Below are 72,089 nucleotides of genomic sequence, written 5' to 3' on the forward strand. Positions count from 1 at the left end.
AGTGCTAGAGGCAGAGATAGTATTGAAGCAGTATGGAGGCATATTTGAGCACCGAGAGAGCCTAGTTAGAGGTTTTCCAGCCTTCCAATTTCATCTATAGTAGTTTTTACTTCAGTAGAGCAGCTCTTTTCAATATTTTCTCAATGTGTTAAGGAGAGAAGCCCTTTTCAACTCTTCATTGTGAAGGAGTTGCATGTTTATGCTTTTGATTTCAGGTGGAGTACAAGGACCTATTGTGGAAGAGTCATTTTTATGTTGACATTTTCATGACTTGTTGTAGGGAGTCATCTTTCTGAGTGATAATTATTTGTAGGAGAATGTTTCTTTGTAGGAGAGACAAGCCACTCTCTTTTCAACAAGTTGTAATGTACTCATTTGCTGCTGAAATCAATATAGTAGTCTAGCTATTGGAGCAGGCCCGAAGACGTAGCCCAGGAGAGGTGAACTCCGTTATCAAATTTTGGTTTTTTATCTTCATGTTTATCATCTTGAGTTGCATCTGAAGTCGTTTCTCTTTTAAGTTCACATGAAAACTTAACTCACCATCTTAAAGAGGTTGTGAAACTTATTTTACCTTTAAAGACCCATTTTGTTAACTTGCAAAGTGCCATAGGATGATCGATTTTCATAGGGGAGTTGTTTCCTCCAATTTTCAGATCAAGTGGTATCAGAGTAGGTTCTGACCAAGTTGCAAGTATGGGCAAGAAATTAAAGCATGAAATACTCCAAGAGTTGGAGGAGATTAATTTATCTCTTCAAATGGAGAATTTCAAGCTAAAGAGATTGCTTGAAGTTGCAAAGGAGGAGAAAAGGAAAATGCGCCTACAATTGCAGAGGAACTGGTTGGTGAATGTTCCATCCTTGAAGAAACAAAGAATCTCTCCAAGATGAAACCAATTTGTGGGCATGGTCGATACATATGATATGGGCCTTATGTTGAGAATGATGCTTGTGAGTTTTGTCAACATCTGAAGGATTCTCCCTATGTTCCGGTTCATAAAAGTGGTTGGATAGAGTCATCATCCACTTCATCATCATCATCTAAAACAAAAAATATGGGTGATAGGCCAAATGAGGTAATCAGTGTCTCTAGTTCTACTCCTTCAGCTAATGTTGATAACACATATTTTGCAGTTTTTGAAATGCATACCAAAGGTATTGGTATGAAGCTTTTAACTTGGATGGGTTATGATGGAAGAGGCTTCAGAGTCAATGGCCAAGGTATCACTAATACTGTCAAGGTGAAGGAACGACGACGATATCAAGGATTGGGTTATGGTCATGAAGAAATAGGAGGGTGCTCCAAAATTGTTGAGACAAAGAAATCATCAAGTGATGATATGTCACACCACGATGGTGGTGATAATGATAAATTGTATTTGAAGACTCAAGAGAGATAGACATTTCAAGGGACATGCAAAATCCAGTTCTTCTCATCAAATTCACAACCCAAAGGATAGGTATAAGTGTCATGGGAATTCTAGAATTGTTGGTGATTTTGATTATTTATGGAAAATATTTCCTTATACATTTTGTGATGCATCTAACCATTGTGTGGTTGAGTGTGAGAAACATAAGAAAATGGTCAAGAAAATGGATCAAATCCTTGGGATAAGGCATGGGGAATGGTGAGCTCCACTATTGCAGCAATGATGCTACAACTCCTGGGACTCCCTACTTTACTTTTATCAACCCGGTAGTTCATAACAAACTTGGAAGCGACGGTGCTATATGCACAAGTACTAGCTCTTATTGCAGGCTGTCACTTGATCAGTTGACACAAGTTCGCTAGGAGCTTAAGACAACTTCTATGAGTTCTTAGAAGAAGCTTTTAACTGTGATGGAAGGAAGCTAACTCAAAAGAGGCTAGTCTACTTGCTGAAAGAAGATGAAAGCTGAAAGGAAACGCAAACCCTAACAAACCCTAGTTTTACCGACTAAACCTACTTGTGCAAGAAAAGAGATGTAAAATATTGAAATGGATGCCATTGACTCTTGAAAAGGTAAAATGCATGTGTTTAAGCTACTTTTGAAGGAAAATATGGAAAAATCATCTTTTTGTATTTTTGAGCAATTTTATGTAGAATTATTATGCTTGTGTTTTAACTATTTGTGGTTGTGCAGAGGTTCAGAGGCAAAAGGAAATGGAGTGGGCGTTTGCAGAAGGTTGGGAAGGTGTGGAGAGGACCTAAGGAGTCCCTAGCACCCTTCTAGAGATTTCCACCGTGATCAGACTTCAAAAAATTGCTCGCATGAACTTCTATAGGAGGCTGCAGGGGATCTACAGGAAATTCTACAGGAAGTTCTACAGGAACAGGCCGAAAGTGGTTTTTAGAGGGTTGAAGGTGGAAAAACAGTGGGAAAGTGGAACTAAAGGATGGATAGAGATGTCAAGGGGTCTAGGACCTAGTAAATGAAGCTCAGGAGTGAAGAAGATGGTCGGATTTGTTCAAAGGTGAAGGAAGAAATGTTGCACAAAAATGTCGAAATTAGGGCAAGTTGGGAGAGTATGGCGAATGGGTGAAGGAAATCTTGAGAGAGAGGCTGAAGCAGGTTGTATGATGGAGGAAGGATAGGTTGGAGTGTCTTACAGGTGTTCTGGACACTACTTTCCAAAACTGACCCAAGAAAAGACTAAGAAAACATAGATTTATCTATTTTTGACCTAATCTGACCTAAAAACTAGAAAAGTGTTGAACATAAATTTATAGATAGGAAGTTATGGAAGAAAGCTATGGAAACTGAGCAAGTTCAAATCTAAGCATGAAAACACAGCTGATATCAACTTTTCCAACTCAAAATCTAACACTAGCAATTGCATTGGAAGGCAAAAACAATGTTTTTGTGGCAGCAAGAGTGCCTTGGTCTCAATTCATGGTCCCAAGGAGGGAGAAAGGAGATCAAGGCCTGCTTGGTAGCCTTTTTGTAGATTTTTTCTGTTATCAAACTATCAAATCAACCTGAAGCAAGAACAACTATCTTAATCATCAAAAACAACCTAAGTAACAAAGAAAGATTTAACCTAAATAACAGAAATTATTCTATGAACGTAATAAAAACACATAGAAGTACAAAAAGGAGGTCCTGGGCACTTGGGTTGGGCCCAACCCCAAGAGCTACAACCCTCTAGGAAAGATCAGTGCTGGTTCAAAGCTGGATTCATCTTCATTGATTAAATAAAAATAAAAATAATAGTTACATCACAAAACTGTCTGCAAAAGGAGCTCGAAAATGAGCTAATTACAAGGTTGCACTAAAGTGCAAAAATAGATTATCAAATGGCTAAAGACTAACTAAAATCTGACCAACAAAACTGAAGCCCTAAACCTTCTTATTTATACAAATGGGGACCTCCAATAGTCCTCCTAAAATCAAGGAACTCGGCTTCCTGGAACTGAAGATAACAACAGTCCTACTTGACTTGCTTGGCTGCCCCTTGGCTTTGTGCTCCGATTTTTTGATGGAGAATTCGAGGTAAGGGCTCATAAATGAAGGGGACACCCTCCTACAAATCCTCTCCCTTGTTCTTCCACGAATTTGGCTGCCAAATGCTCATTAAACCTTTGATTTTGTCTCAAAATTGACCAAAAATCTACATAAAGCACACATTAGACTTTTTGGCGTAATGACTAACCCAATTCATTCTATTAGCATAAATATGAACAAAAACATGCAATAAACTAATGATAATGGTGGATTAAGTCAAATTAGGAGGTGAAATGAGCCCATATAATTACCCATTTCTGGGGCTCATCATCACCCCCTACTGAATGTGTTGCTCATCCTCTAAGCAACTAGTTTATCTCCTCATCTTTGATGGCCCTGGTGGCCTCCCTATCATCCCAAGCTTCTGATGTGGTCTGCTCATGTGTGCCATAAAATTCTGCCTTCTTGTCCATGTCCTTCCACTGCTCCTCCTATTCTGCTTGTTTGAATTCTTGTGCTTTTCCTGGCCTTGAAATACATGGAGGCCTGCCTTTTTCTCTTTATTTTGGCTTAATTGGTGTGCTCAGGGCAGTGAGACCAGCTGCTGCCTCTCTTTCCAGAGTCTCAAGGGACCCTTTTCTTTGTTTTGCCTCTGCTTCCTCTTTTTCTCCTCCTTCTGTCTCTTTTTCTTTCTCTGTTTGCTCTGTTTCTTCCTGTTCTGTCTCTTCATCCTTCTCCTCTTCTATTTTAGTTTCTTCCTTCTCCTTTTCTTGTCCTGTTAAGTCATCAATTGCTTCATTGTCTGTTAGGGGACCTTCTTGCTGTTGCTGCCCTCCCAAGATGGACAATTTATCTCCCTTACAAATTTTCTGTTGCTGTAACTGCTTTTTCAGTAGTTCATTTTCTTCCTATAGCTGGGCTCTTTTACTGCTCTCTATGTGCCTTACCATGGCCAACTCTCCTCTTAATTCCTTTAGCTCATCCTCCATGTGGTGTTGAGTGTTTTTTTTTTAAACAAAATGCTCAGGTGAGAAAGCAGGCAGAACTGAAAATAGAGAGATAGCTGAATTTTCGTATTTTTCTAAAACCAAATAAGGAATTTCCCGTGTGCTTCTTCTTACAACATCAAATTGCAATATTTCCCTTTGTTTTAAACTGCTTTTATCTTGAATTTGATTCTCTGCTGTTGAAAAGGAATTTTTTTTTTGACAGAATAGAGGATAAATAACACAGGTTCTTTTCAGAGAGTAGGCAAACATGAAAATTCGTTTTTTTTTCACACAGGCTGGTTTCTATGGTTGCATGTATTTTCTTTACAGTAGATTGTGAGAAAGAAGGAGACAGACTTCGAATGCAGAGAAGAAAACAGAGAACTGTGTAGAACTCAGGGAAAATATGCAGGCAGACTTTTAAGCTTCACTCTCCTTTTTTCAATCCACTGCTGTGTTTTTAATCCACCACCTTATTCAAATAAGTCATATGCAGAGAGGTTTCCCGAGCCTACCTTGTTTCAAGCTCGAAATTTGACAAAAATCTCGTATTTTTCTTCTGCAGAGCTGCTCTCTGCCCTTCTTGTAGACGGTGTTCCTGCTCCTGTAGAACTGTTACAGCTTCCTGTAGAATGCCGATAAGCAGGAGGGTTTTGAAAAATGGCAGAGAACGACTGGTTCGCTGCTATGGAGGTGGTATAGAGCTTGTTGTAGCTGTGGGGACGATGATAAAATGGAAACAAAGGTGGTGAGAGTATTTCAAAGATGAGTTCTTACGGCTGTTTATGGAGACTTCCGTTGATGGAGGGTGAGCTGGCCAAGTGCACGTTGGCCCCATGCAGACCGTTGGTCCCCACTGCAGTGTTATTATGAAACTGTATGTTCTCTGCCTGTTAATCACTTGACATCAGTTGCGCTGGAGTTCAAAACATCTGCCACTACCTGTTTTTTAAATTTCCCATGAGTTGACTATACACGTGTGTTGGGTGATCTCCGGATGAGTGCAATCGAACTAGCTGAGGGTGTCCAGTTAACTGGCCACCTTTCTAGCTTAATCCAACCATTTCATTCATTTATGAAGTTTCGAATCATACAGATGCAAATAGAGGAACTGGTTTAGACACTTACCTGTAAGTCGAAATGTGTGTGCTGCTTGGTTCTTTTGTTGCTACATGCTCATATTCAATTGCTACATGCCTGTATCCCTTCTGCTATATGCTTTTTGTTGTCTGATGTGTGGCTATTTTTCTTATGCAGGTATCCTCTGGCTGGATCTGAGCTACAGAAGTTTGTTTTAACCTTCAGATTTGCACCCTCATGTTGCTGATGTTAGATTTTTGCAGGAGAGCGACTTGTTTTGTCCATAGCTCCCAAACGATACACTGGATTGACCTGAAATTTTTTGAGCATGTTTATATCATCATTATGCACCTCCCATAGAAAAATTGTGGTCAATGGATGCACGGATTTCGAGAAAAACTGAAAATGGTTGAAGGTGACGAAGGTAAATTTCTTGGAAATTGTGCACTGGAATTGGCTGAAATTTCTTGGGCAAGTTACTATCACCCATATGCATCTCCCCATGAAACAGGTTTTTAAATGGATGGACGGATATGAAGAAAATTCAAAAATGGCTGAAGGTGATGGACGCTGATTTCTTGGAAACCGTGCACTGGAATTGGCTGAAATTGCTTGGGCATATTTCCATCATCCATATACAACTCCCCATGAAACAATTTTTTAAATAGATGCACGGTTTTCAAGCTAGGGAAAAAAAAATTCTGCTCTATGTATTTTTGTATCAGAGCATTCTGCAGTTTTTTTGGACAGCAAGAAAAATGAGCTTGGGGTGATGCAGGGATGGAAATGATGGAAGAGGGGTTTGAAGACTATAGGAGGATTTATGAACCCTTTATGAAGCTTCCCTGTTCCTGAAACTGATTTTGAAGTCCATTTCTAGCACTCTGTAATTTCTACAGGATCCTCCTGTAGAAAACACAGTTTTTAGAAAAGAAGCACAGTGAGGTGGAAAGGATTTCAAGAATGATGGAGAAGGGTGAGGGAAGGTAGGATAGGTGCTTTTATTGGCTTCAAAGCTTTCTTGGCACCTTCTGCTGCTTCCTGAAGTTCTACAAACCTGCAATACAACTGGAAATTCATTTTTTCTCTTTTTTTTTTTGAAAACAACTAGGGCGCCTCAAGGAGGTTTTCACCCTAATTGCCTGCCCTAGGCGCCTCCAAGGGAAGTTTTCACCCAGGGATCTTATTCTCTTTTTCTTTTCTCTTCTTTCCAACCCATTGACCGCCTCATGAAGGTTCTCAATCAATGAGCCAATCTGAGGCGCCTCTGAGGAGGTTTCACCTTAGATTTTTATTTTTTCTCTTATTTTTCATTATTATTATTATTATTTTCTACCCTACCCTACTTGAAAAACAAAATCATTTTCAAGTATAAGAATACTTCCAATGGAGCCATGTGCACATCAAGATGATAGACAAAATGCTGCGGAGGCTTGAAATTCATGCTTTGACAGGTATCCAGATTTCAGAGACCAAATGATTTGACTTTGAAGGGGTCAAGCATAGTTTAGGAAGAGAGTACTGCTGCAACTTAGTGACCGTATGGAACCATATCTCAATATAGCTGTGATGTTCTTGGTCCTTTTGCTGATCTGTATCATTCTTCGTGTCTTCTTCTATCATGAACTTCACATCTTCCTCTTTTTGCTGATTTTTCTCTTAAATACATGGAGGATTTGATGGTCACCACGAGGGATCTCTCTCGATCTCTGATTCTGATGTCTTCTCTTCATCAAGTACAACCCATGGTTCTTTGATCTTCTCTTTTGCATCTTCTTCTGCTGGATGTGGTCCTTCAATGATACCAATGTAATCTATTTTTTGCAATACTCTTCCTGAGCTATGGTGAATATCATTGAGCTCAAGAGGAGTTGTTTGGAAGTGTTGTACCTCAGCTTTGCAATTGGGTTGAGTTACTCCAATGTGCGGGTTTGGAAATGGTGGTTGCCCACTATATACTTGTTGGGCCTACCTATTGTTCAAGTTCGGTTGAGTAGGTATTTGGGGTTGCCTTGGTGGAGTAGGAGGTAATGGTTGCGGTTGAGCAGGTGGTGGAGGCAAAGGAGTGGGAGGAGAGTTGTATTGGGGCCTCCACCCCTGATGAGGTGCATTCCAATGAGGTTGTGGCTGAGTGTGAGAATGAAAAGAATGAGCAGCTGGTTGAGTATGGTATTGAGGAGTATATGACCAAGGAGGGGGTGTGCACCAGGAAGGATGAGCAGGGGGACCCCAATAAGGCATGGAAGTGGCTTGATAGGGGTTGTAATAAGTCTGGGATGTCCCTTGCATTCCTTGCTGGTAAGGTCTGGGTCCATGTGGCCTCCTTTGGTTCATGAAATAGAGTGGTTCAGTGGTGCCTTTGGCCCTCTGATATGCAGCTTTAATTCCGGGCAAGGAAGGGCACTGATTCGTAGGATGGTCTTCTTCACAGACAAAACACACTTCTATGGAGTGCAATGGACATTCGTTCCTAGGATGCTTTCTAGTGCACCTGGGACAAAAGATGGCCAAAGCCCTCTCGGCTTCCTCTTGCTTCCTTTGGATCCGCAAGGTATCCATTTGCATGGCAATAGTCTGTCTCATCTCGCTCTTGAAATCTTCCCACATGTTTCCAATTTCACCTTCAATGGATGAGTTGGAAGAAAAGGTACTGCTCCCAACATTTTTGTTTTCAGCCATTGGCTCTAGAGGAATGTTTTCTTCTTCTTCTCCCCTATAGGTTCTTCAAATATGTCTTGTTGTCCACCTAAGGGTTCTTCTTAATCACAACCATCGAAGAAGAGAGAAGGTTGGCTGTGTGAAGTAGTGGGGGTGTTGTGCAAACATTTTTCTGAATTATCTCTACTCCTACAAGGCATGAAAGGAAATATTTTTGGTTGATTTTTGTTTTTTTTCTCTGCTTGTACCTGCAAAACTGAAATTGATTGAACAACAAATTGCAACTAACTAAAATCTATCTTGCTGAAATGAAAATGCAGAATTGAAATGAAAGCAGGACAAGACTAATCTATGCTTGCTGAAATGAAATTACGGAATTGAAATGAAAGCACGAAATGTCTAATCTACGCTTGCTGAATTGAAATTGTGGAATTGAAATGAAAGTAGGAAATAGCTAATCTATGCTTGTTGAAATGAAATTACGGAATTGAAATGAAAGCAAGAAATGTCTAATCTACTTTTGCAGAATTGAAAAGAAAGCAGGAAATATTTAATCTACTTTTGCAGAATTGAAATTGTGAAATTGAAAGGAAAACAGGAAATATCTAATTTACGCTTGCTGAAGTGAAATTGCAGAATGGAAATGAAACAACTACTCTTGCTGAAATAAACTACTTAGCAGAAGGTTGCAGTAGAAAATAGAAGAAAAGCAGTAATCACAAAATACTCTGACGCTTCCCCAGCAACGGCACTAAAAAGGTGGTGAGTTCTAGTATTGCAGCAATGATGCTGCAACTCCTGGGATTCCCTACTTTACTTTTATCAACCCGGTAGTTCGTAACAAACTTGGAAGTGATGGTGCTATATGCATAAGTACTAGCTCTTACTGTAGGTTGTCACTTGATCAACTTGCACAAGTTCGCTAGGAGCTTAAGCCAACTTCTATGAGTTCTTAGAAGAAGCTTTTAACTGTGATGGAATGAAGCTAACTCTAAAGAGGCTAGCCTACTTGCAGAAAGAAGATGAAAGCTGAAAGGAAACGCAAACCCTAGCAAACCCTAGTTTTACATACTAACCCTACTTGTGCAAGAAAAGAGATGTAAACTACTGAAATGGATGCCATTGACTCTTGAAAAGGTAAAATGCATGTGTTTAAGCTACTTCTGAAGGAAAATATGTAAAAATCATCTTTTTGTATTTTTGAGCAATTTTATGCAGAATTATTATGCTTGTGTTTTAACTATTTGTGGCTGTGCAGAGGTTTAGAGGCGAGAGGAAATGCAGTGGGAATTTGCAGAAGGTTGGGAAAGCGTGGAGAGGACCTAAGGAGTCCCTAGCAACGTTCTAGAGATTTCCACTGTGATCAAACTTCGAAAAATCACTCACATGAACTTCTACAGGAGGCTGTAGGGGATCTACAGGAACTTCTACAGGAAGTTCTACAGGAACAGGCTGAAAGTGGTTTTTAGAGGGTCGAAGGTGGACAAACGGTGGGAAAGTGGAACTGAAGGATGGATAGAGATGTCAAGGGGTCTAGGACCTGGTAAATGAAGCTCAGGAGTGAAGAAGATGGTTGGATTTGTTCAAAGGGGAAGGAAGCAATGTTGCACAAAAATGTCGAAATTAGGGTAAGTTGGGAGAGTATGGCGAATGGGTGAAGGAAATATTGAGAGAGAGGTTGGATCAGGTTGTATGATGGAATAAGGATAGGTTGGAGTGTCTTACAGGTGTTCTGCACACTACTTTCCAAAACTAACCCAAGCAAAGACTAAGAAAACAAAGATTTATCTATTTTTGACCTAATCTGACCTCAAAACTAGAAAAGTGATGAACAAAAATTTATAGACAGGAAGTTATGCAAGAAAGCTATGGAAACTGAGCAAGAACAGATCTAAGCATGAAAACACAACTGATATCAAATTTTCCAACTCAAAATCTAACACTAGCAATTGCATTGGAAGGCAAAAACAGAGTTTTTGTGGCAGCAAGAGTGCCTTGGTCTCAATTCATGGTCCCAAGGAAGGAGAAAGGAGATCAAGGCTTGCTTGGTAGCCTTTTTGTGGATTTTTTCTTTTATCAAACTGTGAAATCAACCTGAAGCAAGAACAACTACCTTAATCATCAAAAACAACCTAAGTAACAAAGCAAGCTTTAACTTAAATAACAGAAATTATTCTATGAATGCAATAAAAACACATAGAAGTACACAAAGGAGGTGTTAGGCACTTGGGTTGGGCCCAACCCCAAGAGCTACATCCCTCTAGGAAAGATCAGTGTTGGTTCAAAGCTGGATTCATCTTCATTGATAAAAAAAAAGAAAAAAATAATAGTTACATCACAAAACTGTCTGCAAAAGGAGCTCGAAAATGAGCTAATTACAAGGTTGCACTAAAGTGCAAAAATAGACTATCAAATGGCTAAAGACTTTTTAAAATCTGACCAACAAAAATGAGGCCCTAAGGCTTATTATTTATACAAATGGGGACCTCCAACAGTCCTCCTAAAATCAAGGAACTCGGCTTCCTGGAACTGAAGATAACAACAGTCCTACTTGACTTGCTTGGCTGCCCCTTGGCTTTGTGCTCCGAGTTTTGGATGGATTTTTTGAGGTAAGGGCTCATAAATGAAGGGGGCACCCTCCTACAAATCCTCTCCCTTGTTCTTCCATGAATTTGGCTGCCAAATGCTCATTAAACCTTTGATTTTGTCTCAAAATTGACCAAAAATTTGCATAAAGCACACATTAGACTTTTTGGCATAATGACTAACCCAATTCACTCTATTAGCATAAATATGATAAAAGAACATGCAATAAAATAATGAGAATGGTGGATTAAGTTGAATTAAGAGGTGAAATGAGCCCATATAATTACCGTTTCTGGGGCTCATCAGGGAACATGTATTAGTTATCAAGACTTCCTTGTCGATGGGAAATCATAAGAAGTTTTGTACCCACTGTAGCATGAATGGAAACTAGACTAAAAGGTGTTGGAAACTCCATCTGGAACTTCATCCAAAGAAGGACAAAGAGGTCATGTGATCCCTTGCAAGGAAATAGACAAATGGAAAAGTGGAAACTGATGTAGTTCCCGAAGCAACCTTTGAAGTAGAGCGGGTGCAGAAAGAGAATCCATTACTCTGGTTAGGCAAAGAATGGTTAGACTACTTTGTACAATTAGCTTGCTTTGTAAAATTGTAAACACTTGTTGTATATTCCCGTTTGGGTACTTTGTAAAGTGAATTCATGTAAAATCACTTATTTGCAACAAGTGTGTTTTCTTTGGCATGTTATGTTATTTTGGCTTGATGATGATTCAATTTGTTTGGGACTTTTGGGATGAGCATTTGTATTTCATCCAGCATGTCTACAAATGTGTTAAGCACTCACTTATACAAGTATTTTGATATTTGAAGCTTGTTTGTGAATTTGATCTTTGGTAAAGATTGTGCAAAAGATGAGCATGATAATGTGGACACAGCTAAGCATGTCATTGAACAAATGCAACTAGTGCATCTAAAAGTAAAAGTACAACTTGATGACAACAGAGAAAAGTACAAAGTAGTGCATGGAAAGCATTGAGTTACTTATGATTTCCAAGTGGAAAATAAAGTTTGGGTTCAGAAAAAGAGAGACTTCAAGGTGAAGTTTATATGATCCAAAGAAATATGGTTTTGAAGAGAATGCTCAGATTCCATCCATCGAAGATTATGTTCTTGCATGTTTAGAAGAATTGCAACAAGCCACAATTCTTGACAGGAAGATAAGGACTTCACGCAAAGGCAAGGTGGAGTACCTTGATTGGAGCTTAAAGGCACCAATTCAAATAGAACAAGAAGCATTCAGACCGGGAAAGTAAATTAGCTTTTCCTCACTTATTTGCTGATTGAAATTAGATTTTTGGAGGCCCAAAAGCTCCTAGTAGGGAGGTATGATCGAGAGATTAAAAATAGGCTAAAAAATGAAATCACTTAGAATCTCTCAAAATCGACATCAAGTCATAGTGTGTTCCATCTTGATTCCAATGACACTTGAATCACCTCAATCTGACATTGTATGAAGAAGTTATGGAATTTTGAAGTTTTTGACCAAGAACTAAAAGGTCAAGCAACAAGGTTGACTGGGAAGTCCATATAACTGACGTCATTAGCTGACTGTGCAGGGTACAATTGGTACTGTACCAATCAGGTCTTGACACATGGTAGGTTCATAAAGGGTGTAGGTGGTGTATTTTCATTGGTTTTTTGGTTGTGAGGTGGACCAATTATGAGGCTCTATGTTGCCCAATGAGAGGGTGCCATGTGGCACCCCGTGGCTGGCCAAAATTTTTACAAAGCGACCCAAGGGCTTCAATGTGGTTCGACCTCTTGACCTGCCATATAACAACTCTGTGCTCTACCGGTGGACCACACATTAATTCTTAACCTATAAATCTCCCCAGTTATATTTAAATTTAAGTGTTTGGCGCATTAGGGGAAGGGAGCGAGGCGCTTGGACCCACCCCCCTGGTCACATACAACTTACAGAACCTGTGGAGGAGTGGAAGGTGAGGGGATGGGTACTAGGCCCTAGTCTGGTCTCATGGTGTACATGTGACCACAGTGAGCGTAAAGTGACGGGGGTGGGTGGTTAAGCCTGAACCCTGGTTTTGGTTGTTCCATATGTTCAAGACCAATCATGGAGGGGGCGGACCAAGTGGCACTTGATCCATGCTGGCCCCTAGTCTTGTGAGCCATGATACGCCCATTTTCCAAGACTGAAGGGAGTGAAGTGGCATGGGTGGGTGGTTAGCTTGACCCTTGACCACATGCCGCCCATGTGACCTTGACCAACGCTTAAGGGATATTGGAACGGTTAAGGAGGCGACAAAATACACCTTTTGCAGTGGGAATCTTGTTGGTCCTAGGAAAAATTGTTGCTTGGCGGACTCTGTAAAGGGCAAAATATTCATGCAATTAGCAGGTTTTGTCAATTTGCAGGACATATAGCAGAGCTTGGCTTGGAGAAGCATAACTTGCTCAGTTTTTAACCTTTTTTAGGTCAAGAAGAGCCTAGATAGGGGTTTTTGAGTGTCCTAAACTCAATGGAAGCCTCATATTTACTATTTGAGAAATTTATGATAATTTTTTTGCAGAATAAAGTCTTATAGTTCGAGAGGCAAAGACAATTTTGAAGCAATATGGAGGCATATTTGAGCATGGAGAGAACCTAGTTAGAGGTTTTCCAACCTTCAAGTTTCATCTACAACAATTGTTACTTCAGTAGAGTAGGTATTTTCAAAATTTTCTCAATATTTTAAGGATAGAAGCCCTTTTCAACTCTTCATTTTTAAGTAGTTTCATGTTTATGCTTTTGATTCCAGGTGGAATACAAGGACCTATTGTGGAAGAGTCCTTTTTATGTTGACATTTTCATGACTTGTTGTAGGGACTCATCTTTCTGAGTGAGAATTATTTGTAGGAGAGACAATCCAATCTATTGTAAACAAATTGTAATGTAATCATTTGCTGTTGAAATCAATATAGTTGCCTGGCTATTGGAGCATGCCTGGAGACGTAGCCCAGGAGAGGTGAACTTCATTATCAACTGCTAGTTTTTTATCTTCATGTTTATCATCTTGAGTTGCATGTGCATTTTTTTCTCTTTTAAGTTCATGTGAAAACTTAAATCACCATCTTGAAGAGGTTGTGAAGCTTATTTTACCTTTAAAGACCCATTTTGTTAACTTGCAAAGTGTCAGAGGATGATTGTTTTTCATTGCGGAGTTGTTACCTCCATTTTTTAGATCAATTAGCCTTATATCCTGTCTTCACAAGAGTACCAACTACTTTATCTTCATAACTAAATGGATCCTTCTTTATTTTTCATATCTTGAATCGAGCTTGCCTTCTTTAAAGGTATCGTGGAGCCATCTTATCTTCTTTCATCTTGTGACAGGATTCAATTCATCTCTCTTGCTCATCAATTTTCCTCTTTGAGATGAAGGCATTATATTGATCCTTTCAAAAACTTCAAGCTAATCGTAGCTTCTGCATGAAAGTGATCTCCTTTGTTGACCTTCATTTCATCTTCTCACACTACTACCTTTTAATCCCAATATTTCCAAACTCATTGCACTTAAACCATTGAACCTTGGACATGTCTTTCTTCTTGGAATTTTCAAACTTTCCCTTCTTCAACTTCTTGACTTGGGCTAGAAAGGCTTGAGATTTCTCATATGATTTAATTTCATATTTTACCTTTATCCTTGATTTTTATAGAATGAATTGAGCCCACAAATAATCAAAAGGAGTTGATTCTTTCTTCAAGTAGATGCTTGTTGCAAAGCTGCTCCATTTTGGTGGAAATAAATTTAGTACACATATGGTCAATTTCGAATAAAAAATTGTTTCCCCAAGCCCTTGCAGATGGTCTCTTAGTTGAGAGACTTTCATTAGAAAAGATGACATATCTACATCCTTTTATTTCTTCATTCTATATAACTTATTCTAGAAAGACATATTTTTTCCTAATGTACTTACAGAGCACAAGTTTACTAGCTTATCATACATAGCCTTAGAAGTCTTCAAATTTGCAAAAAATGGAACATGAAAATATTTAATGGATTCAAATATGATCCTTTATTCTCTTACTTCCCATTTCTTGTACTTTTCTAGTTCTCAAATCTTGTCTTTGATAGGTTCATTAACTTTTCCAATTACATATTCTATTACTTCACATTCTTTGAGAATCAAGTCAACCCTTTTCTTCCATGCTAGATAATTTGATGCTTCGTTGAAGCCTCGAAAATCGTTGCTTACAACATGGGGGAAAACCACCTGGTTTGGCCCTTGGTTGGCAGTTCCTTTTCCGTTTGGTGTGGTGGCTCTTGTTAGCGCTCGAAATTTCACCTCAGGCTGAGAAAGGTAAACTTCAAGGCAACATCAAACCACTTAGCCTCGTAGCTAGCCCTACGGGGCAGGAGAGGGCTCTCTCCGGTCTATCTCGGTAAAGATCTTCAACGGGCGAGATAACCAATGAGGAAACACTGATTTTAGGCTAGTAAACTGATAAAAAGGTTTGATTTGCGATTTTTAGGGTTTCAGTGGAAAGTTGGGGAAAGACAATTTTAGGTGCGGGGATTGGACACAGTTTTTGCAGGGGGTTCTTTGGGGCAAGGTAAGAGACTGTATTGATGCCTTTGAAAGAGTCAGATGGGAAAGAATGACTGGTGAGGAGCTAAGGAGAGCAAGCAATCACCTTGAATTCTCCTTAAACAGATGAAAACATTGATATTAAGCAAACTTAAAAGCAGAGCATGGTAATCATGAATTCTACTTTAACACTTCATTTGCCTAATTTGCAGAAGGAAAAGTAAGAAGATGAATCACATAACAAACTTACAAGTACAAAGAGAAACACACCATCAATACATGTAACCACAGGAATCCCAAAAAGGACTGCAAAACCCTGGTCTTCCTTTGCCAAAAATTGCAGAGATACAATGAGTAATACAATAGAAGCTTCTCCCTCAAGAGTCCAACCATGAAAATGACCAAGAAAGTACATAATATAGGAAATCTAACATCTTTCCTTGCCTCTAGGGGTCGAGCTCACTATCCTAGGAGCTATTTCAACCAATTCTAAACTGAGCACTGAAAACTAGGCAGTCAAAACAACTTGCCTCTATAAGCTAGGAAACCAATTCATTCATTAAACATTTGCCTATCTCATGAATGAATCTTCTAGAAGAGATAAATGAGTGTAAAAATATCATAAAATTACATCATTTACAACAAGGAGGATCAAAATCCACTCCAAAAAGTCAAATCCAGTCAAAACTGCGTTTTGCTGAGCTGTAGGTGCATTTCTGTGAAAATTGCCCAACGCGTAGCGCCCTGATTCTGAACGCGTAGTGCGCCTTTGGAGCAACTTTTGAGGCACTTCTAGGTGTCCAAATGAGGAAAAAGTGGGCTTGTTGGAAAGGTTTGGATGTCTACTTTCCAACCCAAGTGGAATTTCTGAATTTTGTGTCCATTTTCTCTCCAAAATTTCAATCTCCCAAGACTGCTTCCTGTGTGTCAAAAAAGTGGCAGAAAGTCATTTTTTGCTTGTTTTTTGACCTTTTGGAGGCTCAAAACTTGGTGAAATTTCTTGGAAATTGCTGAGAAAGTGTATTTTTGCATGACAAATCCAAAAATGCTGAGATTTCCTGAAATGGAGTTGCCCATCTTAAGGGTCGCGCACGGCGCGCTACGCGTTGGGGAGGAAAACCTGTTTTTTTGCCCAAAAATTCACAAATGACCAAAAATGCTCAAAATTTTCTGAAATTTGTGCTGGAGTTGAGTCATTTAGCATCATGCTCCTTCAAGGAAGCCTCAGCCTCTGGTGTTGACTCACGGTCATCACTTTGCTCATAGTCGGTTTCGATTTCTGACATGGTTTCAAGAGCAAAGTGGCTGAAATGTACTGCTGCTTCTGCTCAAAAACCTGTTGTTTTAATTGTTGAAATGTTGCTTCAAGGGGACAAATAACACAAGGGAGATGTTAGGGAAGGGATACTTTTGAGGGATGAGGGAAAATATAAGTAAAAGGGGATTTAGGGAAGGAATCATGACATATACAACATCATACAATTATAATTTGCAAGGGTTTTACGGGAAGTAGGGTTTAGGGTTATGTTATTGAATTTTAGGGATAGGGGTAGGGTTTTAGGGCTTTTGGTATTTTTGTTAGGGAGATTAGGTGAAAATGACAAGGGAGATGGTAATGGGATGTGGGAAAAAAATGGGGGTGAAAAGGGATGACCTTGAGCAGCAAAAGCAAAACCCTAGCCTTACTCGCACTTTGACATTTGTAAGAAAAATACACATGAACTTCTCATTTCAAAATGATGACATTTAAATGCTCATTCAAGCTTTAGCAAGCAATATACTTTGATGTTTGGAGGCCTACCTGCAACCTTGAAGAGATTTGGGGTCGATTTGAGGTTTGAAGGCATTTTTTCTGTGTGTAAACCCCAACGCGTAGCGCGCGGGTCCTGACGCGTAGTGTGCGCCCAACGCATAGCGCCTGTGTCTTTTTCCCACTGCGATGACTGCCCCGACGCGTAGCGCGCAGGTCCTGATGTGTAGCGCGCGGGCTCTCACAACAATTTCGCCCAGTTTTTTCACTAAGTCGCCTTTCACACTTGCTCTTGGAGTCTTGGAGGCAAATAATGATAAAATGAAGGGAGGGGGCTTTTACCCCTCAAACCCACTTTCTAATGTTTATAACATGACACTTTTCAAAATTTAAATGCTGCTGACTTATGGTTTCCTTTTTTCCCTTAAATTGGTTGAAATGATGCTTTTTCTTGAAAACTTTTGCAGAGGTAGCTTCTGAGGAGTCTAGGCAAAGGGGACCAGGGCCGCATGCTGACTTCTGGAGAATTAGAATTTTTTACAAAAATGAGAAAATGACCTTGCCTTCAAAAACAGGGTTTTTGAACTCAAGGTAGAAATTAGCTGTACAATATGAAATCCTTTGAAGTGATGCTTTGATAGACATCGCTCTGGCCTGCTGGGCATTTATTGACCTTAAAAACATGACCTCAAAGACAAATTGGACTAAACCTTAGACTTAGGACCTTGACTTCATAACAAGACCAATGACCCTGTAAAGAATTTTATTGACTGAAACAAGCTTAATCCAGCAGTGCCAAGAGGGGAATAAAAGACACAAGCTCCTCCATCAGGGTTATGGCATGCCTAATGGAATGCAATAAGATGACACTGATGAGACACCTACTTATGCAAATGCAAAGAGCTTTGATCGCTGATGGAGGGCTACTAGACCGACTCTAACAGCTCTGACTGTGGATAATGGGACCAGTTTCTCAATCTAATTTATGATAGTGCCAATGGGGTGATATGTGATATTTGGAGTAATGTTTAAGCTAAAAGTAATCTAATCTAAACTAATAATCACATGTATATATCCTAATGTAAACACTATCTAGCTATGACTATACCCAGGAATAAATTTGAAGTATGCAATCTACAATAATGTCCAAAAGCAATTGGTAATAAAGATCATTCAATTGCAATAAGAAATGAAATTGTTTAACAATAATAGTTTCAGATAAATAGTTAGCCGAAACAATTGTGAAAAATATATCGCATAAGAAATTATTCATATATTCAACATAAAATTTAGGCCATCACCATACAAAAGTGCAATAAATGATAACCAAGATTCAAACTTTCATACATAAACAACTTGAAGAGAAATTATTGCTTAATACATAAGTAAAACAAAATTACAAGATAAAAGTACCATTTGTAATAAGTCCTGCTCATGTGATTCAACAATATTGATCTACTTCCAATCAATCCAACACCATCTAAGAGTACAAAAGTGCAATTTCAGTAGAAGATGCCAGATAAGATAAAAATAAATCATGTTCCATTCATTTCACTAGAACTTCCTCGAAGGGGCATAAGTGCATGTTTTGAAGATTGTTTCTGATAAAATTTCTGGACCCCTCTCTAAATGCATGAGAGGGGTTTAAATACTAAACTATAAAACTAAAAATAGATTATGACAAAAAAATAGTTGAGGAGGTTTAAACGACCTTCCTCAAATTATGAAAAATAAAGCAAAAATGGAAATGAACATGGTGACTACTCCTTTGTGTTTGATCCTTAAGATCACAGATGTCCATCATAAGCTTAAGTTGTGATGGTCGACTGATTTTAGATTTCAATTGCCCAATGAACATGGCATCGGTTAGTGCTGGCACCATTTTCTCTGTAGAAGTGGTTAGGTATCGCAAGGTCATCCACTGGCTGTGAGGCTTAATCAAATGTCGCCAGTATGCTTCCTAGTTTAACCTGGTCATTTTCCTAATTGCTTCTCATTTTTGCTCTGTTTCTTGCCTCCACTGTTGTTTAAGTTGTTTGACATTCAGATGAAAACCTGGAATGGACTCTGCAACTAGGTTGGCACTATTTAAATTTTCATTGATGTTCTCGATAACACTATTCGCTGCCACTGCTATGTCTGTTGTTGCCCTTTCTACCTATCTAATCCTAGCATCCCAGTCTGCAAATAAAATTTCCTTTTGTGATTCCTCCAGTTTAGGCAAGTCTGCCTTTCTCCCATCTTCTGAATTCTGCCAGGAAATGAAGTCGGAAACTCTCTTGAATATTTCATCATATTCAAGTCTCATCTCAATTAATTGACTCACCAATTTGTCACTTGTTTCGCAATAGGAATTCCATTGCGAGATCTTCTGGCATAATAGTTCCTTTTGGTGCATCAGCTAGGAGTTAAGGCTAAGAGCTTCAGTAATAAACTGATCAATTTTTGGATCATCTTTATGCAAATCATTTATTCCTTGTATTTGCGGTTCCTTCTCGGCTAAGCTGGCTTGATGTTTTATTTGCATCTGCTCGAATTCTTGTTGGAGCTTAGCTAAATGCGATTCTACTTGCTTGTTAGACTTTTCTCGCTGTAGATGGTTTTCTAAAAAAAAAATTTATTTTCCCTTTCCTTTAGCAACATTTTCACCTATGTTGCTTTATCGATAGTTGCTATAGCATAGGCCCCTACAATCTGTGACAGTCTAGTAAGGTTGGTGGATGGTTCGATGGGTGAGTCTTTCCAGACGATATCCATCGGTTCATTATCGAGAGTAGTAGCAGTTGTATCATCCAACTTCCTTTTCTTCCTTTGTATTTTAACAACGACTTTGTGGGAAGGACTGTAGAATACATCTAAAGGAGGAATCTCCTCAATCCTTAAAACAATTTCAGAGGTAGGAGTGACAGGAATGTGCTCTACCTCTTGAGTATTTACAGTTTTCTCTACTGTAATTTCTTGAGTTGTTCTGTGCTGTGGAGTCTGTAGCTCTAGCATTTGTTTCTCAGCATGGAGCTTTTTATTAAAGTGCTCCCATTCTTCATCTAAATCAATCACTAGGGGTTTTATTGGCTGAGTGGAGGTGGAATGAATTTCAGCCTATTTTTTAGCTGAAGTTTGCTCAACTGTCTTTTCTGTAGACTGGGCTGTATCTCTTTTTGACTCCACACTTTTTCTTTTCCCATTCTGTGATTGTTGTTCTGAGTGCTCTGATTCCCTGGTATATTTCTCTTGGGATTCTGCTTGGGAGCCATTTCTAGAGTTTCCTCTGAAACTACCTGTTAGGATATTCCGACACATAGGATATAGTTAAGTTCAACTTGGTCTAGTGTAGAGTTAGGTAAAGTATGTTTCTTTACCGTTGTACATTTTGTAACTTACAATCCGACGGTCACGATATGTAGTGATCCGACGGTTCACTCTCTCCTCGGTATTACCGACACTTGATCCGTGGCTTGACACCCGATTGGTCCATGAGTTCTATTTAAAGCGCATGGAGGGTCATTGTTCAGGTAATCCGTGCATGAGAGAATCTTATGTAAATTTTCATTCTTTGATTAGTAAATTGCCTGTAGTAGCCACGTTGGCGCAGGCCGTGGACTGTTTCCCTCTTTGAGGGTTTTAACCACGTCAAAAATACTGGTGTATTGATCTGTGATCTGGTTGTGAGCGGTGTCCTTTTGGTGTTCTTTCTGAGGAACTTACCCTGTAAATTCCTACATGGTATCAGAGCCAAGTGGAGGGCCGCGTCCGTTGGTGATCCAAATCTGAAGCCGGTAGAACTGCATGCGGATGTCGTTTCCTAGATCTGCTGTTTCTGACTGCTTTCGGGCCGAGAGGACTGCTCTGTTGCGTTTGGAGCATCTGTTCCAGTGAGGAACCCCTTTCTTTTCACGCGAAAAGGTTTCCGGTAGCCCTATCTGCGTCATTTTTCAGATCGGGAGGTATACAGTGTTTTTGCAGTTTACTGTCTCTCTGCTCATTTCGGTTTCGGTTTATTTAGCCCTTTTTTTTAACCAGATCTATACCTTTCATTTCTGCGTATGCTCTTTGCCCTGCGACTCTGTGCGATCTGGGCAAATCAGAAACAGAAAGGAAGGATTTTTCTCATGCGTATGCTCTTTTCCCTGCACCTTAGTGTGATCTCGGAAAATCAGAAACATTGAGAAAAATATTTAGTTTTTCGACTAAAGCTAACTTTGAGATTTTTTTTTAAAATATCTAGTTTTTTGGCTAAAGCTAACTTCGAGCCACAAGGTTCATTTTTCTTTGCATATTCGTGTTGGTTTTTGTGTTTTGTAGGGAAAAAGAGCTTTCTCAAGGCAAGCACACAAACCAAGGCCCCCCCCCTCTCTCTCTCTCTCTCTCTCTCTCTCTCTCAAATTTTTTGTATAGATCAATTGGTTCAAAGCTATTTTAAGAGAGTAGAGGTCTTGGGTTCAAGTCTCCATTTTGTGGGGGCGGATTTTTTTCATTCCCGCACATTCGCGCACTTTGCCGGCAACTTCAACAATTTTTTTTTTCAAAAGCCATAACTTCTTCATCCGGAAGCCTTTTTTAGAGCCGTTTTTTTTTAAACAGCCTAATTTTTCGAGATCTATCCATTGGAACACTTACTTTCAGCATCTTCACCTTTAGTTTTTTTAAAAATGGAAAGTCCATGCCAAGTCATTCTTGACAGCACTAACTACTTCCAATGGATAGCCTACATGGAAGATTTACTTAGAAGTAAAGGTCTCTACAGAATAGCCACAGACCAAGAGAAGAAGCCAAAAGATGAAGACAAGGCTGCAAAATGGGAAAATAGACAAGATCAAGCACGTAGTTTGATAGGGATGTCTATTTCTCCTGATCTTAGATTCCATATTGCAGAACTTGAGACTCCTCATGAAGCATTGGAAAAAATCGCTAAAGTTTTTGGGATTAAAAATGAAATTAGAGCCCATCAACTTGAAAATGAGTTGCTTAATTTGGATCCTAATAATTTTTCTTGCATTGAAGATTTATTGTCCAAATTTAAGACCCTTAGATATCTCTTGGAAGGTGTTAAGGTTAAGAAAGAAGATGGTAACCTTATTTATTCCATCCTTACTAAGTTGGGACCAGCCTCCTCTGTATTTGTTTCCACTTTCCATTCTACAAGGGAAGCTTTCATTTGTCAAGGAAAAGACTACAAGGCCCCTTCCTTTGACTCTTTTTGTGATTCTTTAATAAGAGAACAAGAAAAACTCTTACACCTTGGTCTTCTTAATCTTGGAAACTCTTCCACGAAAGCGTTAGCCGCCCAGCAGCAACCAAATTCAAAGAATCCTAAGAAGTCATATCCTAACAAGAATGGTCCTAAACCAACTCAGCCTCAAAATGAAAGATCATTTCAGCAAAATGATAAGACCAATAAAAGCAAATGGAAGAAGACTGATAGACATTGTAACTTTTGTAATCGAGATGGCCACTTAGAATCTAAATGCTTTAAGAAGATGGAAGCCTTGGAAGCCGCAATGAAGAAACATAACATCCATGTGGAGAATACTTCAACTTGAACTTCCGGAATGGCACTTTCTACATGTCGTTGTCAATCATCTCAGTCTGGTTATGCATTAAATGTATCTTCTTCTTCTCATTCTCATGAGTGGCTCATTGATTCTGGAGCCTCTTATCACATGGCCAAAAACCAAGCCATGTTTTCTTCTTTAAATGATTGTAACACCAAAAATATATATGTTGGTGATGATAGATCTCTTAATGTTGTAGGGACTGGAACTGTTCATCTAGACAATGGTCAGTTTAATGATGTATTATGTGTTCCAACCTTATCCTGCAACCTTCTATCTGTATATCAGATAACTCATTCAGGTGAAGGTAAAATTGTTGAATTTTCACCTCATGATGTTGTAATCAAGGATCTAAAAGATCCTAAACAGATTCTAGCTACTGGTCTTGCTGATGATTCCACAAGGTTGTATAAGTTTCACAACTTTGGGTCATCAAATCTTCCCTCAGTATTTGTTGCTCATAATGATGAAGTGAGCAAACTTTGGCATGAGCGATTTGGTCACTTAAACTATCGCTCCCTTCAGCATCTATGTAAAGAAAATATGGTGACAGGTCTTCCTATGGTATCTTGTAGAGATGGTGTTTGTTCCGGATGTGTACTCGGAAAACATCATCGGGACAGTTTTGAAAAACGTGCCTCTTGGCACGCCTCAGCCCCTTTACAGCTTGTGCACAGTGATTTATGTGGTCCACTTCCTGTTGCTTCATTCTCTGGCTGCAAGTATTTCTTAACTTTCATTGATGATTTCTCCAGATGCACTTGGGTATACTTCTTAAAACTCAAGAGCGAAGTATTTAACACATTTTTGGCCTTCAAAGCCTTTGTTGAAAAACAATCTGGACATCAAATTCTTAAGCTAAGAACTGATAATGGTGGAGAATATGTTAAAAACACATTCATCAACTTTTGCACCGAAAATGGAATTCAAATGCAACATACTGTTCCATACACTCCACAAAAAATGGTGTAGCTGAAAGGAAAAATCGCACCTTAAAGGAAATGGCTAATTGTATGCTGCAATCTAAAGGACTCAGTCTTAATTTTTGGGCCGAAGCAATTAATTGTGCAAATTATATAATCAATCGCACTCCTACTAAGGTTCTAAAGAATATCACTCCAGAAGAAGCTTGGAGTTCCATTAAACCAGATGTAAGTCACCTTCGTGTTTTTGGAAGTGAAGCATGGGCCCATATTCCAGATGAAAAGCATAAAGCTTTAGAACCTAAGAGTGAGAAATGTACTTTTGTTGGATATTCTGAAGATGTAAAAGGTTATAGACTTATTCCATTTAAGTCCAAAAATGTTATCATTAGAAGAGATGTAAAATTTGATGAAAATAAATCGGCCTGCGAGCCTAGTCCGGCGGATGTGCCTCCTCTTCCTATCTCTTCTACTTTTGAAAACATTTCTTCTTCAGATGATGAAAGTGAGGATGATAATCCTCCCCCACCTTCTCAGGATCCTCAACTTCCAAGATGGGTCCGTGCTACTCGGGATGCAGCAGGTGATCTTGCCGGTGATCCTACAGATCAGCGACGTACACGTTCTCAGTTTGAAAGAGCCTCTTCTTTACTGGCTCAAGCTCCAGTAAATCATGATCCTGACACTTTTGCAGAAGCTTCAGGCCATCCACATTGGGAAGCAGCTATGAATGAAGAATATCATTCCTTGTTGGCAAAAGATACATGGGATCTTGTTCCTCTACCAAAGGGACGCAAACTTGTTAGATGTAAATGGGTTTACAGAACCAAGTATGGACCAGATGGGAAAGTTGATAAACATAAAGCTCGTCTTGTTGCTAAGGGATTTTCACAGGTTGAAGGCATTGACTACACTGAAACCTTCTCCCCTGTTGCCAAAATGAACTCTATCCGCCTTGTTCTTTCCCTTGCTGCCTCTTTAAAATGGGAAGTCCATCAGATGGATGTTAAATCTGCCTTCTTGCATGGGGACTTGCAGGAAGAAATCTATATGGAACAACCCATTGGCTTCATACAAACAGACTCCAGCCTTGTTTGTCGACTTAAGAAATCCCTTTATGGTCTCAAGCAAGCTCCTCGGGCTTGGTATGCCAAAATGGATAGCTTTCTTTTAGAATCTGGCTTTTCTAGGTGTCATTCTGACAATATTGTCTACACCAAGAAAGTGGGAAACTCCCTTATCATCCTTGTTCTTTATGTTGATGATCTTATTCTTACTGGTAGTGATCCCAACCTTATAAACCATGTGAAGTCCAGCCTTAAAAAGAAATTTGAAATGACAGACTTAGGACACTTACACTATTTTCTCGGTCTTCAAGTCTTGCAATCCAAGGAGGGTATTTTCCTTTCCCAGTCCAAGTATGCTTGTGATATTCTTCGTCATTTTCACATGGAAGACTGTAAGCCAGCCCCTTCTCCCTTTCAGTCTGGAGTCAAACTTTCAGTCTCTTGTACTTCTCCTGAAGTTGATGCTACCTTATACCATCAACTTGTAGGAAAACTCTTGTATTTAACCCATACTCGTCCTGACCTTTCCTTTGCTGTTGGCCTTGTTGCTCGTTTTATGCAAAACCCCCGTGAAAGTTATTGGAAAGCAGCCAAAAGAATACTTCGTTATGTTCGAGGTACAGTACAGTTTGGGATTCATTACAGTGCCAAAGCAGTTCCTCTATTAGTTGGTTTCACTGATTCTGATTGGGCTGGTGACCCTGATGATCGGAAGTCTACTTCCAGTTATGTCTTCACTCTTGGTTCAGGACCTATTACATGGGCTTGTAAGAAACAGGCTGCCATCTCTCTTTCGTCAACAGAAGCAGAGTATCGTGGTGCCGTGGAAGCTAGTAAGGAAGCCTTGTGGCTTCGTCAGATCCTATCAGAGTTTGGCTTTGAGCAGAAGCATCCAACCACACTTTGGTGTGATAATCAAAGTGCCATTCAGCTATGCAAAGACCCAGTCCAGCATCAGCGCAGCAAACACATTGAACTACACATGCACTTCATCAGAAAGCTCATTCATGACCATGTTCTTGAAGTGCAATATTGTCCAACAGATGATTAGGTTGCAGACATCTTCACAAAATCTCTCACAGAGGCGAAGTTCACTAAACTTCGATATATGCTTGGAGTTCAGGAAGTTGTCACTAAGGGGGGATAGGCTCTAGTGCCTCCTTCCTTCTCCTATTGTGTCATATTTGTAAATCCTTCAATCCTATCCCAAGTTGTTCTTAAGGGGGGATGTTAGGATATTCCGACACATAGGATATAGTTAAGTTCAACTTGGTCTAGTGTAGAGTTAGGTATAGAGTTAGGTAAAGTATGTTTCTTTACCGTTGTACATTTTGTAACTTACAATCCGACGGTCACGATATGTAGTGATCCGACGGTTCACTCTCTCCTCGGTATTACCGACACTTGATCCGTGGCTTGACACCCGATTGGTCCATGAGTTCTATTTAAAGCGCATGGAGGGTCATTGTTCGGGTAATCCGTGCATGAGAGAAGCTTATGTAAATTTTCATTCTTTGATTAATAAATTGCCTGTAGTAGCCACATTGGCGCAGGCCGTGGACTGTTTCCCTCTTTGAGGGTTTTAACCACGTCAAAAATACTGGTGTATTGATCTGTGATCTGGTTGTGAGCGGTGTCCTTTTGGTGTTCTTTCTGAGGAACTTACCCTGTAAATTCCTACACTACCTTCTAGGCTTACGCTGGGAGTCATCTCCCTTATTGGTTCAATCAATGATTGGTCCAATGGGACCTTTAACAATCTCCTTTCTCTGTATTGATGAAAGGCCTCAATCTCTTCTTGGTCAAAAAGTAGTGATGATATGTGCTTCACTTCTATGAATGTCTCTTTTTGTAGGAAGACATCATCAAACGGATCTTTCTCATGACTAAATACCTTCACTTTTACCATGGTAGTGAAGTCTTTTGCAGTGCCAAATGGGTCATATTGCCTACCTGGGAATTTAGGTAAATGTATAGATAACACGATCTCTACTTCTTTAAATGCATGCCTCAAATCGTGTAGTGCATATGCTTCACACAACAAAGGGAATGTAGGCCAAATGGCCTTTTTTGCTTCCTTCAATGCTTTTCTCAGCCCACCCTCACTAGCTGTTTGATAGGCTACCTCTCTAGCCATCAATTTATCTGAAACATAGTATGGGAGGACATGTGGTGGGGTAATGCTGTCAAATACCCTGATATACGTGAATGTTTCCTCCCCAAACCATCTAGCCACTGGGAGGATAACTACCTTGGCTTCCTTGGAAATCCTGGGGGGCATCTCAGATGTAAATATGTTTGTGGATAGGGAGCATGACTCTATGACAAATTTTGTAAAAATGTGGTTGAAACTGAGATTCCCACATGTCTTTATGGTATATATGAATGGGAAGTGGATCTTGGATAGTCCACTTCCATCCCATGACAGGAAATTTCGAACCAAAACAAATTGCATCCATTACATAGGCACTCATAAAAAATGGAGGGTAAACCCTCGTTGAGACACTCCTTTTCCTTCTATAATCGATTATTGCCTTCGCTAAATTATCAGACAAAATTTGGGCCCAATTCATTATAGTTGCATTTACAGCTGCATCTATTAATGGTAGCCATTCTTGGGAAAATTTAGTACTATCGGGCTTGCCAAACATCCTACATAGCATGGCTGCTGCAAAACTATGAGGGGGACAAATAGAGGCAGTAGAGTACATACCGTTATTGTCTTTTTAATCTTGCCCTCATTATTTGACCAGGTCCAGGTGTAGTCTACTGGGTCCTCGTTCTCTTTGGAAAACTTCTCAATGAACTGCTTGTTGTAGATGACTTGTGGCTCTGGTAGGTGGTACATAAGCTGTAGGTTGTCTGGCGAAAAAGATCCCATAACCTCTTGGCTTTTGGTCCTGAATTCTCTGTTTGAGATATTGGCCTCATCAATAACCCATTTAACCATATCTGTATAAGGGATTATCTTTGGGGGCACAACTATGCGATGCAAAAATGAGCATGTCGTCTCGAAAATGGAGGCATCTGAGGAATCATGACCGTCAACTATGATCTTTGTTTCCAGAAGTCTTGGTGATCTTTGTTTCCAGAAGTCTTGGTTTCCCATGTAGAGGTTCCTCCATCTCTACTGCATGTAGTATCCCAAAATCAGGGAATCATTTCTGATTTCTTAGACGTGACTACCTTGCCTTTCTTCACCATTTCTCCCAAAGATTTGTTCTGTGGATTGTTCCTGAAAGTGGAGAAAAACAACAACTATAAGATATATAGAGATAATAATGAACGTGAAATGGAATGATACAGATAACTTGTATGAGCGATAAAATGAGTTTTATATGAATGCATGTAAGAAGATATCATATCACGTTAAATGGATTTTCACACCTAAATGCCATTAACCTTCACTTAATGCCCACTAATGTTCGTTATCTCTTACCTTTAATGCTCATAAATGTACGCATTGTAAGTCGGGAAGAAAGCTTTTAAGGTGGCGGGCCTTCGAATTGCGATAATGTCGATTTTGTGATTTGCAAAGAAATATCGCAGATCACATTATCCCATTATGCCTTATTGCTTTTCTTACCGTGTCTTATGTTTGTGCGAGATGCGAGACGCGATTTTCTCGTTTATTATTTCTAAAACATAGCTCATTTGTTAGGTTTTCTATGTAAAGACCTTTTTACTGAGTGACAGACCTAAACATTTGTTTGTAACGTATGTAGGGAGTGGGTCCGGGTCTTGATCGCATTTTGTAATTTCGACGGGCGGTAATTCTGTGGTGCGTTGAAAATACTGAGAGGGGGGATGAATCAATATTCCTTTTCAATTGTTATTTTTGTCAGCTAAATCATTTATATTTAGAACAAAAAATGAACAACAGGAATAAATTATTTTATTAATATAATCTTTACAATAAATCAAGTACAATGTCTATAGGGCTCCAACCAGTTGCTAAGCACCAACTTAGAATTTTTGTGAGGCTCCAACCTCCAGGGCACCAACCTTGTCTTGTCAAGGCACCAACCTTGGATTTAGGAGGACTAACTCCAAGGACACCAATCCTTCCAATTCTGAGGCACCAACCCCAAGAGCTCCAACCCTATGCTATATATTGTCTACATATGTTTGGTAGCTATTCTCTGCTCCCAACATCTTCTTCACTGAATTCTGTCTATCTACACCTTCACTGCTACATCAATGACAGCTTGTCTTCATATAAAGGAGTCTTCACAACTCTTCATATTGCCCTAACAGAGACTGCAAAGTTACCTCATGATGATCTCAAATAGGAATCATGATCTCCAATAATGTTTCCAAGATTTGTTGAAGCTTTCCAACAAGATATCTGCGCTAAGCCTCAATGTATGCACAAAAGTAATTCTCTATTTTCAAGTCTCTGTTCTTTACTGTTGTGGTAACTATTTCAAGCGTGACTGCTTCTCACTATTCTTGCTATTGTGATCTCTTACTTCCTAGAAATAGCCTCACAAACGTTTCAATGCTGGTGTTGGCTACTGCTCCATTCAAACAATGTCAGATGAAACTTTATTTTGCTCTTCACAGAATTTTTATTCAGGTTGTGTTATGTACTTGATTAATTCATCATAGGTCTGAGCCTTTCAAAGATTAACCCAATAAACATAATTTCTTCATCCTTTGACTTCTTCCTGTCCTACCAGACCTTCGGCTTCCTTTTGTCCTGTTGGACCTTCGGCTTCCTTCTGTCCTGCTGGACCTTCGACTTCCTTCTGTCCTGCTGGACCTACGGCTTACTTCTGTCCTTCTGCTTACTTCTCTCTCACTCGATCTTCGACTTCTTTTGTACCTTCATCGTCTGTGAGACCTTTGGCTTCTCGACCTTTCGACTTCTTCTTTCGTTCGCTTGACCTTCTAGCTTCCTCTGTTCCTTCAAGTTCATGAGTTGTGAACTATTACCTCTTCTCTGTGATAGATGCCCGAGATACGTTACCCATATGGAGGTCCCACATGCCACGTCATCACCTTTAATCGCAATCGCAACTTCCAGAGGTCTTCTCATAACATAGTCGATCCCCTACAACTGATGGAGTAGATGCGATATGATCTTGAGCAGTTGTTAATAAACCCGTTGGGTCCACAACCTTATCACAATCGATGGTTTGCGGGACTTCGACTGGCACATGGATTAAAAAATGGCCTTAACCCCTGCAGTTGACTGTGATCTAAGGGTTGACTATGAGATCAACAGCTAGGATTGAGTGCGAGACTTCAACCATGATCAAGGAAGTTTGTACTTTCCTACTCCTGCTCTTCCGATAGTTTTTTCTCCTGTGACTTCTCTTCACTCTTACACTCTTCCGTAGTTTTCTTCTTTACTCCTCTGTTATCGCTGTTGCTCTTTGTTCTTTTGATAACACTTACCCTTGGGCACATGCGATAACCTGCTTCTCTTGCTCTGATGACTTATTTCTTTGATGTCTTTCGATAAACTCTTCATCTTACTCTTTAGCTTCTTGCTCATGTTGCTTTACTGGATCTATTGCGTCATTTGTTGTTCAATTGTTGATCAATTGACCTCCTGCGTCATTTGCTGTTCATTTGACCTCCTGTTGTTCAATCCACTTGGGTCCTCCATCTCATCATATCATCATATATCAAACTTTCATCACTATGAGCATTATGATCAATGGGCATCAATGGGCAATCATGTATCAAAGGATTTGCCATCACAAACACTGCCATATTGACATCAATGACAACCTAGATTAACAATCTCCCCCTTTGTCATTGATGGAAATATTCTTCGTCTCTCCCCCTTTGACATCAATGGAAAAGGAGTGCACAAGGATTCCCCCTTGGTGGGCCCCAGTATTGCAGCAATAATGCTGCAACTCCTGGGACTCCCTTCTTTACTTTTATCAACCCGGTAGTTCGTAACAAACTTGGAAGCGACGGTGCTGTATGCACAAGTACTAGCTCTTGCCGCAGCTGTCACTTGGTCAGCTAGCACAAGTCCGCTAGGGGCTCAAGACAACTTCTATGAGCTCTGAGAAGAAGCTTTTTAACCGATGGATGGAAGCTAACTCGAAGGAAGCTAATCTGCTTGCAGAAAGAAACTGAAAATCTGAAAGAAAATGCAAACCCTAATTTTACCAACTAGCCCTACTGATGCAAGAAAGAGGATGCAAGCTATTGGGAGAGATTCCATTGTCTTATAAGAAGGTAAAATGCATGTGTCTAAGCAACTTCTATGGTAAAATCTGAAAAAAAAAACATCTTTTTGTATTTTTGAATAAGTTGTCAGAATTATCATGCATGTGATTTAACTGTTTTTTACTGTGCAGAGGTGGATTGGCGAGAGGAAATACTTGGAGGAGGCTGGGAAGGTTCGGAGAGGGCCTAAGGGGTCCCTAACACCCTTCCCTAGAGTTTCACAGAGTTTGGCTATCAAGAAACCTCATTCGTGAGCTTCTACAGGAAGTCTGCAGGGGTTCTATAGGATGTTCTGGAATTTCTATAGGATGTCTGTAATTTTCTACAGGATGTTCAGAAATGGGATTTTGGAGGATGGATGGAGGAAGAAAGATGAAGGAGTGGGTATGGAGGTGAGATAGGGGTGTGAGGAGGTCTAGGACTTGGGGAATGGAGTTGAGGAGTGGCAAGGATGGTTGGATTTGTTCAAGGAGGAGTGGAGCAATGTTGCACAAAAATATGGGAATTAGGGCAAAGTGAGCAAATGGAAAATGTGAAGCAAGAATCCAAGTTGGAGGATGGAGCAGATGGGATTGATGGAGTACAGGTAGATGGAGAGGTATTACAGGTGCTCTGCAAGTTATCTTTCGAATTAGACAAATGAAGACTTGGAAAATCAAGAAGCTAATTACTTTGACCTAATTTGACCTAGATAACAACAAAGAAATGGAACAGAAGTTTATTTGCAATGAAACACGTGAAATAGCTATGAAAACTGAGCAATCAGGAACCTGAACACATAACCACAGCTGGTATCAATCTCTGCAAATGAAAATCTAACACTAATGATTGCATGGTGAAGCAAAGACAATGTTTTTGTGGCAGCAAGGACACCTTGGTCTCAGCTCATGGTCCCAAGGAGGGAGAGGTGAGATCAAGGGCTGCTTGATGACCTTTTCTGAAGATCTTTTTTGTTATTAACCTATCAAATCAATCTGAACATGAAAATCCTTTTTATTCATCAAAAGCAACCTAAATGACAAAACAAGATTTAAATCTAAATAGCAGATTTTATTCTAAGAATGCAGCAAAAACACATGAAGGTAATCAAAGGAGGTACTGGGCACTTGGGTTGGGCCCAACCCCAATAGCTACAGCCTCCTAAGAGAGATTAGAGTTGGTGCAAAGCTGGATTCATCTTTATTGAGCAAGAAATAATAGTTACATCGAAAACTGTCCACAAGGGAATGCTTGAAAGTGTGCTGAAATGCAGAGCTAATCTATTGCCTAAAAAATGACTAAAAAATGACTAAAATCAAACTATAAACTAGCTAACTTCTTCCTACAAAGTGACTAACTGAAATGAGGCCCTAAGCCTTCTTATTTATACAAATTGAGGACCCCAACAGCCCTCCTAAACTTTAGGAACTCGACTGCCAAAACTTGTAGTTAACAACACCTTTACTAGCCCTTGCTCGACTGCCCTTGTGATAATTGATTTGGTGGCCCTTGAACTTCGAGTTGATGGTGGAGAATTCGAGGTAAGGGCCCATAAATGAAGGGGACACCTTCCTACAAATCCTCTCCACGAATTTGGTTGCCAAGTGCTCATTTAAACCTTTGATTTTGTCTCCAAATTGACCAAAAATACTGCATAAAGCACACATTAGACTTGTTGGCATAATGACTAACCCAATTCACTCTATTAGCATAAATATAATAAAAAACATGCAATAAACTAATGAGAATGGTGGATTAAGTTGAATTAGGAGGCTGAATGAGCCCATATAATTATCCATTTTTGGGGCTCATCATCACCCCCCTACTGAAAGTGTTGCTCATCCTCTGAGCAACTAATCTATCTCTTCATCTTTGATGGCCCTGGTGGCCTCCCTATTATGCCAAGCTTCTAAAGTGATGTCCTCTTCTCGGTCATGAAACCATGCTTTTCTCTCTACTTCTTCCCACTGCCTGTGCTCCTTTTCCTGTAGCAGTTTTGTTAAAGCTTCAACCTCAGTCGGCAGCTTGTCCTCTCCTTGTTGTTCATCAGATGTTTCCTTGTCTTTCCTTCTTCCTTTGATTGTTTGGCCACATTTTCCTCCAATTTCTCGGTCTCTCTTAACTTAGCCCGAGTTTTCTGTAGAGAATTCTCAGCTTCCTGTAGAACTGTCTTAGCTTCCTGTAGTGCTGTCTTTGAGTCCATTATCTGAATTCTCTCTCTCCAAGTGAAGGGTTTTGGCTTCCTTGTTCATAGGTGATGGTTATCTTTGAAGGAGACTCCTCCTTTTGTTTAGCTGTTGTGTCCTTAATGACAATTTGCTCCTTTGACTGTGGCTAGGGTCTGCCTACTTCTACCTGTGTGCTCCTCCTTGCCTTAAAGTACAGGGAAGTTTGCCTTTTTCTCTTCCCTTTTTGTTTTGGAGTTGTGCTTAAGGTAGAAAGCACGGCTGCTGCCTCCCAGGCCAGAATCTCAGGAGATTTCTCCTTCTGCTACTCTGTGTCCATGCTTCCTGTAGAAACTATTTTTGGACTTCCTGTAGAAACTGTTTTCAGACTTCCTGTAGAAATTGTTTTGGCCTGTTTGGCTGGATGTGTCTTTCTTTTTAATTCCTGTTTGGTTGCCTTGGTTGTGCCCTCCTTTGTTTGGACTTTTTCAGTCCTCTCTGCTCTACTCTGCAGTTGTTTCTCCCTGGGTGTTTGTGCCATTGGTCCTCCCATAGTTTTAGGCTCAACAACTTGGCCTTTTCCTTGTTTCCCCTTCTGTTCTTTTTGTGGTGGTTTGTCCTATGTTTCTTTACCACTGGCTTTCTCTCCTGCCTCAGTGTGTTCCCCTTCTTCACTGCTGATGGTGAGAGTGCTCTATTTTATGCTTTGATTAGAAAAGGGAATGCCGTGTATGGATTTCTCCCCTAGACAATGGATTTCAACTATCAATTAGCACCGATTCCCTGGTTCTAAGGCTATTGTTGCCCAGGACTCGGCTGCCCGTTTATGGAGGGAGAAATTTGGTTTTCACAGACAGGGTACATCACTTCAATTTTTTACTCCCAGCATACATACAAACGTGCATATTCAAATATATATATATATATATATATATATATATATATATATATATATATATATATATATATATATATATATATATATATATATATATATATATATATATATATATATATATATATATATATTTTATACAGGCTAGCCCTCACAGTGCTTTATCTTTTCTACAGGAAAAAAATGTTTTAATAGGAACTCTGGAGGAGAATATTGACGCAGAACCGACTGAGAAATTCCGTGCAACACAGGCAAACTACTATTTTCGACTCACAGGCAGACTTGTCTCTAACCCTCCAATTCAAAACAACTAAGTTCATCATCTTTGCAGAATATATCATGCATGGAAGAGTGTCTCGAGCCTACCTCTCTTAGAACCCCAAATTCGATGAAGAAAATTCCAGGCTTCCCTACTTCTGAAAGTTGTGTCGTACTTCCTGTAGAACGCCGATAAGCAGGAGGGTTTTAAAAAAGGGCCGAGAAAGCTTGGTTTGCTGCTATGGAGGTGGTATGGAGCTTGTTGCAGCTGCAAGGATGATGATAAAGTGGAAACAACAGTGGTGAGAGTTCGATTGGCTGTTTATGAAGATTTCCATTGATGGAGGGTGAGCTGGCCAACTGCACGTTGGCCCCATGCAGATTGTTGGTCCCCACTGCAGTGTTTAACTGTTTGTTCTCTACCTGTAACCACGTCCATCAATCACGCTGAGGTTTAAATGGTCACCACTACCTGTTTCCAGATTTCCTCCTGAGTTGGTTGAGCACATGTGTCGTATTCACCCACCGAGCGCTGTTTGAACTGGCAATTTTTTTAATCACGACCATCTCATTGCTCACGCAGTTTTCAAATTACATTCATGCAATTAGAGGAACAAGTTTAGTCACGTACCTGGAAGTCGAATGTGGCTGCTGTGAGGTGCTTTTTGCTGCTGCATGCATTTGTTTCTGTGGTTGCATGATGGCTTGGTTGCTGATTCATGGCTGTTTTTCTTGTGCAGGTATCCTCTGGCCAGATCTACGCTGCAGGAGTTTGTTTCCACGTTCAGACTTGCACCCTCAAGCTGCTGATGTTGAATTTTTACAAGACAATGACTTATTTTCTCCACAACTCCCAAACGATAGACCGGATCGATCTGAAACTTTCTGAGCATGGTTCTATCATCATTATGCACCTCCCATAGAAAAATTGCGATCAATGGATGCACAAATTTCGAGAAAAATGGAAAATGGCTGAAGATTACAGAGGTCAATTTCTCGGAAATCGTGCATCAGAATCAGCTGAAATTGCTTGGGTAGGTTACTATCACCCGCATGCATCTTCCCATGAAACAGGTTTTGAAACAGATGCACGGATATGGAGAAAATGCAAAAATGGATGAAGGTGATGGAGGCTGGTTTCTTGGAAATCGTGCACCAGAATTGGCTGAAACTGCTCGGGCATGTTGCCATCATCCCTGTACAACTCCCCGTAAAATGGTTTTGTAAATGGATGCACGGTTTTCACGTGAGGGAAAAAACAAATTTTGTTCTATGTATTTTTGCTTCAAAGCATTCTGCAAGTTTTTGCATAGAAAGAAAAAATGAGCTTGGGCTATGATGCAGGCATGGAGATGATGGAGGAGGAGTTTGAAGATTGTAGGAGGACTTCTGAACCCTTGAGGAAGCTATCATGTTCGCCAAACTACCTTTTTGAAATCCATTTCTAGCTTCCTGTAGAAATCCTGTAATTTCTACAGGAACTTCCTGTAGAACACACAGTTTTTAGGAAAGAAGCACAATGAGATGGAAAAAATGATGGAGAAGGGTGAGGGATGGAAACATGGATGCTTGCAAGCCTCATGGACATATTCCTAGCCTTTCGGTCCTCTTCAGAGATCGATTTTGGATTGTTTGTAGGCTTCCTGTAGAAGACACAGAACTTCCTGTAGAAGACACAAAACTTCCTCTGTCTTGTTTTGAGCGATTCTCCTAACCTGAAATGTCCTTGCTGCAACTTGAAATTATTCAATCGAAATTAGGTTTATTTTTATTTTTATTTTTCTCTTTTTTTTTTAAAACAACTAGGGCGCCTCATGGAGGTTTTCACCCTAATTACCTGCCCTGGGTGCCTCCAAGGGAGGTTTTCACCCAGGGATCTTATTCTTTTTTCTTTTCTCTTTTGTCCCAACCCATTGACCACCTCATGGAGGTTTTCAATCAATGAGCCAATCTGAGGCGCCTCCGAGGAGGTTTTCACCTTAGATTTTTATTTTTCTCTTATTTTTTTTTTTCTAACCTACCCTACTTGAAAAACAAAATCATTTTCAAGTATAAGAATGCTTCCAATGGAGCCATGTGCACATCGAGATTAGAGACAAAATGATGTGGAGGCTTGAAATGCATGCTTTGACAGGTATCCAAATTTCAGAGACCAAATGATTTGAATTTGAAGGGATCAAACATAGCTGAGGAAGAGAGTACTGCTGCAACTTAGTGACCGTCTGAAACCATATCTCAATATAGCTCTGATATCCTTGGTCCTTTTGCTGATCTGGATCATGTTTCATGTCACCTTCTACCATGACCTTCTCATCTTCCTCTTTTCGCTGATTTTTCTCATGAATACATGGAAGATTTGATGGTAACCATGAGGGAACTCTCTCGATCTCTGATTCTGATGTCTTCTCTTCATCAAGTGCAGCCCATGGTTCTTTGATCTTTTCTTTTGAATCTTCTTTTGCTGGCTGTGGTCCTTCAATGCTTTCAAGATAATCTCTTTTTTGCAATACTCTTCTTGAGCTATGGTGAATATCATTGAGCTCAAGAGGAGTCATTTGGACATGTTGTGCCTCAGCTTTGCAATTGGGTTGAGCTATTCCAATGTGCGGGTTTGGAAATGGTGGTACGGGTAGTTGAGTGGGGGTGTATGTTTGAGATGGATGTGGATGTGGTTATGGTTGGGCAGGCATTTGGGGATGCCTTGGTGGAGTAGGAGGCGATGGTTGCGGTTGAGCAGGTGGTGGAGGCAAAGGAGTGGGATGAGTGTTGTACTGGGGCCTCCACCCCTCATGAGGTGCATTCCACTGAGGCTGTGGCTGAGCATAAGAGTGAAATGGATGAGCAGCTGGTTGAGCATGATATTGAGGAGGATACGACCAAGGAGGGGGTGTGGACCAGGAAGGATGAGCAGGGGGACCCCGAGAAGGCATGGAAGTGGCTTGATAGGGGCCGTAATAGGTTTGGGATGTCCCTTGCATTCCCTGCTGGTAGGGTATGGGTCCATGTGGCCTCCTTTGGTTCATATAATAGAGTGATTCAGTGGCTCCTTTGGCTCTCTGATATGCAGCTTTAAGTCCAAGAAAGGAAGGGCACTGATTCGTAGGATGGTATTCTTCACAAATGAAACACACTTCTAGGGAGTGCATTGGACATTCGTTCCCAGGATGCTTTCTAGTGCACCTGGGACAAAAGATGGCCAAAGCCCTCTCTGCTTTCTCTTGCTTCCTTTGGATCCGTAATGTATCCAGTTGCATGGCAAGAAACTGCCTCATCTCGCTCTTGAAATCTTCCATCTGATTTGAAAATTCATTTTTGGATAAGGTACTGCTCCCAACATTTCTGTTTGCAGCCATTTGCTCCAGAGGAATGTTTTCTTCTTCTTCTTCCCTTGAGGTTCTTCAAATATGTCTTGCTATCCACCTAAGGGTTCTTTAATCACAGCCATCGAAGAAGAGAGAAGGTTGGCTGTGTGAAGTAGTGGGGGCATTGTGCGATCATTTTTTTGAATTATCTCTACTCCTACAAGGCATGAAAGGAAATCTTTTTGGTTGATTTTTGTTTTTTTCTACTTGTACTTGCAATACTGAAATCGATTGAATTGCAACTAACTATCTTGCTGAAATGAAAATGCGGAATTGAAATGAAAGCAGGAAAGGACTAATCTATTTTGCTCAAATGAAATTGCAGGAATGAAATGCTAGGCTATGCTTGCGGAATTGAAATTCTAATCTACGCTTGCAGAAATGAAATTGCGGAATTGAAATGCTAATCTATGAAAGCAGGAAATATCTACTCTACTTTTGCAGAAATGAAATTGCAGAATGGAAATGAAATAAACTACTTAGCAGAAGGTTGTAGTAGAAAATAGAAGAAAAGCAGCAATCACCAATACTCTGACGCTTCCCCGGCAATGGCGCCAGAAAGAATGGTGGGCCCCAGTATTGCAGCAATAATGCTGCAACTCTTGGGACTCCCTTCTTTTCTTTTATCAACCCGGTAGTTCGTAACAAACTTGGAAGCGACGGTGCTGTATGCACAAGTACTAGCTCTTGCCGCAGTTGTCACTTGGTTAGCTGGCACAAGTCCGCTAGGGGCTCAAGCCAACTTCTATGAGCTCTAAGAAGAAGCTTTTTAACCGATGGATGGAAGCTAACTTGAAGGAAGCTAATTTGCTTGCGGAAAGAAATTGAAAAGCTGAAAGAAAACACAAACCCTAGCAAACCCTAATTTTACCAGCTAGCCCTACTGATGCAAGAAAGAGGATGCAAGCTACTAGGAGAGATGCCATTGCCTTCTAAGAAGGTAAAATGCATGTGTCTAAGCTACTTCTATGGTAAAATCTGAAAAAAAAAAAAACTTCTTTTTGTATTTTTGAATAAGTTGTCAGAATTATTATGCATGCGATTTAACTGTTTTTGACTGTGCAGAGGTGGATTGGTGAGAGGAAATGCTTGGAGGAGGCCGGGAAGGTTCAGAGAGTGCCTAAGGGATCCCTAAAACCCTTCCAGAGATTTTCACAGAGTTTGGCTATCAAGAAACCTCATTCGTGAGCTTCTACAGGAAGTCTGCAGGGGTTCTACAGGATGTTCAGGAATTTCTATAGGATGTTCAGAAATGGGATTTTGGAGGATGAATGGAGGAAGAAAGATGAAGGAGTGGGTATGGAGGTGAGATAGGGGTGTGAGGAGGTCCAGGACTTGGGGAATGGAGCTGAGGAGTGGCAAGGATGGTTGAATTTGTTCAAGGAGGAGTGGAGCAATGTTGCACAAAAATATGGGAATTAGGGCAAAGTGAGCAAATGGCAAACGTGAGGCAAGAATCCAAGTTGGAGGATGGAGTAGATGGGATTGATGAAGTACATGTAGATGGAGAGGTATTACAGGTGCTCTGCAAGTTATCTTTCGAATTAGACAAATGAAGACTTGGAAAATCAAGAAGCTAATTACTTTGACCTAATCTGACCTAGATAACAGCAAAGAAATGGAATATAAGTTTATTTGAAATGAAAAACGTGAAATAGCTATGCAAACTGAGCAATCAGGAACCTGAATACGTAACCACAGCTGGTATCAATCTCTGCAAAGGAAAATCTAACACTAATGACTGCATGGTGAAGCAAAGACAATGTTTTTGTGGCAGCAAGGACACCTTGGTCTCAGCTCATGGTCCCAAGGAGGGAGAGGTGAGATCAAGGGCTGCTTGATGACCTTTTCTGAAGATATTTTCTATTATTAACCTATCAAATCAATCTGAACATGAAAATCCTTTTTAGTCATCAAAAGAAACCTAAATGACAAAACAAGATTTAAATCTAAATAGCAAATTTTATTCTAAGAATGCAGCAAAAACACATGAAGGTAATCAAAGGAGGTACTGAGCACTTGGGTTGGGCCCAACCCCAATAGCTATAGCCTCCTAAGAGATATTAGAGCTGGTACAAAGCTGGATTCATCTTTATTGAGCAAGAAATAATAGTTACATCGAAAATTGTCCACAAGGGAAAGCTTGAAAGTGTGCTGAAATGCAGAGCTAATCTACTGCCTAAAAGATGACTAAAAGAATGACTAAAATCGAACTAAAAACTAGCTAACTTCTTCCTACAAAGTGACTAACTGAAATGAGGCCCTAAGCCTTCTTATTTATACAAATTGAGGACCCCAACAACCCTCCTAAACTTTAGGAACTCGGCTGCCAAAACTTGTAGTTAATAGCACCTTTACTAGCCCTTGCTCGACTACCCTTGTGATAATTGATTTGGTGGCCCTTGAACTCCGAGCTGATGGTGGAGAATTCGAGGTAAGGGCCCATAAATGAAGGGGACACCTTCCTACAAATCCTCTCCACGAATTTGGCTGCCAAGTGCTCATTTAAACCTTTGATTTTGTCTCCAAATTGACCAAAAAGACTGCATAAAGCACACATTAGACTTGTTGGCATAATGACTAACCCAATTCACTCTATTAGCATAAATATAATAAAAAACATGCAATAAACTAATGAGAATGGTGGATTAAGTCGAATTAGGAGGCTGAATGAGCCCATATAATTATCCATTTTTGGGGCTCATCACCCCTGTCGAACTGCTTCTGTTATTTATGAATAACATATTTTTATGGGTATGTTACTCCCCTTGTCGTGGTGCTCTTCTTTTTACTAAAGATAGGATTGTTGCCTCATCATCAACTAGCACATTATCCCCTCTTCATGTCTCAGAACTTCTTCATAATGCTTTCAACAATGCTTAAAGATGCTCCATTTCAATGCTTCCAAATAGGCTCCAAATATCCATACACCAAATGTTCAAGTCCAGGTTTTTATGCTTCTGTAAACCAAATTTTTTTGTCTTCACAGTCAGAATTAAGGAGTCTTTATAGTCTGAATCAAGAGAAGATGCCACTGAAATTTTCATTCTCACTATCTTTCTTCAAATCAGGATCCCTTTGTATCTTTGTGCTTCTCCTTAAGTTACTGAGATATATTCAACTGATCCAGGTGGATATTGGTGGCCACCTGCCAAGTCCACCTGGACCCCCACCATTGTTTCTCTCAGCATTTTCAGTTTCCTTAATTGTAGCACAACTTACTATTTCTAGCAGTTTTTCGGGTCCTGAACTTCTGCAGCCGTTTTGAGGCCCTAAACGACGTTTTTTGGGAAATCTGGGGGCAACATGGGTCCATGGACCGATGTTGCCCTTCCCAAAGTGGTAGTGCTCGGATAGATCTTTCTAACGAGCTATTGCACGCGTTAAACGGAGATCGTATGCCAAGTTACGACCCCGGGAAGTTGATGTACCAATTTACCCAAACGGGGCCCACAATTTGGCGTTTCATCTCCTAGGGTTAGGTTTTGGAATGTGAAGGGTTTTCCATTGTTTCTCAACAATAAATAGGCCTTTGAGCCTCATTGTAACACAGTTCAGAGGCATGTAGCCACCACATCTCTTCTCAGAGATAAGCTACCATCGCCCTAGCTGGTTTATTTCCATTTCTGGTTGTAAGCATATTTCAGTATTTTCCATTAATGAAGTGAAGTATTATTTCCGCTGCATATTTGTGTATATGGTTATCTCTGTAATTTGTTGCATTCCTATTTAAATCCGGATCATCGACTGCACAACATTTTCCTTTCTATAGTCCTTTTGATGAGCCATCTTTTCCTTGTGTTCTTGTAAAAGTCTCTGCAAGTTATCTCCACTAGCGTATTTTGATATCCAATATGTGATTGTCTTTTAAATTCTTTCACTAATTGACAACTTTTTGCAATGCTTCAATTATGCTAGATTCTTCCAACTGTTCTTGCTTCAAGCTCCATTCCTGGATGTGTTTGTTTTTTTGAAGGTTTCCTCTATTACTGTCCTTGATTTACCTGTTCTCACATTATATCCCTGAGTCGAGACATTCAACTTTTGTAATACCAACAACATAGTTATTAGCCCTATTTCTCTTAGCATTGGATGGCCTTCTCTGCTGCTCCAATTTCTGCTTAGTGATCAAGTGGAAAACATCTTCAACAACAGTCCAAAGAATGCTTACAAGATCATGTTCTTCAATGTAGTGCTTCTGAGAAATGATCTTTATCAAAGGATGATTGTTAATATAACTCAACAAGGATTTCATAAGGACATTTCATGAATAGCTTCTGCAATAATGATCAAGAATCACAAACTCCCCCTAACTGTATGCATGGTCTCTTTTTGGAGGAATCCCATCATGAAACACTCAAAATATCAAGAATATCTTCATCAAGTCAACAACATGTGTTGTTGGTTGGAGGGTTCAGAAGATTTTTAGATTGTATTTGCTTTCTTCTCCATACTCGTGTAACTTTTTTTTTTTTTTTCTGGCATGGTTCTAGCTTGAGAAGGTTCCCAAATCAAGTTACAATTACGTGCCATATGACCAATGTGATGACACTTGAAGCATTCTATGTTGTTCATGAATAAGAATTCATGACTTCTTCTTATGAAATTGCTTCTCGGAGATTGACGGGGATCATTATAAGCCCTATAATCTTTTTCCATGTGTCCAAAGTTTGTACAAGAATAACAATAACCAAGAAATAAAATTTGGTACCTGGGAGATGGAGATTTCCTTGATGTACTTCTAAAGCCTTTCTGCCTTGAGATCCTTTGATGATAATTATTACTTCTTACATCCTTGACAAAATTTGCATTTCTTCTTGGAATGGGACTTCCTTCATTATCTACTTGACTCTTATCTTTACCTTTGCTGAAATTGGGAGCATCAACATTTCTTTTTGACTTCCTCATATCCTTGTTGTTTTAAGCATTATCATTCTTGCTTGAGGATTCACCTACATACCCGAGACCTAATTTATCAAATGGAAATCTTTGATGGTTGAGCATGTCATCCAAGGCTTGAGAGCTCTTCAAGGTTTTGTCCATCCCTTCAACCTTTTTCCTGAGGGAGACAATCTCTTCTTCCAATTTTTCGCAATCATTATTCTTCTTAGCAAGTTGTTTCTCAAACTCTTCCTTAATACGTATTGCTTCATTTGCTTCTAATTTAAGGGAGATGATATCTGACTTCATTTTGAAGATTTCTTCATTTTCCTTTGCTAGACTGCTCTCCATTTCTTCCTTGATCCTTGTAGCTTTACATGTTTCGGCCTTGAGAAGGTTGATGTTAGATTTTAATTTGAAGATTTCTCCATCCTTTGCTTTTAGTTGACATATCATGGTGTTTCTCTCCTTTTCTCCTTTGCCAATGCTTCCATTGTCTTCTCAGATCCTTATGCTAATTTTCTTGCTTCTTGTAGTTGAGATTTGAGAGAGGAGACCTCTACCTTGTACTGACCAATCTCTTCTTCAAGTTTGTTCAAGCTCTTGTGTCTTTGTTCAAGTTGACTTGACAAGGTATCTTCCCCGTTTCTTTGCTTTATCCAATTGATTTGTCATGGATATCACTTCTTCATGATGCTTTCTTTTTCTTTGATGAAATTCCTTCTTAAGCTTGGCAAGATCTTCATCCTTTTCTTGTACTTGAAGCTTGACAAGGTCAACTTTCTTCCTTGTTTGGTCTTGGTCACCAGCTAGTGCTTTCTTATTAAGTTCCTTGTTTTCCTTTTTCAAATTGATAATCTCTTCCATGGCAACCATAAGTTTAGTGAGGATATCTTCTACAAAGTATTTTTCATTCTCTTCATTTTGTAGGTCTTCTTTAGCCTTGATGTCATCAATATTATCTTCAGCTTCCTTGACGAGCTCTGGATTTTCTTCTTGTTTTCCATCATTTTATTGACTAGAGATCATTGTCAATTCTCCTTTTGAGTGAAGATCATGGAGTTTGTCCCATATACCCTTCACTGACAAACATTTTCCTAGATTGTTCTTTATAGAATCTGGTGGCCCATTCAATATTGTCTTCATCTCTTTTGCATTGTACTCCTTGGATTCTCCATTCATCATGTTATCAGTAATTACTGATTCCCATACTTCAATGCCTTGAGTCTTTAGGAAATTCCTCATTCTTGCTTCCCATATATCAAAGTTTGCATTGAACCATGGAGCCTTCACAAATTGATTGACTTCTATTTCAGTGGTAGAGGGAGACACATCTTTAGGATTTCTTCCTTGGCTTCGCCATTTGTGTTCTAATGATCAACCTTCAAGCTGTTAGACTTTTAAGTGAAGGTACTCGCTTTGATACCAATTGTTGGAAATATTGACAGGGGGGTGAATCAGTATTCCTTTTCAATTGTTATTTTTGTCAATTAAATCATTTATATTTAGAACACAAAATGAACAACAAGAATAAATGATTTTATTAATATAATATTTACAATAAATAAAGTACAATGTATATAGGGCTCCAACTAGTTTCCAAGCACCAACTTGGACTTTTTGTGAGGCTCCAACCTCCAGGGCACCAACCCTGTCTTGTCAAGGCACCAACCTTGGATTTAGGAGCACCAACTCCAAGGACACCAATCCTTCCAATTCTGAGGCACCAACCCCAAGGGCTCCAACCCTCTGCTATATATTGTCTAGATATGTTTGGTAGTTATTCTCTGCTCCCAACCAGGCAGGACCGAGCGTGACCCCTGCATTATGGTGTGCGATCTATCAGATAGGAGGAAAACACACTAGGGATAATTGTAATCTATTGCAGAAATATACGCAGATGTCCCAGCAATTGTTTTGTAACTTCTGTAGGTCGGTAGGCCATGATGAGCGCACCTGCAGAAGCTACAAACTAATGATGGATCAGACTCCTACCTATAGGGTACAGACCGAAATGTGAGCCCTTGACCCGAATGCAGGAATGGCGCACGCTGGATTTCAAGGGCACGATCGAGGTCGAGGCAGAATGGGACCAGGAAGGGGTCGCAGATAGTTAATTTGTTATAATTGCAGAGGGCCAGGGCACTATGCCCGCGATTGTACAAACCAAACAAGGACATCATGTTTGTACTGTACTCAGTTTGATCATGAGGCAGAAGACTGCCCTACACTGATAGTGAGATTGTGCGTAAAAGGGGTACTTCAGCCCCCTCCGACTCAAAATTTGCAGATGATGAGGTCTGAACCGCGTGAAGAAGACCCGAATGTAAACATGATACTTAGGAGCGGTGTGACCACTGGCGATGATAAAGGGAAACAGTAAGAAGAAAGTGCGTGGGTTCGCAAGGATCCTACAAAAGAACTCGAATTTGATTTAGAACGCGCGAAGGAGACATTCATGGAAGCTAAGAAGAGGTAAATGGAGGCCTCCACTTCAGGTAGTAAGGATCAACTAGAACCAGGGATGGATCCTTCAATGCTCACTACCTTTCTGGAGACATGCATGAAACTTCTACGTGACAGCAAGGCAGTAAAAGGACTATAGGAACTTATCACTAAGTGCACGGAGTCAGGAGAACCGCGCGTGGTTCGAAAACTTGGAAAGCATTCATTACGCACAAGAAGGGAAATGAGGTTGAATGTGAAAATCAACGAATATGAAATGGATCAGGTAATCCTGGATCTTGGATCAGATGCAAATGTACTACCAAATAAACATGGGAACGCATGGGTAGACCCACGCTACACTGGTCTCCTATTCAGTTACGAATGCGAACCAACAGAAGATCTTGCCCATGGGAAGATTTCAAGGGGTAATAGTAGATACTGAAGGTGCGAGCGCGCAGGTGGATTTTGAAGTGATAGAGATTGCCGATGATAGAAATCCCTATCTCACGCTAATAGGAATAGACTGGGCCACTAATATGAATGGAGTCATAAATCTGAAGAAGTGCAAAATGATCTTTAAAAAAAAGTCACTATGCGTAGTAGTACCGCTAGATCCAGTCGAAGGAGCGTGATACACTGAACTGGTGCGCGATGATGATAGTGATGACGATCTTGATTTTATTTACAAGATAATCGCGCGAGAAGAGGATTGGGTGAATCCGATTGCAAATGGAAGGATTTTGTGGGAGCGCGAAAGCTCCTGCACTTCGGATTTAGACGAAGAGATAGAACAATGGCAGAATCGACTACAAGAAGTAACAACGCTTAATTGCAACATGATGGTTAGATCACTGCACTGCGTGACAACAGAGGCGAGGGATCTACCGACATATCATGGGTTGACAGTGGTGGATGAATTCTTGAGCAAATTTGAAAGCGCAGTACCAAAGTAGCAGTGATTCGATGCTCTTTTAGTGGGCACTGCACACAACGCCCGCACGATGGTGGGGTATGCATCAAGGGAGTTTTGAGGACTGGCGCGGATGTAGAAGGACGATACGCCTACGCTTTGGAAAAACCCAGCTCGAAACAAGAGCCAATCAGCAGGGGTGGGACAACTTGCGTGCCCACCTTTTTCGATGGGTACAGACATATGTTGTCCAACCCAAACAAGCACAAACCACTCCCAGAGTAGAGAATCGGAACAAACCACAACAGCAGGAAAGGTGACACGCGCTACCAATTATCCACGGAGGCATTCAATAGGGTGTGCAAAGTACTACACAGGGTTCACCAGGCGAGATGCACTGATTGGGACCTGCGCGTACCACCGATTCGATGGGCTTATATGACCATGTGCAAAACCTTGACTGCGGAAACAATTCCAAAGGTGTGGAATAGAGTACAGACCGTAATTTCTGAACGAAATGCAAAGAGGAGTCCACCCATAAGATCTCCCGCTATTGTGACATTGTACGAAGACCAAGACAAAGAAATGACACAGCTACATGAGGTCAAACACATAAAGATTCAGGAAGTCATTCGGAGAGGGAACCTTCGACTTCGCGAACTCAAAAAAGACTGGGTACGACTAAGGAAGAAAAGCATTTTGATGGATGCTGAGCTCAAGAGGCTGGAAAATGAGATCAAGCAAGCATGTCTCGTCAATAAACCAAGGATGAGAAAACAAGGTGCGGATGAATTTATGACTGCTGCCATGGCTACGACCGCACCTCACCAAACGCAGTAACCAGGGGAGCGCACTACATATGGTAGAACACGTGGTGCCGACTATCGCGAAGTCAATTGAGGAGTTTCCGCGGACTATACTGGAAGGCGAGTTGAAGTCTCACAAAGGTGGTGCGACCACCTGACTAGCCATAGGGAGCATAGTATCAGTGCTCCAGGCAGTTGAAAGAGAGCGCGGGACTATAAAAGAGTCTGTTTGGGAGCTACGCGATAATGGAGGTGCGCACAGAATAAGCATGTCACAAGGTTCGCGCCCACGCAGCCATGTGGGTAGGCTGGGAAGTGACCGTTGGTGTCACTGTTCATGACAAGATGTCTAGTTTAAGGAAAAAGGGAGCGAGTGGCGAGCATTTAAGACGCGAATTAAGGGTAAGATTTTGGACAATCTTCCGACAAGAAAGCATTGATGGCCCAAAATTGGGGGGAATGGTTGAATTTGAATTTAAAAGGCGTTATAAAACTCTAGGGGCTAGCCACAAGACAACACTTGTTCACTTGAAATTTGAGCATTTGATAAAAGCACGGTGTGTTGCACGCCAAGCGATATTCAAGCCCTGAAATTTGAAAACAACCACAGACAGTTCAAACAAGATGGCGGCTACCAGGAGAGGTTTGCGCTTTGGAGAAGGAACTGTCGACGAGGTTGCGTAGAGCCCCACGATACATGATGTTCACAAAGATACTAGGGTCATACCAGAAATCCCAAAATCACCTCGGATGTCGAGACCGAAAAAAGATAAGCAGGCAGCAAGACCAGTCTGCATGTCCCAAAGGAATCCACAGTTTGGTAAGCTCTCAATGGAAGAAAAGGGCAAGGTTGTCACCATTCAGACAGATGACAAGGAGGAGGACCTATAGGCTCTCCTCGATGAGATAGAGGAAGTAGAGGACATGGAAGAGGATATCCAACCAGTGCGCTCTACAGAAAAACTGCTCGAGTACGTCCCTCCGCGAAAAGAGAAAACCAAGATACCAAAGGATCTAGATGCCACAAAGAGCGCACTCCAAACCCCGCTCCTCCCTGGTGGAATTGTGTTTGAAGGCTCACACCTAGGTCGTGTGCCCACAATGAAGTTTGAAGATTGGGACCTCGTGGACAGCGAGAAGTTCCCACACTTAGAGACGGAGAGCCTCATGAAACAGAGCATGGAGGGGCTAGTCACAACATTAGAGCCACAAAAATGGTTACGCGGTGTGGAGAAGGCTAGATTGCTTCATCTGCTATAGATTCCACACTTTCACTGCGCGCCCATCACTATTTTCATCATTAGGCAACTGCTTTTCCTGGTGCATGATGGGTGCTTATGGTTGGAGGAGCCTATTACCATCACGGTGGATCTCATCCATAGAATTTCTCGGCTTCCCTGTAAGGGAAAGGACCTCACGGCGATAGCAAAAAAAAGCGGAGGTTTGGCTCTCGCGGAGGCCATGAAGAAAAAATATAAGCTCGAGAAGAAAAAGAGGGGTTACACAATCAGCAGCATCAAAGATAAACGGGTGCACATAGCCACCCAACTCCTGGGCAGGAAAGTAATAAGAAAATGCCACGGCGATGAGGTACTAATGCTGGTAGTTGCATTAGCCGAACAATGTGCAGAGGGGGTCCAATTCAACTGGGCCGAGTTCCTCTATGAGGAATTCTTGACCAACTGCAAGGAAGCCCAGGAGCAGGGTAAGACCTTCCACTACGCGTGGTTGCTCTTATCCATTCTACTGGTAGCAGGAGAACTGCCAGAGGATATTCAGTTCCCGAGCATTGAACAGGATTTACCAGAGGCCGCAAAGTACGCATTGCTCTAGGCTACCAAGGATGCGAAGTAGATTCGTGATACGAAGATCTTCTAGGTGCTCATGGAGGCGAGCATTCGGATGTGGATTAATAGAAGGCAGTGCCTATCCCCCACAATGCACAACAATTTGAGGAGCTTTGCAGACTTCGAAGAGGACATGCATAATATTTACATCAAAGTGTGAAAGGATCCGGCACAACAGTGGACCAACCCTTCATCGCCACTGATGATGCAATTTTTAAAGTGTTAGAATCATGGCCTCTCGAGTGGCGCGCTCTGGATTTGGTGGAGCTAGATAGGACAGTAGCACAGAAAAGAAAGGATGAGGCCAAGTTGCACGTCACGAAGTTGGCCGAGAAGAGGCACAATGAAAAAGCAGCAGCAGAGGTAAGGGCAGTCCACGAGGCAACAAAGGTAGCCGCAGAGTAGGCAAAGGCCGCCAAAGTAGTAGCAGCAGCGCAGACAACAGGGGCCACAACAATGCAGGAAGTGGAGGGCCAGGAATTGTCACAGGAAAGGAGGCAGAGGACACAGACCATGAAAAAGAAGGCGTGGACCCAGGAACAATTTCCACCCAACTCAAAAGACCACGCATCACAGAGAGATCGGGTCCACGGAAAAAGGTCAAGGCCTCCAAATTGGCCATCGAACCGATCACGTTAATAGAAGGCGACCTCTATGACATCGGCTACATGGTTCGCGAGGTCACTAAGGAAGCGCTCCAAGAAGCCATGTCGAAGCAGGAGACTGTGTTGGGGGCCCTAAGGGCGCAGCTGCAGCAATTATAGGTGTGGCCCCACAAGAAGGAACTGTAGCCACCTATGGCACAACAAGTTCATCAGCAGTGGAGTAGCTGCTACGTGCAAAGATGGCCAACACCATATTCTACCAGAAGGGTCGCTAGCAGTAGAGAATGAAATTGACAGAGCCGCAGTTGGCAGGATCAAGGGACTTGACCTTAATTTGGCTGCCCTTCCGCAAACACAGTATACCAACTACAGGATGGAATAACAATAGAGCTTCACGCCAGGGAGGGTCACGTGATTCAGGTGATGAGTGAGAAAAAGATCAACATTGAACAGCTCAGCCTGCAGCGTGACGAACTAGTGTCACAAAACCAGCATATAGTGCAGATAGTTGACGAAGCATGTCGGCAAGTCCCAGAGTTGTCAATCGTCGCAGATCTACCAACAGAATTGCGGATCCACTGTTTGGCAAGTGGAGTCCAAAACACACACGAGGAAACAACGCGAGTGTAGTTGGAGCTGAATCTCCAGTTTGTCGAGTTTCAACTGAAGGCACAGCCTTCCACTCCTCCAGGAGTCAAAGAGTAGCGTGTTAGCACTATTCAAACAGGATTGGAAGAAATTGGATGGGCATTGCAGACTGTACCGATATGTTGGACCAAGCCTTTGGTGTCCTTACATCCTTGCAGGAGGACCCCAACATACAGTGCCTGGAAACAGAGGCACACGAGCTTCAGGAACAATACGATAGTGTAAGGGGAACTGCGCAGATAGTCGTCCTCACTCAACGACTGGCAAAGATGCAGCAAGCAAGGGCACTGAAAGAGCAGGTGGATGCTGCAAGACAGAAAGAGGCACTTCTCAAAGCGCGCATCCAGCCATGGATTGATGAGGCCTTCACCATTACGACAGATATCGAGGGCAATATTGCACAGATGCGGGGGCTCTACATGCTAAGGTAGGGATTTGATCCTCACAAAGAAGCATCAGAAGAGCGCATACAACGGGTCCAACAAACCGCAGAACAGTGCATCGCAGACCTCCGAGCAGTACGGGACCAGTTGGAGGGACTTCGCGCCAAGATCGTCATGCCAACAGAGTGACTCAGGGATGATTCACGATGATTGTGTTGGGGGCTTTTTGGGCATGGAATCCCCTCACAACACGTTTTGGGGCTCAAAGCACAAGTTTTGGTCAAATTTATTGTAAAACTCTGCAAATTGCGGGCGCGGAGCACGAAGTATAGGATGAGTCATATGGTTTTCCGCCCTAAGTATTGTAAATTAATGTAATGTCATTTCGGCCTACGCATGGTCCATGGACCATGGGACTATATAAATAGACTGAGGCTCTATGTTGTCAAAGTAGCGGGGTAGCTGAGTGCAATGATAGAGCATAGAGTAAGAGTCTAAGTGTATTGGGTTGTAGTAGTAGGAAGAGGCTCTGCAGCTGAGTGCACAGAGGCCTAGTAGAGTCCGCAGCTAAGTGCGTAGACCCCTGCGGCTGAGTGTGCAGGGCAGTGTCTAGTCTGTAACCTTGAATGAAGAAGAATAAAGAGAAGTTGATTCAAAATTCGGTGCATCTGTTTGTGTATTGCATTCTTTACATTTATAATGTTTTGTTTATCGCGTGCGCTTATATGATTGCTGGATATATTGTTAATTATCACTATTCTTACACAAATAAGTTAAGTAATCGAGTATTAACGGGTTAAATAGTAAGGAACTTGCGTATAATATAGATCGTGCCTTGAGTAAGGTTGCGCGGAGGCAGCATGACAGGTTGTGAGGGACTAATAGGTGCACGTAGCGACGTGCATGCAGGGTTAAACCGCGGACCGCCAGAAACTCATCAGAGATCCCCAGGGTGCGGAAACCTGGTTCTAGCACCCTCCCATACTACTTCGAGTGAGACCTCAATCCGCACTTCATAGACTGTTGCCGAAAGGGCCAGTAGTACCGGGATTTGCTTGGCTAAATCACCTCTGAACCTGGGTCAAGCCCATACAAGCCAACAAGCATCATCATCTAGGTTTAAAGAATCTTGTGAATTTATGTTGACTTGATTAATTTCTAAAATTTTAATCACAGTAGAAATTATTTTCCTATATTGCTCATTTCTCAAAAGTTTAGAAAAAGGAATGGATACTTTCAACTTACTAATTTCACACTGTAGATTAAACGCTGACTGTGATTTTTCTGCATCTTTGGTCTCCTTTCTTGCTTCTTCTACTTTTTTTGGATTGTCTTTATTTGGCTCCTCTGGTTTCTTCAATATCTCTTTTCTAGGTTCAACCTATTGGTCAATTGTTGTCTTTTGTGGTGGAGCTTTGATAGGTACATTCTGATTTCTAAGGTTGTACTTCCTTTGAAAATATAACACCACATTATTATACCCCTGCTGATAAACAACCGAATCACAAAGATGAACGTTGTCTTTTTCTCCTGAGCATCCAACAAAAATGTCATGTTCTTATTTGGTGGAAAACACTTGGGTTTCTTTGTCATCGAAACACCCAATTTGACAATCTTCTTCATCAATAGTATCCTCATCAACAAAATATTCTAGAAAAGGAGGTCGAACAATAGGTTATTGTTCTTCAGGACCTTTCTGCTCTCTAGGAAAATTTTGAGCAGCCTGGGGTTTCTTGAAATTCAGATTTCTGACTTGAGTTTGATTTTCATTTCGTGGAGGAGTTAATTTATCCACCAACTTATCCATATTTTTCAACATCACATCAAATTTAAAGTTAGGAGATGAAGATGAATCTTATTTGAAACCTACTCTCCTTTCAGCCTTCATTTTTGCCTTCTTTTCCAATAAATTAGCCTCCACTCCAATCACATTCCTTTGCATTTGCTCTAAAGTAGCAGGATTCCTTTCACGGAGCTGATAAGAAAACTCAACATTAAAATAGTCAGGATAGTGTAACAAAGCTAAATCAGGAGGAGGATTGATCTCGGTTGGAATAGAATTATAAATCTTGTTAAAACTAACTGTGAATTCTTGAACATATTCCCTTGTGTTGCTTTTAAGGGCATCATACTTAGCTAAAATCTGCAAGGGGTTTTTCTTCACTTCCCAAGAGAAACAACTGTTCAAATTGTTGGAAGGTATTGATACTAGTTGCAGATAAATATCTAAACCATTTCTTTACCCCACCCAACAAATTTTGTGCAAAAAGTCTCAGTTTGACATCCTCATGGTCAACTTCTTCTAGATCTATAAAATTGTTAAATTTTTCTAGATTTTGTTGAGCTATATAATATCCAGTACCATTAAAATGAATCAGACACTGCCAATAATTTTGTGGGAGATCATGGATCGACCCTCCAAGATTCAAAGGTGCATATTGGGTAGCCATAGGGCTGAGATGTGAAATTATGCTAACAGCAGTAGTAATGACAACGAAATTCACATGTACTGAGATTGTAGGAATAACAATTGATGGAATAGGCTTTTGAAAACCTCCAGAGGATATCTAAGTAGTTGGGGTAAACAAAGATGGGATGAAATAAGAAAAAGTTAGAGATTTAGCAGCGACTTCTTGAAGTTATTGGACTTTTTGCTCTAGTTTATGAAAATGACACCAAATCTCAAAATATTGGGGTAATAGCTCTACTTCTGGGATAAAGGGCCCAGGAGTGAAATTCTTAAGATCTGTTGTATCAAGAACAATATATGATAAACTACTTTTGGACTTAGAGATGAGTAAATTAATTTCAAATTTAATATCTAGGACCAAGTCTTCAAAGTTTCAAGCATTATAGGTAGAGAAAAAGACCTTTCTAAATTGAATGTAGTTGTTTCCTTAGGAGTTTTTTTCCTGAACAACTTTTCTGGGCTTGAAAAAATCTGAGGTGGATTTGGATCAGGGTTCCTTTGAGTATAAATGATTGTATGAGCCAAAACTTCATCAATAAGAACCCTTCATATTGTAATGTGGAGTTTCCAGAGCAAACATCTTTTCGCCAAACTGATACACAAATCTTTGTTTGCCCTTAGAGATCTGATCTTCAACAATCAAATCGTTTGCGGAAAAGATATGCTTTGCATTCCCCGACAACGACACCAAAATGTTATCACTTAGGGAAAACCCTGGTGTTGTAGAGGCTACAACCACCCTCCAAAATTTTGGCTAGCTTGCAAATTTCAGAGCCTACCTTGGATCCTATGATCGATCGTTCCTTGGTCACTTGTTGGTACGTTGATGATCTCAAGCCCCCTCCTTGATCTTAAGTCTTGTTCACGTTCTTATCTTTATGAAGTATGTGTCATATTTGGGCATCATGATTGTTGTTTGTCATGCAAAGGGAATGTTGTTCTGCTTCAAGGGGAAATCTTGTGTGTATGGGTTGTTCTCATTACATAGACATGTTTCATACTCACTTCGTGCACTCTTGTCACAAAGGTTATTGCATCAAGAAAATTATGTATTTTATGTTCTGAATGGTCTATGTTGTATCACTAAGTGTTCGTGTGTGATCATAGTCAAGTTCTATCACTATTTTCATCAGTCTTATTGATCTCACACTTAGCCCAGTTTCCTGAGCAACCTAGCCTCATCCAGCTTTCCAAAACTACACACTTTTCTTCTGAAACCCTCAAGTTTTTTCCCTTGCTTATTGGAACTGCACAATGTGCAGAGACTCCAACCTCCCTTGGCATCCAAATTTGCGCAGTGGTTTCTTCCAATGTCCTTCCCCAGTCAAAACTCACTATCTTTAGAAATTGTGTAGCATTTTCCCTTAGCTGCCCAGCCAACACTGCTTTTCTATAAATGCGCAAAGCAGTCATGAAGCCAACACTTCTCCCCATAAATGCACAGAGAAGTCAGGTAGCCAACACTGCTCTCCAAAAATGTGCAGAGCAGTTAGACAACCAAAAATGCTCTACAGAAATGCGCAGAGCAGTCCGACTGCCCTGCATTAAGAAACTGCACAGAGGTGTCCTCCCAGGACCCCATCTCGTAGTAGTGTCTTGTCATTAGAAAATGCGCAGTATTTTTCCTTAGCTCCATAGGTTGCACTACACTCAAAAACTGAGCAGAGGTGTCCTCCCAGGACCCCATCCCGCAGTAGTGTCTTGCATCTCAAAACTGAGTAGTGTTTTCCTAACTACCTAGAAACCTTGCTCCCAGAAATTGTGTAGAGCAGCCCAACCTTGCTCTGGAAAATTGCGCAGAGCAGGCCAACAACCATTTTCTTAGAAATTTTGTAGGGCAGGCAACCCAAACTTGATTTGGAAAACTATGTATATCATCCTAGCAGTAGTCACTTTCCACTAAAATTGCGTAGATCTATCTCTCAGTGATTACAGGAAAAGATGACATGTTAGATTGCTCTCAAGGAGTTTAGGAGAAGGAAGAAGAAGTCAGGTTATGATCGGGACCTCATGGAAACTCCGACGGATGCATGATCATCTCAAGGGTAAGTATGATAAGTAAAGAATATCATTTGAAGTACATCTCTTAGTGAAGCTTGAAGGACTGCTTGTCATTGTCATATCATTTTGTCTTCGATAACATGCATGTTTTCAAGCACAAAATCATTTCATGTGTTTCCTCTATATGTCTCTCTTCCTTTTCACTTGTTTGACCAATTGTCTTCTTTTGCATGTTGATCACTATGTCATGCTTGTGAGTTTTTTTCTGGCAATTTTGAAGGTTTGTCTTTATTTGTATGAGTTTTTTTTTCGCTCTGTCGACATCGGTCACACTCACACACAAAGTTGTAAACATTTTCGTGCAAGTTTCATCACGGTCGTTCAAATACATATTTCAACATTCGCACTTGTCCCTCTCAACCTTCGAGTTAGTCTCACTGAGCACATGTTGTCTTGTTGCTTTGAGGTGTCTTGTCATTGAGTCATTCTAAGTGTGTGATCACATTGTCGTGTATGGACGAGTACACTTGCGTTCACACTTAGTCAATTTTCCTAAAAATATGTCGACTGGACAACCCTCTGTCAATCGGTACCGATCTTAGTGACATTGCACTACTGCCAAGAACTGCACAAAGCTTGAGGTTGTCCTCTAGGCAACCTACTCTGTGATCTTATGCAAAGGATCCAATTGACTGAATCCCAGAACTGCGTAGAAGTTGTCCCAGAAGCCAATCGAGTCTACACTTCCTGCAAGACCTCTCATCAAGCATCCCATTGTTCAACGAGAGAAAGAACTTGAGATGTTACCCAGGGCTGTATTGATCTCCAATATTATGTAAAGCTATCTTGTCCAGCTCTTCTTCCCTACTCTTCAACCAGCTCAGGAATTTCTCAAAGTTGTCCCATCATACCCTTCCTTCTTGCTCTGCAACCAGATCATAAAATGCGCAGAACTGTCCGAGCCCGAACTCTCTCTCAGGATTGCACAATTTTGACCAGCAGCTCTCGCAACCCGACCTTGTGCCCCTCTGGAAAACTGCACATATTTTTCTGCCAGTGCCTCCTACTTCCCACACTCTCTTCCCTAGAGAAATTGCATAGATCCCAACTGGATGACCTACCTAGTTCTCCCTTGGAAAATTGCACAGATTGGCCTAACAGCTCCTCGACACCCCGCCTAGCCTTCCTCCGGGAAACTACCCAATTCTGTGTCCCAGCTGGGTTTTGACCCGCAGCTGTCACTGTTGTCTTGGATTGCGAAAATCTATCTCCCAATGACATCTACACAATTTTTCCTGACATTTCTCTGGAGCCTCGCATCCCGACCTGTGCTATGCTCCCGCAGTCTCAGTGCCTTGTCCCTCTCCTGATCACCTGCGCTGAAATGGAAAACCATGTATCGTGATAGACTAATATATTTTTGGATTTGATGTTTTCTCGTCATGAGTGATTGCAGGAACAGGTACATCGATTAAACATGGCACGACGATGAACAATATGGAAAAGAGGCGCATGCTAGAAGAATTGCTCACAGACGAACAAACACATGAAGCACATCGAGCAGGAAAGTGAAAGGGACACATTCACATGCAACATCAAGAAAATACCAAGACCATTGAAGACCCAAAACACTTTTCCATGTGGAGGTGAAGACATGTTACGCCGAGAGCATACCATCACTCAACAGCATAATAGATCGATATGGACACCACAGTTAGCGAGTACATGTCAGTAGTGTCATGTCGAGTTGTGTCATGAGTTGTCTCGACCACATCACTATTATGAGCCATACTTGTTATAATCAATGTAATGTAAAGTGGAAGTCCAAGAGACCCACATATGAACTTGAAGAGTCATGTAAAGTTGAAAATTCATAGGAAGTCAAATAGTCATGAGGGAATTCGAAGAGTCAAAAGGATCAGTTATACCCCCTTGGCTATATATATACCCTCATTGTATGAGAAAAGGACTTTTCAACTTGGCTCCTACCACATAGCCTTGAAAGTCTATAGTATGTTCTTTGAGGAGCGAGGAGTGGCTCCAATGTCACACTACTGGGACTAGTGATGCATGGTGTACAAATGTGCATTGGATCTTTTGCTTAATTCAGAAGCATGTTTTCACGCATGTTTTGTATCTGTTTGTAAGACTATTCTTTAAACGTTTGTAATGCATGTTTGCTTAACCTGTACTAAGATAGTTGAACTACTTTGGTTATTTTAGTACTCATATTGTTGAAGATGTGTTGTATTGTTTATCAGTGTTGTCCCGTCCATGTGGACTACTCTGCAGGACGGTGTACGTGTTTTCCCTTGAACTTTTGTTTTCACAACTTCCACATCTGCTATGGACTATTCCGTTGAATGCTGGACATACCCTTGTTATTGTTCATGTGTGTTTCTTCCTGGGTTGGGACTATTACCTCTCATCAAGAGGCTCACTTTTCTTCCCCCTTTTGACAGTATGATAAATCGGACATAGATTTACATTAAGCACTCACCAGGCACACTCACCTCGCTTTCTTGAAGTTACAAGTATAACACTCTCATGTGTTGAACAACAAGAGCTAAGGAAAATCTCTAAGATAATGGAAACCTGGCCATCGTACTGGATGAGACTCTTACACCAAATAGTGTGAGGTATAGTTGGGACTTCATACTAGGTTGATCCCCTAAATGTTGGTAGGCCTAGAACTGTCAACATTTCTGGCGCTAGAAGGAAGGCCACATGACAAGTTGAGTCCTCAAAATCTGTTTTGGATCTTCACACAACTATCATGTTTTATGTTACACTTCGTCCTCCGAGATGTTTATCTTTTGGAGATGACTTTGAAATCCCAAAGGAGTTTTGGAATATCTTGTCACATAAAACATATGAAGGTGAAGGCAGAACAACTTGGGAGAGGCATAGTATTTCTTTTTCCAATCTATGTGAAAACCTCGAATCCCATAAGGATTATGTGATTTGCATGCTGTTCACATTCACGCTTCATGGGCACCCATTGCAATGGTTTTTCACATTGCCCGAAAAATATATTCACTCATTTGGTCATTTTGTTTTAGATTTATGTCATTCTTTCCATAACTTTGACCGTCAAGCACTCAATAAAGAAATTATGAAATTACGGAAAGCACCTGATGAATCCGTTGAGCAATTTCACACATGTTTTTGTAATCTTGCATTTCGATTTCCTGAAGATTTAAGTACCTCCTTCACATATATGAAAATCCAAAAGTGTTAGAATCATTCAAATCGATCCCAGCATACCACGATGTTAGAGCTGCTAAACCCAAGGCAAACACAGTTGATGTCACAAATGATTGTCCATCCTCTTCTCATCAAATAACTCTGGCCCCACAGTGCGAGGTGTGAGAAGGCGCACATCTATCTATTGAACTGTCACATCCTCCCATCCCACCTACTCTTAATATCTGCACAGATTTGGCTTGCGAGAATGTTGGTTTTCACGTGGACTTGTTTCCTCAACCTTCATCCCCACATTCTATTGATCCTTTGGATTGTGCTATGTTGTGTTCTCTCGTTTCGAACTCCACACTTGTTGTTCACGAGGATCAAGTTGTTGACAGGGTTGGTGTTGTGCAACTAACCTATGTTGTCATTCATCATGAGTGTGTGTGGGAATTTGAAGAAGAACCCATGGTGAAGGATGACCTCCTTCTATCCACAACTCATCCGCTCTATCCCGACATCCCTTGTGATTCTGCCATTTCTGATTTTCCTTGTGAAAACTTATCGCTGGATGTTTCTACTTTCGATCATTCACAGGACACACCGGATGTCAATCTGTCATTACATTGCAGAGAGGACACATCTTTATATGAAAATCCATTCAATATTTCATCTGTCATTTCTGAAAACATAGAGGGAAAACATCCTTATTTCTCATCAACCCCTTTGCATGATTCATCAAATCATGAGGATGTCGATGAATGTTTTGAATTTTCTGATCATGGTTGTCGTGATCTTTGTACTTCTTCATTTGATCATGATGTTGATTCACTCATTGTTAATCTTTTTAAGTGACTAGTCGTCAATAATATACCTACTGATGAAGTGGAAACCCCTCAAGCGGTCAAGGCACTTCAGCCCGCGTTGATGGTTATGTCAGGACCTCACTATCCTAAGGTTAGTTCCACTTCTAGTCAGAAATATGTTGAAACACCCAAGGCTCCTCATCACTCTCCTATGTGCATTGAAAATCAATCTAGTTCACATATTTCACTTCCTCCATCTGAAACACACGATCCCATCGCTCACGCATTGGAGGAATCATACACAACGAGCACGCTTGTGAAACACAAGTTGTCTTTCTTTCTCATGTTTTCTTATTTCATGGTCCAAAGAGTCTACATGTTTATCATTTGCATGTAGTGTGTCCCATCACCATGATGTGTCCACAGAATGCTTATCCTGTGCTTTTACTCTTTTCTTTTCTGTGGACGCTTTTGAACTCAGAGCGTGTTGGTCTTCACTATTGTATCTTTCTTGTTTGTTGGTTTACATGTATATATTTCTTTTTTACCATGCCTTCACCAACATGGGCCACCCAATGCGCCGGTGGCTGCATTGGAAATATCACTTTACGTGAGCAGGCCCATGCACTGTTTAGCATAGGAGTAGGAGTAGTGTTTGCTTTCTTGCTTTGCTTTTCTTTCTGGTTTGCATGTTTGTTTTCTTGATTACTTGGTGTGCTTGCATGCTTACTTGATTTAGTTTTCTTGCTTGCTTGTTTTTCTTTCGCTTTACTTTTTCTCTTTGCTTTCTTGTTTTCTTTGCTTGTTTGTACCTGTAGGTTAGCCTCACATGAAATCATGTTTGGCTCTCGAGACAAGATGAGAAAATATAAGAGGACTTGTACAACTATCAACATTTGCTTATTTTGTGTCCTCTCTCTTTATGAAGATATTGTTGTCTTCAGTCGATGATACCTTGATGGAAAATATGTTTTGTTCAGAGTGAGTCTTGGTGAAAACACAATGCTTGCACTTTAACTAGTACCACCTACTCTAATCGGTTCTTTTGGGTTAACCCTTGTCAACTCAGTGCAATAAAGTAAGATGAGGGGGGAAACCTTAACAATTGTGATAGAGTTATATATAAATACTTCTTTGAAGGGACAACATATTTTTCTCTCAATATGTAGGGATCCCTCTTCCGCCTCTGAAATAAATAAGTGCCTATGCATAGTTCTTTGAAAAATGAAAAAAAATTAAAATGAATAAGGTGAAAGAAGAGAAAGGCTTCCTGCGCAGAGAGGTGATGCAAGTAACTCCACCAGGGTACTGACCAATCTCATTGGCAGCGGAGTGATGCTTGTGTTCCTGCATGACTCTGTCGAGTTACTGTCCAGGCCTGTTGGCAATGGAGCAACACGAGAGATGAAACTAAGACTTTGACATTTATATTACTTGTGCATCTATATACCCTTCATCCCAATCAAAAAAACTTAGTTTACTTGGCTTGGAATGTGTGATGACCGATCAAAAGAATGATAGGGACTATATCTTTCACCAATGTGAGTGCTTAAGCCATGATGATCAAAGAATCGAACAATACTTCCAGAAAGGTTAGACTCGCTTTTCACGAGACAAGGTCCATAAAGAGAGCTAGAGTTCTACCAGTGTGTCGCCAATGTTGTATATGCTACAACCACCCTCCAAACTTTTGGCTCATATGCAGATTTTAGATCCTATCTTGGATCCCATGATCGATCGTTCCTTGGTCACTTGTTGGTAAGATGATGATCTCAAGCCCCCTCCTTGATCTTAAGATTTGTTCACGTTCTCATCTTTATGCAGTATGTGTTGTCTTTGGGCATAAGGATTATTGTTTGTCATGTAAAGGGAATGTTGTTCTGCTTCAAGGGGAAATCTTGTGCATATGGGTTGTTCTCATTACATAGACATGTTTCACACTCACTTCACACACTCGTGTCACAAAGGTTGCTACATCAAGCAAAGTATGTATTTTAAGTTATGGATCGTCTATGTTGTATCACTAACTGTTTGTGTGTGATTATACTAAAGTTCTATCACTGTTTGCATCAGTCTCATTGATCTCACACTTAGCCTAGTTTCCCAAGCAACCTAGCCTCATCCAGCTTTCCGGAACTACACACTTTGCTTCTGCAACCCTTAAGATTTTTCCCTTGCTTGTTGGAACTGTGCAATGCGCAGAGACCCCAACCTCCCTTGCCATCCAAAACTACGCAGTGGTTTCCTCCGGTGTCCTTCCCCAGCCGAAATCCACTGTCTTCAGAAAATGTGTAGTGTTTTCCCTCAGTTGCCCAGCCAGCATTCCTCTCCAAAAATGCGCATATAAGTCAGGCAACCAACACTACTCTCTAGAAATGCGCAAAGTAGTCAAACAACCAGCACTGCTCTCCAGAAATGCGCAGAGCAGTCTGACTACCCTGCATTAAGAAACTATGCAGAGGTGTCCTCCCATGACCTCATCTCACAGTAGTGTCCTGTCATCGAAAAATGTGCAGTATTGCCCCTCATCTTCTTAGGTTGCACTGCACTCAGAAACTGTGCAGAGGCGTCCTCCCAAGACCCCATCTTGCAGCAATGTCTTGCATCTCAAAATTGTGCGGTGTTGTCCTAACTGCCTCACATCCTTGCTCCTATAAATTGAGTAGAGTATCCCAACCTTTCTCTCGAAAACTGCACAAAGCATGCCAATAGCCTTGCTCTATAAATCAGCATAGAGAAGGAAACCCAACCTTGCTCTATAAAATTGTGCAGATCATCCTGGCAACAGTCACTGTCCATTGAAATTGCACAAATATACCTCTCAATGATTATAGGAAAATATGACATGCTAGATCACTCTCAAGGAGTTGAGGAGAAGGAACAAGAAACTAGGTTATGATCGAGACCTCATGCAAACTCCGTCAGATGCATGATCATCTCGAGGGTAAGTATGGTAAGTAAAGAATATCTTTTGAAGTACATCTCTTAGTGAAGCTTGAAGGACTGCTTGTCATTGTCATATCATTTTGTCTTCAATAACATGCATGTTTGCAAGCACAAAATCATTTCATGTGTTTCCTCTACGTGTCTTGCTTCCTTTTTGCTTGTTTGACCAATTGTCTTCTTTGGCATGTTGATCACTATGTCATGCTTGCAAGTTTGTTTTGGCAATTTTGAAAGTTTGTCTTTGTGTGTATGAGTTTTTCTCGCTCTGTTGACATTGATCACACTCACACACAAAGTTGTAAACACTGTTGTGCAAGTGTCGTCACGGTTGTTCGAAGACATATTTGAACTGTCACACTTGTCACTCTCAACCTTCGAGACAGTCTCACTGAGCACATGTTGTCTTGTTGGTTTGAGATGTCTTATCATCGAGTCATGCTAAGTGTGTGACCATATTTTCATGTATGGATGAGTACACTTATGTTCACACTTAGTTAATTTTCCTGAAAATATTTCGACAATACAACACTCCGTCAACCAGACCCGATCTCAATGACATTGCACTGCAGCCCGGAACTGCACAGAGCTTGAGGTTGCCCTCCAAGTAGCCTGCTTTGTGAAATTTCAAAAATGAGCCAGCTGACTGACTCCCAAAATTGCGTAGAAGTTGTCCCAGAATCTGATCGAGTCTGCACTTCCTGCAAGACCTCCCATCAAGCCTCCCGCTAGTCAACTGGAGAAAGAATTTGAGATGTTACCCAGGGTTGTATTGATCTCCAAAATTACGCAGAGTTGTCAAGTCCATCCCTTCTTCCCCACTCTGCAACCAGCTTAGGAATTGTGAAGAGCTTTCCTGTCTTTCCCTTCCTTCATGCTCTGCAACTAGCTCAGAAATTGCACAAAACTGTATGGGCCCAAACTGTCTCTCAGGATTGCGCAGTTTTGACCAGCAGCTATCGTAGCCCGACCTTGTGCTCCTCTGGAAAACTACGCAGATTTTTTTTGCCAGTGCCTCTTGCTCCCCACAATGTCTTCCCCGGGGAAATTGCACAAATCATAGCTGGATGACCTGCCTAGTGCTCCCTTGGAAAATTGCATAGATTGGCCCAGCAGCTCCCCGACACCCTGCCTAGCCTTCCTCCAGGAAACTGTGCAATTCTTCCTCCCAGCTAGGTTTTTCCCCGCAATTGTCATTGTTGTCTCAGATTGCAAAAAATTGTCTCCTAGTGACATCTACGCAGCTTTTCCTGACAGTGCTCCAAAGCCTCGCATCCCGACTTGTGCTATGCTCCCACATTCTCAGTGCCTTGTCCCTCTCCTAGTCACCTACATTGAAATGGAAAACAATGTATCATGATAGACTAGTATATTTTTGTATTTGATGTTTTCTCATCATGAGTGATTGCAGGAACATGTACATCGATGAAACATGGTGCGATGACGAATGAGATGGAAAAAAAATGCATTCTAGATTTGCGGTCGAACGAACACATGAAGCACATCAAGAAGGCAAGTGAAAGGGACACATTCACATGCACCATCAAGCGTATACCAAGACCATCGAAGACCCTAGACACTTTTCCATGCAAAGGTGAAGACATGTTACACCGAGAGCAAACCATCACTCAACAACACAACAGCTTGACATGGACACCACAGTCAGCTAGTACATGTCAACAGTGTCATGTCGAGTCGTCATGAGTTGTCTCAACCACATCACTACTCTGGGCCATACTTGTTATAATCAATGTAATGTAAAGTGGAAGTCCAAGAGACCCACATATGAAGTTGAAGAGTCATGTAAATTCAAAAAGTCATATGAAGTCAAACAGTCACGAGGGAAGTCAAAGAGTCACAAGGGTTAGTTATACCCCCTTGGCTATATATACCCCCTCATTGTATGAGCAAAGGACTTTTCACCTTGGCTCCTCCCACATAGCCTTGAGAGTTTGTAGTCTGTTCTTTGAGGAGTGAGGAGTAGCTCCAATGTCCCACTACTGGGACTAGTGATGTATGGTGTACATATGTGTCTTGGATCTTTTGCTTAATTCAGAAGCCTGTCTTAGGCCAACATGTTTTCAAACATATTTAATATTTGTTTGTAAGACTGTTCTTTAAACATTTGTATTGCATGTTTTCTTAACATGTACTAAGATAGTTGAAATACTTCGAATATATTAGTATTCATATTGTTGAAGATGTGTTGTATTGTTTATCACTATTGTCCCATCTGTGTGGACTACTTCACCAAGCATTAGACAAGCTATCTTTGTGTTTTCTTGGTTTTAACAACCGTCACCCCTCGTGTGGACTATTTCGTTGGACATGTACGTGTTTTCCCTTGAACTTTGGTTTTCATGACTGTCGCATCCGTTGTGGACTATTCCGTTGGATGCTGGAAATACACTTCTTGTTGTCTGCGTGTGTTTCTTCCTGGGTTGGGACTATTCCCTCTCATCAAGAGGCTCACTTTACTTCCCCCTTTTGACACTAAGCGAACCCGAACACATAGTTACATTAAAAACTCACCAGGCACACTCACCTCTCTTTCTTGAAGTTACAAGTATAACACTCTCATGTGCTAAACAACAATAGCTAAGGAAACTCTCTAAGATAATCGAAACGAGACCATCGTACCAAATGGGACTCTTACACCAAATAGTGTGAGGTCTAGTTGGGACTTCATACTGGGGAGATCCCATGAATGTTGGCGAGTCCAGCATCGTCAACACCTAGTTGCAGGGAAAACCCTAAGGTAACCTCAAACCTCTTTTAGGTTGAAATATGGCCCTTCAACCCGGAGAGGGATCTCTTCGTAAAACTCAACTACTCTATGGTCACTGTAGTAGTAGGTTTCACAATTGAGTTCGATGGCCAAATTTAGTTCATAAGATAAAATTGGTTGGGTTGTTTACAAAACATACCATTAGGCATGGAGTCCAGTTCTAAACAAGTAAAGCTACAAATCTAATGAGCAAGCTATAAAAAACATGATAGCAACAAATCCTTTGACTGTTTGAGAAATTGGAAGAAAAGAACTGAAATGAGACAAAGTGTATAGTTGATTGAGGTAACAAATACTAATGGCTAATAAATACAAGAAAGGAGCATCAATGAATCCCAATCTTAGATACTAACATTTTCAGACATGAAAGAAAGATTTTATAACAAAGAGGAAACTAACAGGGAACTACAACACATGAGTTTACTATAAAATGCTCATTAAAAGTTGTAATGTATTCAAGACTATTCAAATATACCAGAATGCAATGAATTCCGACCCTTCTTCATTATTCATAAATTTTCTTATAGAACTTACATCAACTGATTGCAAAATATTAGTTTCCATATTAATTACAATAATCTAATATATCTAAATATCTTCAAGTTCATGCATGTAAATAAAAACTTAAATACATTCACTTTTTTCTTTCTAAAAATAGCTACTGGAAAATATGCTGATAAATAGGTCAAGTGAAATATCTCTCAAATTGTCTTCCTTGGAAATAGAAACAGGTCCCTAACTGATATCACAACATCCTAGCTCGAAAAATTGGTCCCTTTGCAAATAGGTTCAAGTTTCCACCATTCTTTCTTTCTTTCATTCAAACCTCTTGGTAAAAAACACAGATATTGTTGTTGTCAGCTTCATTGGTTCTTTGATTTGTAGCTTTCGCTGACAGAGTAACTATCAACATTTCTTTTCTTCCTGTTTCAAAATTGTTGATAGTAGGAAGGTCAACATTTTTGCCTGTCTGAATTTCGCTAACAAAGGAGATGTCAACGCTCCCTGTTTGCTCCAAAATTGTTGATAGACTGACTGCTGACTTTTCGTCTATCAGCGGGAACACAATTTTATCCAAAAATAGTTGACAATGGATCCGTCAGTTTCACCAAAAATGTTGACGATGGGAATGTCAACTTCCCGACTGTTCCGTTGTATGAAAAAAATATAAGGCCAACTGTCAACGATAAAATGAAAACCCTTATTCGTGAAATAGGTAAGAAAAATTTCAAGTTTACTCCCCCAAGCCTCTTAGTTGAGGTTACTAGCTACCCTGAGACATACATCCACCTTCTCCAGTCTTTGTTTTTTGCTCTACCTTGTCTCCATAGGAACCCTCTTCATAGTTTCTTTGTCTCTGCTCTTCTTAGAGCACATATCCTTCTTCCTGTTGATGATGAGGTCCTTTAGTGGCATATTTTCAACATCAATCACTTCTTTGGCCAACTCTGGGTTATTTCTGAGTTTGATTTTGTATCTTAATTTGTTTTTTGGCCTTGTATGGGGTCTCTTGCCACCCTTGAAAACTTCAAACACTATCTCCTTCTCTTGGGTCTCAATCTTTGCTTCTTTGCCTTTAAGAACCTCTGTTTTAGCTGTGTCTGCAGGGGAGGATTCAAAAGGTGGAGTTACAACCCGAGAAGAGTCGATATCAGCAAGTAGGTTTACAGGGGACACAAGTTATAGTTTGTTGAGCCTAAGACTTTTCCTCTAGTAGACTTCAGGAATTTTAGGGCCAAAGGATGTTGATGGAATTTCTATTTTTTCTTGGCTAGTAGGTGGCTCAATAGGGGCTTGAACTTTAGTCTTCTTCTCCTTTTTGGTAGTTTTTGGTCTGCCTCTTCGTCTTTTGAGGGGTTGAGGTTGAAAACCTCCCCAAAAAAGGAAATGGCTCCAAGTTCTTTCTGCCCTAGCTAGCTGGTTTTCAATTAGGAGTTTTATCAGGGCTTTGTGGTATATGAAATGGGAGGAGGGGTTTGTGTGGGCCCTGAACCTAGATACCATATGTTTAATGCTTTCTAGTAAATAAAAACAAGGATTAATTCTGATTTGACCAGCAAGATGTGTAAGGAAATAGAAGTGGTAGAGGTTTACCCGATTAAACCTTCCTTCGCAGGTGAAATATTGTTGACAAAGGCATAAAGGGACATGCCATTTGTCCTGTAACCACTCCTTCTGAACTCTGACCCTCCAATTTTGACCCTTGAATTCTTCTTTGAAAAAGAAAGGGACATCGATCCTTGCCAACACATGACTATGGAAAATATTCTCTCCATCTGCTGGTAAGGTCGTGGCCTCAACGTTTGACTGTTCTGTAACTGAAAAGGACAGGCCTCCAACCTCCACATGATTTCCATCAAACCCCTGAGCAAAAGATTGACCCACTGCATCGGGTAGTCGGTACAACAGTGAAAAAACTCATTCCAATCATCTTGCTGAATTGTTGGATTTCAAGGTATATGTGTTACACTAAAAAATGTCACCTTGACTACTTACAGTTAGTATGGCTCAAATCAACAGTCATGCTACCCTCTTAGGCAAGTCTATGCCTCTGTTATCCATCTCAAACTCAAAATAGAGAGAAAGTCTTGTAAAAATCATGTTTATCTCTGGGGTCGCAGGTTCTCTCTAGTCTTACCTGCGGGGACGCGGACCTTGTTCACAAAAACTGCGTCCATAGACGCTCTGTATGTAAAGGGACAGGTGCGTCCCTCTGTAAAAGACAAAATGCGCGAGTTTTATCTTGAAAAAGTTACTTGTGGTTACTTCTAGAACATTCTAGAGGTCGGTTTGATGAAATGGATGCGCCTCCAGTTGGTTCATGTATCTCTATTAAGGGGAGTCTTATCCCATCAATAAGGGAGCTATCCCACCCAAAGAGGGGGATGATCCCATTGATGGTGGACCAGAATAACCTCTTTACAGCACTATAAATAAAGGCATTGAGCCAGGAGGAAAGGAGGTTGGAGCTATACATTTTCTTTGGGTAAATGCTGCAGGATTTAGGTCTTCCATTAGAGCCTTTGTGAGGAGAGATTGTCTTCACTTGATTCTACTTGGGAGAGGGTGAGCTTTGTCAAAGTAGAGGAAAACCCTTGATGGACCCTGGGAGGAACTTGCACAACACCAAGGCCAGGTTGTAAGAGTTTCTTTGTTTCGTTATTAATACAAACTGGTTTATTTTTCTCAATAGCTTGTGTTAATGAGTTTTTTCATGTGTTCCTTGGTCTGCATGTTGGATATATGTTTTATTATATGAAATGCAAGTGCTTGGTAATTGTTTGATTGTTTGTGGTTGCAGGAATTGACTTGAAGGAGGAGCTCATCCGGATCGTCAAGAACGGACTTCAACAACAGCGTTTTGGAATAAGGTAAGCCTAAACACTTGTAGTTTTCATGTTATAAAAGGTGTATTTAGAGAAAGATCACTCCTTTTTGTCTTGTTTGTCATTAGAATGTCTTAGACTTCTAGGAAGGTCAGTCGTGTCCGCACCCTTGACAGTTTCCGTGTGACAAATTGGCAACTCCGCTGGGGATCCATTAATGAGAGAGTCTTTTCCTTTATATGAACTTTGCTTTGAGAAAATCATTTTTGTTTTCTGGTTTTTGACTGTGCGAATTAGTATTTGGGTGGCTTAGCTTTAGCTTTAGTTAGATTTGGTTTTTCTTTATTTTTCCAGACGGACGCACCCTCTTAGTACTGCACAGTGCGTCTTTGGACGCGCTGTTGCCGTCTGCACAGAGCGGGGCCGCACCTGTGACAACAGGTTGCCTGCGTCTTCCTGTAAAACTTGAGAAAATTCCATTTTTGCTTCAAATTGCTTTTAGATTTTGTTTTTCCTTAGTGTTTTCCGCCCAGATCCTTTAGTACCCTGTCAAGAATTTTCACCTAAACTAGTTTTGTGGGCTTTGAGTGTTTTAGTGGTTTTCAACGAAGTTTTGACCTAGGGTTTGATTTTTGGAAAGGCTTTGTAGTGACTTTGCTATTAGAAAGTTGTCCAGCCTTAGATATCTCTGGTTAGTCAACCTTCTTAGAAGTCTGGCCTGTCGTAAAGTCTCCTTTTGTGTGCAACTTGCCATTTGAGTTGTGTTGGGTCAAATTTTGAATTACTTGTTATAAAGTATTGATTTCCATTTTAAAAAAAAAAGAACAAAAAGATTAGAATTTTGTTTTGGCTAGTTGTTGATTCTGCAATAAGCTAGCCCTTGATTTGATTGTAATCAAGTAAAACACCTTAGAAATAATCATTGTTAGTTTTGGCCTCGTTAAGATTGCTTAGAGTAAATTTACTTTTAGTTTGCTTATGAGTGCATTTACATAGATTTTAAGAGTTGTTAAGATTGATTTTTTGTTTAAATTAGATTTACTTGCTTTATTAAAAGGAAAAATACAAAAACATCTTCTTAAAAGTCTTGTTTCAAGTAGCTTTTGTTTTCAAAAGAAGAAAAGAGTTTTTTCGTGCATGTAAAGAGAAGTTATGTTTTTATGCTTGGAAAAGACAAACGAATTGTTTCTTTGATTGTTTTCAATTAAAAGGTTGCTTTTATAAAGATTGCATTCTCTCAACTTTTTAGTTAAAGCAATTCATCGAAAAGTAAGGTAGTGGATAAATCATTCTAGGTGCATTTTGTAGTGGTTTCGAGTCGAGTCAACACACCACTAGTTTCACTTCCATCACCTTTTGACTTAAGAAACAACCTTAAAAGTAACGCTTAAATTAAAATCAATCTAGTAATCTTTATTTTTCTAGGGCTCTGAAGCACCAACATAGCTTAGGCTAGGGTCTTGGAGTAGGTGAGTACTTAACTCTCCAAGACTACAAAACCAAACAGATAGTCTATCTTGAGTAGAACAAATCCAATTGTTTCAGTTACATTCTGGGAAAGCTCCTCTTAAAGGAGAAGCACGAGCTCGTGTCCGAACCAGTGAGGGGATCATTCCTCCCTCGTTGGGAACGACGCCAGACAGTACGTATTACAAACGGTAAACCTCGGATTAACCATTGTCGAGGAGCCAGGGGTCACTTATCGGTAAACCTTGGATTGTTATCAAGGAGCCGGTAAGGGGATTGGAGCTTGCTACTCTGCCCTTGCGTGCTGTTGGAGCCTAGACTGTTCCCCCAGGTGTGATTGTTGTGATTGGTAACCTTAGTGGCTATAATATCTAGGATTCTACCCAAGGTGACGGTGGAGGGAAGGTCCCACTGTACCTGGAGCAGACGTCGGTTATACTCACTTGGATTTTCTGGGGGGTTCGCTTCACTTCGAGACGGTTAAAGTGGAGGAACTTGGTCCAGTCTATTCATTAAGCAGGTTGCCGGGGTAACTGTTCCACCCACTATTTCTGTACTGAATCCTGCGACGTTGGGCTTAATCACCAACTAGCGTTTTTGGTCCGGAAGACTACTGTTTGTGTATGGTTTGACGCTCTAGATTATTTAGGCGTATGCTTCAAAATTGATTGGTTCTTTAGAAGACTTTAGGTGGTTTGATTTGAACTTTTTTATTTTGTTTTCGTGTGTTGTAGTTAAAATCTTTAATTGTGGCGGAATCACCGAGAAGGTCCCGTCGAATTGCGGGCCAGTCTCCTGAAGTTGTGTCTGTGGCCGAATTGTTGAGAAGATCCCGTAGACTTAGGGGATCCCCTCCTCGAGACGACCCAGGTAATTTAGAAGGGTTAAAGGTCCTTGTAACTCCTCCTAGTGGCAGTAGAGTAGGATCACCTGAAGAAGGAGAATCTTCCTTGGTAGTCCATCCGTATTACCAAAGTTTAGAAACAGGTTACAATCCCGAAGCTGTTACAGTTTCCGAGCTTGCTGGTAGTTTTTCATCTGCCAGTGAAACAGGCGAAGAACCTGAAATTTCAGAACCTGTTACTCCAACTCCTAGTGTTCCTGATTCACCAAGAATAGAAAGAATTATCACCGAAAATCTTCCTGTTGGATTAATTGCCATAGAAGAACTTGTTCCAGAGGAAGAAATAGGCGTTTCTAATTCTGAAGATCTAATTACCCTTGATCTAAGGGAGCGTGAATCCATCTTTTACAGTCCTCCTAGAAGTGAATCTTGGTACCTTGCATTAACCAATTTTTTAGACAACTCAGTAGGTTTTTCTACACCTCGTACTCTGATTCCACCTAGAGGAATTCATTCTCCTGTAAATATGTCTGGTCAGTCATCTGTGTTTTCACAAAGTCCTGAATCATTTTTACATGGCGGTCCTTCTGTTCCTACTGGGTATCAATCACTTTCTGGTACCTTTGCGGGAGCATCTCCTCAACCTGTTGATCATGGGTTATTAGTTGGAAACAGTGGTAATGTACCATTGAGTATAGGTGACGTTTATATGATGTCAGGTTCAACTCCCATTAACCAACCTCAAGGTGGCCAATTACCGCCTGGGGGGCAACCTTCGTTTATACCTGGGGGGCAACCTCAAGGTACTTCATTCGTGACTGGGGGGCAACCTCAAGGGTATCAACCCCAGCCTCAATTTGTACCCCAAAGTCAACCTCAGTATCAGTATCCACCTCAAGGATGGCAACCTCAAGGATGGCAACCCCAAGGGTATCAACCCCAAGGGTATCAACCTCAAGGATACCAACCTCAAGGTCAAGGTCAACCCCAGTATTCGTATTTACCTCAAGGTTATCAACCTACGGGTCAATACCCTAGTCAAGGTTATCAACCACCTCAAGGGCAATCATATGGGACTGCACCTTACAGTTATCAACCCTATCCTCAATACGGCTATGGCTCTCAGTATCCTCAACCTGTTACGAGTCAATACCCTGGAATGTTAACATGGGATCCGTCACAGGGTCAACAGATGTTGCAACCAAGTATACAGTCGGTACCTCAAGCAGGACAACCTGCAGTTCCTGGTCCATCCCAGCAACCGCAACCTGTCCAGTCAAGTGTTCAGACCCCTGTAACTTCGGTAGTTACTCAGCCGCCAATTGCACCAGGTACTCCACCTCACACGGCTGTAGCAACTACCGCTTCATCTACCATGTTTACTTCTGGAGTATCGGCAGCTCCAGTTTTCTACTGTCCCTGTAACCACTCCTCAGATATCTGTACCGTTGTCTGGACCCACGGTTCAAACCACAGTCCAGATGCCTGTAGGCCAACCTGGTACTAGTACGGTTGTTACTACTCAACCTCAATTTGTTCAACCTCCGTACCAGGGACAGTATCAACCTGGGCAAGCTGCCCAACAACCGGTTTACCAGTATCAACCGTATCCTGGGTACATTATCAACCACCTCAACAACCCCAGTACGGTCCGGTTAATCCTGGTTTTCCAGGAGGATATAATATCCCCAATGCGAATCCTGTTCCTAGTTATCCTGGATATCCTCCTCCTGGGGCTGGTATTGTGACTCAGAGTTTCAGAGATCCTAACCGGCAGTTACCATTTATTGCAACTTTAGATTTACCCGACTTGACGCGCCTAACGAACGATCCAATTCAATATCTTCCGTTTTGGCCGCCAATGCCAAATAAGTTGCCCAGCGATATACCCAAGTTCGAGGGAAGTCTGGAGAGGATCCGTCTAATCACGTGATGACTTACCACCTCTGGTGTGCATCAAATTCCATCGTAGATGATTCCATCCGCTTACGTCTTTTCCAGCGTACACTCATTGGTCTCGCGGCCAAGTGGTACATTGAGTTACCACGGGCCTCTTTTTACAACTTTAGTCAGTTAGCTACCTCGTTCTTAACTCATTTTCAGTTACCAGTCAGATACGATAATGGTACTGAGTTATTAACTTCGCTAAAACAATCGACATCCACGTACATTTCTGATCACATCCATGAGTGGAGACGTCGAAGGAGATTAGTGAAAGTTTTTATCCCAGACCAAATCTTAGCTGAATGGTTTGTCAAATCATTATTACCAAGAATTACTGAAGATGTCGCTAAGGC

The sequence above is a fragment of the Pinus tabuliformis genome, chromosome 3_1, assembly GCF_031772625.1.
Source record: "Pinus tabuliformis cultivar Carrire ecotype Pingquan chromosome 3_1, CPIR1, whole genome shotgun sequence".
NCBI lineage: Eukaryota > Viridiplantae > Streptophyta > Pinopsida > Pinales > Pinaceae > Pinus > Pinus tabuliformis.